This window comes from Rhyacophila brunnea, unplaced genomic scaffold (genome assembly GCF_057557595.1).
Source record: "Rhyacophila brunnea isolate RB1 unplaced genomic scaffold, BYU_Rbru_1.0 scaffold_16, whole genome shotgun sequence".
Taxonomy (NCBI): Eukaryota; Metazoa; Arthropoda; class Insecta; order Trichoptera; family Rhyacophilidae; genus Rhyacophila; species Rhyacophila brunnea.
Window position 1 is genome coordinate 27,707,571 of NW_028232816.1, and position 60,948 is coordinate 27,768,518.

Below are 60,948 nucleotides of genomic sequence, written 5' to 3' on the forward strand. Positions count from 1 at the left end.
GGAATCTGAAGATCTATCTATATAATGATGAAAATATCGGGATGAGATAATGTAAAAGATATTGTAATAATGTCGAGTTCTCGAGAATTCTCCAGAAAATAAAATATTCTTGATTTCGAGAATTCTTGAATCTCGAGAAATGATAAATGTCATGAAATCGCAAGCTCTAGTCCTGATTATTTCACAACATGTATGTTAGAAGAAAGCACCTAGATAACATTGTAAAGAAAATCGAAAAAAGTAAAAAATATTCTTTGTTTTGGGAAGAAAAAATAATGGTATAGATTAGTATAGAATATATATTTTTAAGAAGGAGAGCTAAAAAAGCACTCGATGAAGAAAATCGTGAGATAAGAAAAAAATAATGAGAAAGTTAAACAAAAAGCACTCGACCTACCAAATATACGAGGGTTGTCCAAAAATTAAAGACCTTTATTCGTTTTTGGCGACGCGGATGTTATTTCTCAAAAGATGGCAGCACTGGCGTGTAGCGTAGACTTTCCTCTCCAGAACAAGTGGTAAGCCGGCTCGGTAGCTGCATCAGTATGACATTTGGGTCTATTTGAAATGGACGCTCCGCTGTCAAATCCCGCCGCCTGCGAGGTGCGTTCAATCATTTGGTTTATCAACCAGGAGGGAGATCCACCCTGTTGAAATCCATCGTCGTCTCACATCCAATTATGATAATGTGATGAACCAGCGGAATGTCAGGAAGTGGTGTACTAAGTTTTCGAGTGGTAAAACGAGTGTCTATGATGAGGAGGGGAGAGGAAGGAGGTCCTCAATTGGTGACGTTTTGTTGAAGAAAATCAATAATAAAGTTCGTGAAGATCACCGTCTGACAGTCCGTGAGCTCGCAATTTTGATCCCAGACGTCAGTAAGTCTACGATTTTGAGGGGAAACTCAGGGTATGCAAAGATGTGCTCGGTGGGTGCCCAAAATGCTAATGGAAGCTCAAAAACAAAATCGTGTGAAAAGCGCTTAGGTATTTTTGAAGCTTTTGGACTTATTCAAATGGAATGTCATCCGTCATCCTGGCCACGACTTGGCGCCGAGTTATATCCTTATTTTTCTTCATCCGAAGAAACGTTTGGCCGGAAAACGACTGACGAATACGTGGAGGAAGAGATGAGAACATTTTTGAGGTCGGCGATGCTGGAGTTCTACTAGAGAATCGAGAACCTAGTGCCACGGCTCACCAAGTGCATCGATCGTAACAGGGACTACATCGAAAAATAGTGGGATATACCAAAAATTTCGTATACTTTTTTAGTAAAAATAAAATTTTCCTGATTTTTTAAATAATAAAGGTCTTCAATTTTTGGAAAACCCTCGTATTATATTTTCCTATTACAGAAATATCTCAGAAAAAGCTAACAACCCTCATTGGCCGAAAATGTCACAATATTACTGAATCAATAAATGAACAATTTCAATTTTATAATAATTAATATAATGACTCTCCATCAAGAATTAAAGGGTTGTAATTATGTAAGTCTGGCTTGAAAGTTCAGTGTTGTGCGTAAGATTTCCAACTACCACAGTAAAAGTGCTAATTATTTATAAGTATATTATTTATAATTTTCCATCGAGCTTTTAACTTTGAATTCCGAATAGATTTGTACAAATCTCCACTGATACTCATCACAGGTTTTAGTTATAATTTTGGTATTAAAATACTTTATTTGAGTGTCACTTAGTGTCTACGTTTTGTGATGCACATTAGGTACTTTATATACGCAAAATTTGAATTTTCGTGGAGTGATATTTTCTCGCATTTATCCTAAAATTATAAAATCCTGTTTTTTATATTTGACCACGTTGGACATTACGGTTGTGTATTTCGATCGTCAAATAACTTAAAAACACAAACAATAACATTACTTTGTATTCTTTGAATATCAAACAAATTTGCATTTTTATAGTTCATGTCCTGAGTTTTCAGATTCCAAAACATTTACAAACAAATACGCCAGAGGGTGATTTGTAACCCCCTATCTGTATACGCCACTTGCAGGCTTCGCTTAATGATTATTGTGTATCTACCAATTAATTATTTACCGGATTAATTGGCAGCATATTATTTGGAATAATTGTCAAGTACCTAATACTTCCTATTCATTGTCTGCCCATTTTATATCGTGACGAGAACGCAGATCGTCACTAATTGATACAAAAATATTTACTGCAAGTCAATTAAGAAAACGTTAATTATTATATTAGTATGGTGACTGAAATTAAGTTGGAGGGTGGTGGCGCTAAATCAGAAAGGTTGACAAAAACAATAAAAAGTGACGAAGGTGCAAATGTTCTTCTCTGCAAAAACTTGACTTCTTTAGCAATATTTGGTATTTGGCCGTTTCAATCCGAGAAATTTTTGCAAAACAAATCGCTCAGGCAAATACATTACGTGTTGGGATTGGTGGTTTACTTTTCGTTTTTTATGTTCCTCATCACTCAATATATTGAACTTGGGTACGTGTGGGGCAATCTGGAAGACGTTGCCACAAATATGTCAGTCACTTGCATGTATACGTTGGGGATAATGAAAATTTACGCGTTTTTTGGCCACCGCAAAAAAATAAAGTCACTGCTTTCAGGAATATCTCGCATAGAAATGAACATACTAACATTTCAAAGCGAAGACATTAAACAGAGTTTATTTTCCTACGTAGCCAGAGCGAGAAGGGTCACGTATTTTTTCTGGACCATGACTGGGTGCACAGTCATAGCGTTCTTCATAGTTCCACTGGTAGAATACAAATATTCGTCGACGTATCACAGAGTCTTTAAAAACGGTACAGAATACTGGTCCTACAAACGTCCCATGATATTCAGCTCTTGGTTTCCTTTCGACAAATATGCAGATGGTAATTTTTTGGTCGCTTACGTATATCAGATGCTCATGGGAACAATTGGGACTGCTTACCAAGCGATTTGGGACACATTTATCGTTGCAATGATGATTCATTCAATTGGACAACTGCAAATTCTTCAAAAGACCATGCAGGACATGACAAGCGATGATTGCTCACGGATACCGACATTGTCAAATGGAGATAAATTAAGATCCTGGCACACGAAAGGCTATGTAGGTACTAATAAACTTCAGTCAGATCTAGCTGAAGATCGTAAAGCTGCCAATAAACTCCGATATAATCGGCTTGTGCACTGTGTCAACCACCATCGTTACATATTAAGGTTTATATTTTAATTCATGTTTAATAGCACATAGGAATATTCGAATGATATCATTGGTGTCATAACACCCCGGAGCGGATCCTTGCTTTATCTAAGAACTTCATCTATCTTCCCTAACCCTAGGGGTCTAGAACAATTTGGCGCCGTCGACTGGGCACGGCCGAGTGAGAACCGCTAACTGGCCGCCGGGAAAACTGGCCGCCACATATATAAGAGGTATACGCATGACGAATAGACGTATGGTTTGGAGTATCGTACCGCCCCCAAATTAAAATAGAATTTATTCTCACCGTATAAGCATAAGCTGTATCCAAAATTTCAAGTCAGGTATACAGGGAAGTCGGCGAAAATTCAGCTTAAAACGATGAATAAAATAAAATTAAAATAAAAACCTGACAGAAAAATGTTTTCCTCAATCGAGTATTTTTTGATATGTTTGAATTATTGATTAATTTGACATAATTGGGTACTAAATATCTATTGAGTTTTATTTAATTTAAAACAATGTCTTTCCAACATAAATTCATAGTTAAAAGGGTTAACAATATTTAAAAATTGAAAATTTCGGTAATATTATAAAATTATATCTGGTTACCTACCTACCTTATACATAGCTAAAATTCATTAAAGTACCTACTTTACATATTAATTAACCAAGCCACTGCAGCATTAAAGGTGCAATATACTTATGATTTGTAATTTTATAATATTATATTAAAAATATGTTTTTATTTATTTTAATACACACGTTTTAATTGTATTGTATTAAATCGAGAAAACGCTGAATATTTGTTTAAAATATAAATCCACGCAAATAATCATGGATTTGTAAAATATATTCAATTCTAAAGGAGGAAAGTTCCTTTATTTTAATAAACATCGTAAGGCATAATATTTCTCAATCCATAATAAAAATGTATCAAACGCAATATATATTACAACTACTAAGTAGATAGAAGCAAATTAAAATATTTTGTCTACTTTCTCTACCAAATCGAAACGAATGTCTATTCCTTTATTGCGTATTTCACTCATCAATTTGGCGCCAATTTGTACCAGCGCCCAGTTATCACAGCGCCCGGTTTTACCGGCGCCTACTTGTCCCGGCGCCCAATTGTCCCATGACCCATTTGTCTCGGCGACCAGTACTCGGGCCCACTCGGCCGTACCCACTACAACACTATTTAATTTAATTCATTATTTTATTACCGCCATCATATGTTATTACATAATTTACTACAATTGCTTTGTTTTATTATAAAAATGCATCAGTAGCCTGATGCTGAGTACATCCACCACACAGAAGTACATTGGAACATATATATGTCTGAGAGCGATTGTTTCTTCTAAACTCGGGTGGCTCTCGAAAAAATTCGAACGTTCGCAGTTAATATTTATACCGTAAAATTGTGGCTATTGCCGCGGTAACTGTCGGTGCAAAAGCAGGGCGTTCTGCTGCTAACCGAAAGGTCGGTGGTTCGAACCCACCCAAGTGCGTTATTTTTTCATGGTAAAAAAAATATATAAAATTATCCCATAAATAAATCATAGACAATTTTAGATATTTTATAGATAGAAGAATATTTTTTATCGTCAATTTATTGTTAAGTCTAAGCAGGTTGTGATGAATTATATCATTAACATATTAATAATAAAATCTCAAACGTTTTCTTGCATATAACAAAACCGGTCACCCATCCAAGTACTATCCGCGTGCAACGTTGCTTAACTTCGGTGATCGGACGAGAACCTTCAGCCGCTCGGTTAATAACATTCTGCGTTACATTTGAATTTTGTGCACAGAATTTTATTTTAATGCCAATATGACGGCGAGCGGTAAAACATATACATGTTAATAATATTTAGATCGATTTTCCCGATTTTGATTCCAGTTATACTAAAGATGTGAATACCATAATCAGTCCTGTAATGATGTTCTACTTCTTGGTGTGTTCATTAATGCTGTGTGCTATCGGATTCCAGGCCTCACTGGTACCTACATTTGTGTGCTATTTATAAAAAAATATATTGAGTTACGTAGTAGTTTACAATATCAATATTATTCATGTTAATAGCAACTATTTTAGCAACTAACATTTTTGTTTCTTATTTTAGTATGGATTCAGCCTAAGACTGTTTTTTCTAATTGACTATATGATGGCTATATTAATACAATTGCTGTTATTTTATTGGCACGGGAACGAAGTCATCTATGAAGTATGTTGAACATTTATGTAACTAAGACAACGAAATGTCAAAGCCCCAATTTATTATACTAGGTATACGCAGAAGTAAAAAATATGGTAAAATAAATTTTAAACTGCATCTTGTGACTTCTCGTCTGTTTTTCATTTCTCAAAAATATTTTTTTCTCTCGAGAATTAGAGATTTATTGATTTCACGAGAAATGTCTTGATTTCTTATTTTACTCAACCGGTTTTTTCTTGTTTGAGATTAAAGAATTTCATTCCGGTTTATTGTATTTTGTTTTTCTTGTACAAACAGATGATATCCCCAATAACATTTTACCAACGAATAAGAAATTTTGTTTCGGCTCAAGTCAAATAGTTTTTTCTCTAAATTCTCGAGATTTTAGATTCACCTTTATAAGGCGAGATTTCGCTATCAAATCTTTATATCCGTGTTTGGCTGAAATTTATCTGGATAAAGCATACAAGTTGCAGGACTCCGCAACGTGTTCCGTGGTCTGAATTTCACAGCACTCGCACATTATGGACTCTTTAAAGTCCGACATACACATCATATAAGCACACCTAGAATGTTTATATCAGATTTAGTTCAGTTGAGACATAGGTACGTTATATTTGCGCGAAACTCGTCCAACGAACCCTCGACTAAGAAGAAGTTTCTCAGACACAATGCTTGTTGGTCAAGATGTCACATACCCTCCTTTTTGACCTCAGTCTGAAACAGCTCCACTCCTGCAATCCAAAAAGGACAATCCCCGAAAGACCTTTCGAGCTCCAAATTTGGGAGTATCTGAGGTGAAAGCTTTCTGTGCTTCTGAGTTAATCCACCACCAATGGTGATAAAGATCGTAATCGTCTTCTAGATCTTGGAAACCAATGATTTTAAACAAATATTAATGCAATGTAATTGATTACAGAGTGACAAACTTCTCCTGGCAACGTACAGTTGTGATTGGTACAACGAAAACCGTCGTTTCAAGAAAAGCCTTTGGATAATGCGCGTAGGTGTAAGATTGCCAGTCAAGTATACAGTGGGTCAATTCTACTCGATGTCCCTTCCTACTTTCTTGGCTGTAAAGTATTTCTGAATATTATTTTTATTTATACACAAAAGCAAGGAATAAAAAAATTATCAGCTTGCTACGAAGAAGTTCTGCGTGAAAAAATGCATTGTGTCGTCACACGAATTTCTTAGATTTTATGAAGCCATCGACATCGAAATAACTTTTTCACGTAATTTATTATTTTTTTTAATATTCTGTATAAGTATATTAATAACATGTACAAGGAAACGAAATTTTATTAAATATTAAATTATATTTTTAACACTATAACAGACCGTGGAGTCCAATGATAATAGTGTAGTGAATTAGTAGGCATGAAACAATAACATAAACACGTAGGCTTGGAGAAAATCACATACTTAAATGTATTCTGATCTCACCCTGATTTTATCTCTGCTTGTAACAATTTGTGGATCTCTCAAGATATGGGAATTCTCGAAATTTCGGAAAATCATTTTCTCGAGGTTCGAGATTGGCCTTTTTTGATTATTTTTCGATACGAGATTTCTTGATCACAATTTCTAGTCAATGGATCAGCCGCATTATGTATGGGTTAGAGACGTCAAAATAACTGACAATCGAACATATTTATTTTTCAGATACTTCGTGCTTCATACAGTTATTTTGCATTATTGCGGCAAGTTCAAGAAGATCAGACCTGAGTCGGATTTTATATTGATTTATTATGTTAATACACAAATATGTCGTAGGTAATTATAAGAAGCATAAAAAATATTATTATTTTTATAAGTGTAATTAATTTTTTATGATTTATTCAAATTATTAAAAATATATTCATTGTAAACTTACTTAATAAATTGTAGATCACAATAAAAGTACGAAAATTATTACTGAGAGTATTAATTAACTAATCCTGGCATAGTAATATTATTATTTTCATGATCTAGTTGCCTTTTTATACAGTATCGTCAAAGCAGATTGACAGAAAAGAAAATATGTAATTCAATTAAAATAACAAACATTGATCGTTTTATCAGTGTATTAATATGGTGACCGGAGTTAAGTTGGAAAATTGTGATGCTAAAGGAAAAAGGTTGACAAAAACATTAATTAGTGACAAAGATGAAAACGTTCTACTCTGATTAAAACTATCTAATAAAACTGTAGGATAAAACTGTCGAATAGAACCGTCAGAAAAGACCGTTCGATAAAACTGTAGTATAAAACAGTCGGATAAAACTGTCAGATAAAACTGCCATACAAAACTGTTGGATGAAAAGACTTACAAAACTGTCGGATAAAACTGATGGATAAAACAGTCAGATAAGTCTTTCGGATAAAACTGGAGGTTAAAACAGTCAGATAAAACTGTTTGATAAAACTGCTACACGAAACTGTTGGGTAAAACTGACTAACAAAATTGTCGGATAAAATGGATCAAACTGTAGCGTTAAATTGTAGGATAAAACTGTTAGATAAACTGTCGGATTAAATTTTTGCACAAAGCTTTCTGTTGAAACTGCTGGTTAAACCCTTCAGACAAGACGTCAGATAAAACTGCCATACAAGACTACCACACAGTCTGACAGACAAAACTGACCGATAAGTCATTTGTGTAAAACTGACATACAAAACTGTTAGATAAAACTGCCATAAAAGACTGCCATACAAGCCTGCCGTACAAAACAGTCCGATAAACTGAGACAATACTGTAGGATAAAACTGCCATACAAAACTGTCAGATGATTTTTTTTGACCGCAAGAAATTTGTCAGAATCTGAAGATCTATCTATATAATGAAAAATTATCGGCATGAGGTAATTTTGTAATAGATTTCTCGAGAATTCTCCAAAAAAATAAAATATTCTTGATTTCGAAAATTCTCGAATCTCGAGAAATGATAATTGTCGTGAAATTACAAGCTCTAGTTCTGATTATTTTAGAACAAGTATGTTGGAACAAGGCATATTACCTGGTAAAATTGAAATAAGTACAATATATTCTTCCGAAAGGAAAACCGCACAGACGGAATAAGGGGAAACCGTGCCAACATGGGTAATAGATCGAGGTTTTTTTTTGGTAGGAAGATGTAAAAAATGTCTCGATTTGGATTCTGGATAGAAATTTTGTTTTGGGAAGAAAATATGGTGGCACAGATTTTCAGAAATCAAACAAACTTATTATACCCGTGGACCCCATCTCAAAGAAAAAACCTGACCACGAATCTCCAAGTGAAATAACTCTACTATGATAGAAAAGTTATAAATTTTATTTTGATGTCTTGTAAAACAGTCAATCTAAGATAATCAAGAGAAGAATGTCTTCAAAGCTTCGGCTGAGGTCAGAATGAAGGGCCGTTGAGCGTTGACAATAAGTTAGTAAATCATCGTCTCGTTTTTACAATTTTGAAAGATTTGGAAACTGAGAGCATTATCCTCTGCTTGTTGAGAGTTTTGTTTGTATAGATTTTTTTGCAACATAGGTACCTACACAGGTTTCAACTTTCGCAACTTTCAGTTTTGATTAAATTTAATTGATCACCTTGTAGCTTCAAGTTGATTTCGTTTAAATAACTCAGTATAAGCTCGGTATGTAATTTTTTGAATTAAGTAATTAAATTGAGCTGCATATCATAGTATTTACTTTCCAGGAATTCCAACACTGAGTCAAAGAGTGCATAAAATTGATCCAAACATGCAATTTTAGACGACCAACGAACAGTTATTTTTTTTAACTTTCATAATAATGAAATTATGTCAAAAATATTTTTTTTATTTTAAACCTTTCGTGGACCTCCGACGTTGTCCATGTACCCCCAGATTATTTTTTATTTCCCCACGGTCACAAGGACCCCTGGGGGTCTGTAGGAACCACTTTGGCAAAAATAAATTTTCTATACTATAGAAGATATGTTTTTAGGAAGAAGAGCTAAAAAAAGCACTCGACGAAGAAAATCGTTAGATAAGAAAAAAAAGAATAGGAAAGTTAAATAAAAAATCACTAGATATATTATAATATATTATAAATTATACCTATCAGAACTATATCAGAAAAAGTTGACAACCCTTATTGGCCGAAAATGCCACAATATTAGTAAATCGATAAATAAATTTAAATGTTATCATAATTAAAATAATGACTCAAGTCTCAAATCAAGAATTAAAGGGTATGGGGGTGTAGTTTTGTAGGTCTTTTTTATAAAGGGGTGTAGTTTTGTAGGTCTGCCTGGCAGTGTCGTGCGCAGGATTTCCATCACAGTAAATGCACCAAACACGAAATATATATTATTTTCCATCAAGTTTTTAACATTGAATTCTCCAACGAGCAGTGGTTGGTTTCAGTTTTAATTTTGGTAATAAAATACTTTCTTTAAGTGTCAGTCAATGTCTACGTTTCGTGATGCACATAACTTTTTTATACGTACAATTTTTTGCATTTATCCTAAAATTATAAAATCCTGTTTATTTATGTCTGACCACGTTGGACAATACGATTGTGAGTTTCTATCACCAAAAAATAACTAAAAACAAAAACAATAACATTTCTTTGTATTTTAAGAATATCAAACAAATTACATTTTTATATTTCATGTCCTCAATTTTGTGATTCCAAAATATTTACAAACAATCAGGTGGTGATTTGTAACCCCCGATCTGTATACGCCACTTGCAGGCTTTGTTTAATGATTATTGTGTTTATACGAATTAATTATTTACCGGGTTAATAGGTAGCACATTATCTGAAATTATTGTCAAATAATATTTCCTATTCATCGTCTGCCCGATAGGTATCGTAACGAGAGAGTAGATCGTCAGTAATTGATACAAAAATATTTACTGCAAGTAAATTAAGAAAACGTTAATTATTTTAATAATTAATATATTAATTACAATGGTGACTGAAATTAAGTTGGAGGGTGGTGGCGCTAAATCAGAAAGGTTGACAAAAACAATAATTATTAGTGACGAAGGTGCAAACGTTCTTCTCTCCAAAAACTTAACTTCTTTGGCAATATTTGGTATTTGGCCGTTTCAATCCAGGAATTTTTTGCAGAACAAATCACTCAGGCAAATACATTACGTGCTGGGATTAGTGGTTTACTTTATGTTTTTTATATTCCTCATCACTGAATATATTGAACTTGGGTACGTGTGGGGCAATCTGGAAGATGTGGCCACAAATATGTCAGTCACTTGCTTGTACACGCTGGGCATCATGAAAATTTACGCGTTTTTTGGCCACCGCGAAAAAATAAAGTCACTGCTTTCAGGAATATCTCGCATAGAAATGAACATACTAACATTTCAAAGCGAAGACATTAAAGAGATCTTATTTTCCTACGTAGCCAGAGCGAAAAGTGTCTCATATTTTTTCTGGACCTTGACTGGGTGCACAGCCATAGTGTTCTTCATAGTTCCACTGATAGAATACAGATATTCGTCGACGTATCACAGAGTCTTTCAAAATGGTACAGAATACTGGTCCTACAAACGTCCCATGATATTCAGCTCTTGGTTTCCTTTCGACAAATATGCACATGGTAATTATTTGGTTGCTTACGTATATCAGATGGTCATGGGAACAATTGCGTCTGCTTACCAAGCGATTTGGGATACGTTTATTGTTGCAATGATGATTCATTCGATTGGACAACTGCAAATTCTTCAAAAGACCATGCAGGACATGACAAACGATGATTGCTCATGGATACCGACATTGTCAAATGGAGATAAATTAAGATCCTGGTACACGAAAGGCCATGTAGGTACTAATAAACTTCAGTCAGATCTAGCTGAAGATCGTAAAGCTGCCAATGAACTCCGATATAATCGGCTTGTGCACTGTGTCAACCACCATCGTTACATATTAAGGTTTATATTTTAATTCATGTTTAATATCACCTAAGAATATACAAATGATCAGCATTATTGTCATAACAGCCCGGGGCATCCTAGCTTTCTCTAAGAAATTCATCTATTTTCCTCAATCCTAGGGGTCTAGGATGATTTGACGCCGCCGTCTGGGCACGGCCGAGTGGGCCCAGCTAACTGGCCGACGGGATAACTCGGCGCTGCGACAACTGGGTGCCACATGTATGAGCGGAATGCGCGTAACGAATAGACATACGTTATGATTTGATTAGTGATTTTAATATATGTTAAGTTTGACATATTTTTTATTATGGATCGAGAATTATTATACATGACGGTGTTTGTAAAAATAAAGGAATTCTTTTCTCGTTGGACATTAAAGCTATGCACAATTATTAAATTATCATTTACATTAGATATTAATTTATATCAATTTATTTACAACAAATATTAAAATATTTTGAATGAAAATAATATTCGTTTGGCGTATTTTCGGTTTAATACAAAACTAATTTATAGTAAACTCTGTAATCAAATATATAATAAAAGGCTAACCGGACAAAACAGAACATGAAAAAACAGAATAGCCATGGGAAAAATAAGACATTCATTTTTGTCGTATCTATTTATTAATTAAATACTTCTTAAGTTTGTAAACGAAATGTATAAAACTATTTAATAATATACATTATAATCACTGCATGTTTGCCATTCGGCGTAAGAACTTTAATTTATCTGTTGATTTTGATAATCATGCACAACTCGACAGTATTATTAAACTCGTTCTTTTGTTGTACCTAGTCAAGGGGGGACATGCTCGGCGTAGGTCAAAATGGAGCTTTTATTACATTTTCAAACCATGATCCTGGACATTCCTTAAATGTTGTAGATAATCTATTTATACAATTTTGAAGCCTTATTATCCTTTATATTTATTTTAAACATTTGATGACTGCATAAAGTATTTTTATTACATAAAATAGTATTCTTTTAAACCTCTCGCTCTAATGTTTTAGAATATAGTCATATTTCGGTACGTGAATGTGCAGTGGTGTTAAGATTTTTTACATTTATTATTTTTTGAATCCATTTATAAAACTATTAGTATAATTTATGACGAGATAATTTTAGTAAAATAGTCACGATAAAAATTATATTGATAATCTCTGTGATCCCAAATTTGACAAGAATTAGGCATTTTATTATTCAAAAAATCGGCAAGATTAACGCATTTGAAGATAATTCTAAAGATATTAATTATAAGCTATTTTTTGACCCTACTTTAATTTTAGTTTGTCAATTTATGGCTACGGCCATATGTTGTAGCTTAACCACTGGGGAATGACAAAAGAAATGGCGTTTTTCAAAAAAACACTACCTTATTCTTAGGTCAATAATTATTATAAAGCAATCAATATTCATAGGATGTTTATCAAACTTGAATGGTCATAGACATAACTTATAAGTAATATCTTTAGAATTATCTTCAAATGTGTTAATCTAGCAGATTTTTTGAATAATAAAATGCCTAATTCTTGTCAAATTTGGGATCAGAGAAATTATCAATATAATATTTTATCGTGAATATTTTACTAAAATTATCTCGTCATAAATTATACTAATGGTTTTATAAATGCGTTTAAAAATTAATAAATGTAAAAAATTTTAACACCACTTCACATTTATGTACTGAAATATGACTATATTCTAAAACATTAGAGCGAGAGGTTTAAAAGAATACTATTTTATGTAATAAAAATACTTTATGCAGTCATCAAATGTTTAAAATAAATATAAAGGATAATAAGGCTTCAAAATTGTATAAATAGATTATCTACAATGTTTAAGGAATGTCCAGGATCATGGTTTGAAAATGCAATAAAAACTCAATTTTGACCTACGCTGAGCATGTGGGCCGTTAATTTGAACATATTGACGAGATATAGTTGCCGGCAACACCGAGCTGGGTCCCGTTTATTTGAGGCTTTCCAGCGATTAGGAATGCAGAAATTATATACTTAAGTGATTTTTTACGGCGTATTTAAAACCTGTGCTATACAACATATATAGATACGACAATTTAAATATTAAATATTATATTTTTTCTAATAATAATGTCGTTACAGTTATCGCTGTTCTGTTTTATCATTGTTCTGTTTTTTATGTTCTGTCTTCTCACTGTTCTGTTTCTTCACGTTCTGTTTATTAATAGAACCAAACAAAGTATCTTTGATATAATATTATTAAATAACGAATAAATATATTGTAATTTTAATGTTTCGGTAATTTAATGATTTTTTTTACAAATCAAACATATTAGAAATACGTAAACAAACATAGCGGATGAAAATTTTAACAATTAATTTGGTAATAAACATTATTGAATAAACCATAAAATACATTTGGAATGAAAACTAAATAGATAGGTACATATAGTTTTTTCTTAGGCCAATAAACCAAAATGATTCGATATTTATAAAATTACACTTATTTTAATTGGAAATATAGCAAGTGAGCAAATGAAACTACATGAATAGGAACATAATACTTTTTTATTTAGAGTATTTTAAAATATCGTCTTCCTTTCTTCATATATATATGCGAAAACCAAATAAATAAATAAACTTATCACTTATTTCCACTATATTGTAATAGTACCTATAATGTATATTCAGTGTAAAATTGCACGTCATTATTTTTTATATAAGGTACATGAATGAAACAATAATGTCTCTTTAATACTTTGTAATTAACTCTGCCGAATGCTTATAGCTTCAACCGGGAAATGCCGTTGTCCTAAGTGTCCGTTTGTGTCATCCGCGCTGAACAAAACGCGCCAAACATTGGATATCCCAGATAGTTACAGCGCTTTATGAGTGCCACGGGCCTTAGGTCTTGCATGTCATAGAATGCCGAATGGAGTGAGGTCAAAGAGGTCGACAGCCAAATCATCCGCGTCCCGAACCTCAGTCATAAGGTCCTGACGAAGAATAAGAAAAAAAATCTATTTACCTAAATATTTTGTTAGCCCCCCCCCCTGTGTGTTGGTAAACACATTCTGTGCACAAAAAAACTGCTTTATATTTTAATAATTACAATATGATGGGCAAGATTTATGAGTATAACCAGCGCTATCTTTAGATAAATAAAGCCTGAGCATATCTTTTTGCACAAGCAACGAGTAGTCCACTGTTCAGCTGTCAAAATCAGATCCCAGATTGCTTGACAAAATATTGATACGCCCTTTCTCGTTTCAAATTTAATTATAAACAATTCTCAAATCAAATATATTAACTATCAGTCTTATTTATAAATAATATACATTCCTGTTATTCATCAGCTGTCAAAGTCAGACTAGTCGTTCACACAAAAACCGGTGGTAATATCGATTTCCAAAAAATATGTAGCCATTGATCTATGCATTACATTTAAAGAAGGTGTGTTAATGCTAGTGTTTTATTTTTCATGTAACTCATTTATCCAAATGGTATAACTCATTTTTTGATAATTTTACGATAAGTAAGAAAAAACACTTCAAATATAAGAACGCATCGGTGGCAACAACAATATAAGTCGCAGGTAGTCTACAAAAAAATAAAATAATTTATACTAATTCTATTATACTAACTAATAACTGAAACGAATGTCACGTGTCCATAAGTATAAGTGTGCACTTATACTCTTAAACCACAACAAAATATAATGATTTGCATCAACCCGGTCGGTCTTATCTGTAGAACTTGTACTAATACTAATGTATGAATACAAGCATTATTGGTACAAAAATTAACTTTATAACTTTGTTTTGGACTCCTCCATATCTCCTGGAAAATCGTCTTTTTGGACTTATACTCATATGTCCGCCCATCATAGTTATAATAAATGAGTATTACATTAAGAAAAAAAGTGGAACATGACAATGTCTAGATCGATTTTGATTCCAGCTACACTAAAGATGTGAATACCATAATCAGTCCTGTAATGATGCTCTACTTCATGGTGTGTTCATTGATGCTGTGTGCTATCGGATTCCAGGCCTCACTGGTACCTACGTTTGTGTGTTATTTATAATAAAAATATATTGAGATAAGTAGTAGTTTATAATATCAATATTATTCTTGTTAATAGCAACTAATTTTTGTTTCTTATTTTAGTACGGATTCAGCATAAGACTGTGTTTCATGATTGACTATATGATGGCTATGTTAATACAATTGCTGTTATTTTATTGGCACGGGAACGAAGTCATCTATGAAGTTAGTTGATCATTTATGTAACTAAGACAACAAAATGTCAAAGCCCCAAATGTATTCGCAGAAGTAAAAAATATTGTAAAATAAATTTAAAACTTGTGACTTCTCGCCTTTTTTCTTTCTCGAGATTCGAGAATTCTCGAATTCAAAAATATTTTTTTTTTCTCGAGAATTTGAAATTTATTGATTTCACGAGAAATGTCCTAATTTCTTATTTTTACTCAACCGGTTTTTTCTGCCGATCAAATACGTTTGAGATTCAAGAATTTCATTCCGGTTTAAAGTCTAGAGCTTTTTTTTATATTTCTAGTAAGTACAAACATAGATGATATCCCCAATAAAATTTTACCAATTAGTAAGAAATTTTCTAGTACCTTGTTTTTTCTCCAAAGGAATTTCGGATCAAGGTCGGGAGGTTTCTTTTCTTTTTCTAACAATTTCTAAAATTCTCAAGATTCCGATTGATAATTTCTCGAGATTTAAGATTCACCTTTATAAGGCGAGATTCCGCTATCAAATCTTCATATCTGTGTATGGCTGAAATTCCTCCGGGTTAAGCATACAAGTTGTAGGACTCCGCAACGTGTTCCGTGGTTTTTTTTCTTTTTTTTTATTTCACCGCACTCGTACATTATGGACGCTTTCAAGTCCAACATATACATCATATAAGCACGGATTTAGTTCAAACATACGTTATATTTACGTGTAAACCTAAATCCAGGAAGCTCTTCCAACGAATCCTTTCGAGCTCCAAATTTCGGAGTCTCTGAGGTGAACGCTTTCTGTGCTTTTGTGATAATCCGCCAACAATTGTGACAAAGATTGTAATCGTCTTATTGGTTTGATTACAGAGTGAAAAACTTCTCATGGCAACGTACAGTTGTGATTGGTACATGGAAAACCGTCGTTTCAAGAAAAGCCTTTGGATAATGCGCGCAGGTGTAAGATTGCCAGTCAAGTATACAGTGGGCCAATTCTACTCGATGTCCCTTCCTACATTCTTGGCTGTAAAGTTTTTTTCTGAATACTATTTTTATTTATACTTACACAAAGGAAAGGGGGGAAAATTATCAGCTTGCTATGAAGAAATTCTGCGTGAAAAAAAGGTTGCATTGTGTCGTCACACGAATTTGTTAGATTTTATAAAGACATCGAAATATTTTTTTACGTACTTAACTAATTAAAAAAAAAAATTATATATATTAATATGTACAAAAAACTGCAATTTTATTATATATTCTATTTAACACTACAACAAACCGTCGGGTCCAATGATAATAGTGTAGTAAATTAGTAGGCGTGAAACAATAACATAAACACGCAGGCTTAGAGAAAAGCACATACATGTATTGTTGAGGTTAGGTATGAGGTTGGACGGTTTTATATATACGACCATATATTTCCGATACAACATAACACGGTGAAGTGTGATACGGCGAACTGCATACGTACAAATTTCCGGACACGAAATGTATTGTAATCTCATTGGTATTGAACTAGGCTCGTAACAATTTCTCGATCTCACGAGATATGAGAATTCTCAAGATTTCGGAAAATCTATTTCTGATTATTTCTCGAGACGAGTCAATGGATCAGCCGCATTATGTGTGCTTAGGGGCGTCAAAAAACTTAAAACTGAATATATTTATTTTTCAGATACTTCGTGCTTCATACAGTTATTTTGCAGTATTGCGGCAAGTTCAAGTAGATCAGACCTGAGTCGGATTTTATGTTATTACACAAATATATGTCGTAGGTAATTAAAAGAGACATAACAATGTATTATTATTAGTGTGAATGATTTATAAAGATTAATAACATTGTGTTCATTGTAAACTTACATGATAAATTGTAGATAACAATAAAAGAAAGAAAATTATTATTATTATATAATGTATTAATAGTAATTAACTAATCATGGCCCGGTGATATTAGATTATTTTCAAGACCTAGTTGCCTATTTTATACAGTACCTATCGTGAAAGCAGGTTGACAGGAACCAAAATATTTATTTCAATTAAAATAACAAACGTTGATCTTTATAATTAGTAGATACATTAATATGATGACTGGAGTTAAGTTGGAAGATTGTGACACGACAGGAAAAAGGTCGCCAAAAACATCAACGGCCCACGTGCGCCACGTAGGTCAAAATGGAGCTTTTATGGTATTTTCAGAGCATAAGCCTGGACATTCCTTATACGTTGTAGATAATCTATTAATATAATTTTGAAACCTTATTATCCTTTATATTTATTTTAAACATTTGATGACTGCATACAGTATTTTCATTACATAAACTAGTATTCTTTTAAACCTCTCGATCTAATGTTTTAGAATATAGTCATATTTCAGTAAATGCATGTGCAGTGGTATTAAGATTTTTTAGATTTATTAATTTTTAAACGCATTTATATAACCACTAGTAAAATTGTTTACTATTTTTTTTCGACCATGTCCGATCCTAATAGGATCATATGGGCCCCCATAGAGTAGAGGTATGTATTAACAGATTTTGTTTTATACGAGAAATGGATGTCAGCCACTTGCTCAACCTATTAGGTCCATACCCTGACTCCAACACAAATTGAAAAACAATATGTGTACTTGCCAGACCCAGGATTCGAATCTGAGACCCACGGCGTGATAGTCCAACGCTTAAGCCGCGCGACCACCGTGGGTGTACTATTTATTTACTTAATAGAAATATTTACGATAAAAAATTATATTTATAATCTCTGTGATCCCAAATTTCACAAGAATTAGGCATTTTATTATTAAAAAAAAGGGCACGATTACCACACTTCAAGATAATTCTTAAAATACCGATTATAAGCTATGTTTTTGACCATTCAAATGTGATAAAACATCCTACGAATAATGATTAATTATTGACCTAAGAATAAGGTAGTATTTTTTGAAATTGCCATTTCTATCGACATTTCCCAGTGGTTAAGCTACGGCATACGGCCGTAGCCATAAATTGACAAACGATAACTGAAGTAGGGAGTAAGATCATGTAAATGCGCGTGTTTGAACATGTACCGAACCGAAAAAAAAGTTTTCCGTTTTTCGAAGTTAAACAAAAAAGGACTCGACTATCTATTATTAATTATCTAATTATCTCAGAAAAGGTTGACAACTCTCATTGGCCGAAATTGCCACAAAATTACTGAATCAATAAATAAATTTAAATTTTATCATGATTAATAACATAAGACTATCCATCAAGAATTAAAGAGTTTTAGTTTTGTAGGTCTGGCTTAGCAGTTCAGTGTCGTGCGTAAAATTTCCAACCACGACAGTAAAATTACCAAAGAGGAAATATATATTATTTTCCATCGAGCTTTTAACTTTGAATTCTGAATAGATTTGTTTGAATCTCCACAGAGCAGTGGTTGGTTTTAGTTTTAATTTTTGAAATAAAATACTTTATTCGAGTGTCACTCAATGTCCACATTTCGTGATGCACATTACTTTATATACATACATTCAATTCAATTTTCGTGGAGTGATATTTTCTCGCATTTACCCTAAAATTATAAATTCCTGTTTTTTATATCCGACCACGTCGGACAATATACGGTCATGTATTTTATCGGCAAATAGCTCAACAACAAAAACGATAACAGTACTTTTTATTCTATATTATATTATCATATTATCAAACAAATTTGCATTTTTATATTTTATGCCCTCAATTTTCTTGATTCCAAAACATTTACAAACAAATACGTCAGAGGGTGATTTGTAGCCCCCGTTCTGTATACGCCACTTGCAGGCTTTGCTCAATGATTATTGTGTATCTACCAATTAATTATTTACCGGGTTAATTGGAAGCATATTTGAAAATATTGTCAAATAATATTTCCTATTCATCGTTTGCCTGCTTCAAAAATCTTAGTTTTACATAATGTACTTTATAAAACATTTTCATCATCACCTTCACCCGAATCAGTTGTTGATAACATAAAAAATATATAATAATATAAGTTTACGAAATCGTTTACTACAACTAAACGACCAACTATCCAACTGAATTTTTAAACTCATTGGATCTGCCTGACTTGCCACCGCACAATTTACAAGTGAAGGTTGACTTGGTAGTCATGATGCTTCGAAATCTGAACCAACCAAAACTATGTAACGGAACGCGTTTGGTGGTGATAAAACTCATGGGCAATGTGATTCACGCGACGATAATCAAAGGAATGTTCAAAGATGAGAAAGTTCTCATTCCGAGAATTAAGATGATCCCAATCGATATGCCATTCGAGTTTAAACGAATTCAATTTCCGATTCGTCTTTCATTCGCCATGACGATCATCAAATCACAAGGCCAATCCTTGAGTGTTTGTGGCCTGAATCTAGAAAATGAATGTTTCTCTCACGGTCAATTGTACGTAGCATGTTCACGTGTCGGCAAACCATCCCCTTTGCTCGTTCTCGCACCTGACAACAAAACGAAAAATGTCGTATATCACAAGGTGCTTCAATGAAGGGAATCGACTCGAGTGCAATCTACCCATCTAGCAAATAGTTTAACAGAAAGTAGTGCAACAATGCTAAGCGAATTATTTCGATTCGCTTCAATAAAGCAAATGCCTTGCTGCCACGTGAATTACATTCATTTCAATGTAATTAAAATACTTTTCATTTTGATTTGATTTTTGCACGTTTATTGAACTTAATTCATTTTGAGTCTTCATTTTAACTTAATAAAAAACTGAATTTAATTCAGCTAATAAGTTAACACAAGATTTATTGATTCTGAGGCGGTACGAAGTTCGCCGGGTCAGCTAGTTAGAATAATAAAACACGGGAGAATAAAAGATGTCACCTAATGACGTGTTCACCAGTGGCTTCCTCAGATTTTCTCCAATTGAGTTTTTTATGTGTATTAAACAAAAGTGTAAACACTGTAAAGTTTACAGCGCAAACTAGAGGTGAGAAAACTGGACGATTCTGAAGACTAAGTATAAGTACTTACTACCAGTATCAGAAAATACTTAGTATCGAAACTTGTTCCAAAATACATACTAGTATTTGGGATATTATATAGAGCGTTTGGCGGGTATAATTTGTATCTTGTTCTTTAAAATGATTCCACACGAAACTTGACATTTTAGAAGCCATTTTTACACAAATTGTTTATATAATTATTATCCATTTACACAAACACGCACAAAATTTGAATTCAGTTTATAAGTTCCAATTATTATAACACTACAAAATCGAGAAACTCGACGTGACGAAACCAGATAAACACGTAAATACTACCATTTCCACCACCCATCATTATTTCTGTCCTTCATTATACCAACTTTACAACTGGTGAGAAAGAGAGAGCAATGACGCCAATGACGGTTGAGTGTATCACGGCTCGACATACGTGTATTATGCTATCTCGCTCGCGCGTATTTAATGTCAATAGTATAGAAAGTCTACCAACTAGACTAACTAGAGAGTCGCGATGATCTCATCTCATGTGTCCGAACAAGTTTATTGGGCTACACGTACTGAGTATGGGTAGTTGTATGGCGAGACTTGAGTACACTAACTGGTGACAGTATTTCCAACTCACCTCTAGTGTAAACCATGGTTTTACAAAGTGGTCAGTCTACCACTCCGTGTGTACCTTGGAGGGGATCAGGTGAGGTGTTGAAGAGGTAACGAGAAATACATTATCAAGTGTTAAGGAATCATAAACGCAATTACAGGCAGATTTAATAATTAAAATTGAAATTCAATGACGGGTAGGTACCGTAAGATCTGGTCCCAAAGGATTATGGGCTCTGATAAGATTGTTTTTGATGGCATTTCCATCATTTCTATTTAATACGAAGTGATGATGATGATTTTTACATATAGTGCACTTTACAAATTATAAATTGAAGACATTAGAGATACAAGATAGAAGTAACAATAGTGACCGTATTTTGATATAACAAAACAGGGTAGGTAATTACAAAAGTAACAATAATTATAAAAATACATGAAAGTAGAATGGTGTCAAATTCTTGTGGCAGTGCAGGCGACTCATTTATGTGATGGTATCGTTACTTTCAAATAACACTAGGTAACACCGTTCCTACGTGATTTATTCGTGGTCGTAATGCCAGAAGAATCTGTCTTTCCACTACCTAACACAATTGAAGGAGTTAAGTAGACCCTTTTAACAACTTATAAAAACAACGTGAACATAAACTCTTCCTCACGCAAGTGGAATATATCAATATACGAAGCGAATTGGTTGAACACATTTATTGGTCTCCCAATTGGCATTACTTAGTTCTGCACAAAGAAATGATGCTCCCGATTTTTAAGATAGTTATGCATAAGACACTCACGGGTGAACACCACTAATAATTATTGCAACGTTCTCATTTCTACATGATGATGAATTCATACAAATTTAAATTCCTACACCCTAGAAAAAAAGTCTTTCACTGTCTGGGTGAGTGGTCTTATCCATTAAACTATTGATATATTTGACGTTTTTACGGTTTATTATCAATATCTACGAAAGATGGGGTTGATTTTAAGACCTTGGGAATTTAATACTAGAGTAAAGTTGTTTTAGACAGATATGGATGGATGCGGATAATGGAAGATGCTAAGATCTACAAATACTCAGTTAAGTTGATAGTATCATGTTCTTATTAATACCATGCAACTACAGGTTGTGATCGTGAAATCTCGAATCTCGAGGAAATAATTTTTCGAAATTTATCGAATTCTCATTTCTCGAGAAAACGTTAATGTGATTCTCGAGGAAATGGAGAAATTGTCATAAGGCTGAGCTGCCCACGAAAATTTGATGTCTCGGTTATATTGGCCGAAATGGGTATTAAAAGCTCTCGACTTTGATTGTGGACTGCATTTGATAAATTTCTCAAGAAATAAAAAAAAAACAATCTTGAAATCTCTAGAAAACAAACATTTTTGATTTCGAGAATTCTCGAAAAAAAAATATTTATATGTTAATAATATGAAGACCCCATTTTAAACTTCTCTGATAAACCTGTTATCTATAAGTAATCTATATAATATAATACTCTATAATCTACATATTAAATGAAAGTATGTATGTATGTAAATAATTATTGCATTATTTGGAGGTATCTTGTATTTTTACTTCTATTTACACCCCATTTGGGCGTTAATTTAATTGGGTTTTGATTTTTTAAATATTCAACTACTCAACAAAATGAATTGAACCATAACAAAGTTATCTTACTTGTAGTAGAAATAATTATTAAGCATGGCTTTTTAACGACATTAATTTGTCAGATTAATAGTAACTTACCTGTATATTACTAGGACCTATCTTTATAAATTAATATAATAACTGTAAACTAGTGTGTATCTGTTTACAAAGACATACGGTATAATTATGATTGATTTCTTAAATCAGGGTAAAAAATTGCCCTATTCTTCATGGTAATAATGTGTGAATATTTTAATTTATATCTTTGCCATTACGAAAATTTACACAAAAAACGTTAATCTTTTTAAATTTCGTAAATATTGTACACACCCACGGTGGCCGCGCGGCTTAAGCGTTGGACTATCACGTCGTGGGTCCCAGGTTCGAATCCTGGCTCTGGCAAGTACACATATTGTTTTTCAATTTGTGTGTGAGTCAGGGTATGGACCTAATAGGTTGAACAAGTGGCTGACATCCATTTCACGTAAAAACAAAAATCTGTTAATCAAATTCAAATTTATTTATTTTACATATTATAATGAACATAACAAATTATAAATTCAAAGCGTTCATGACTCGACATAAAATAAGTGTTAATAATTAAAAAAAATAAAAATACAGAGAATAAGTAATAAAATAATAAATAAAATAAGAAAATAAATAAAATAAGTAACAAAATAAAAGTAGATGGAAGCACACAGAGTGAACTTTGATAGACCCTATCTTAAAAACTTATAAAACAACGTCCACCTAAATTCACCCTCACGTAAGTGGAATATATCAATATCCGAAGCGATCTCATTAAACATGGTTACTGCTCTCCCAATTGGCATTACTAATGGCAGGTTAGTTCTGCACCGTGGGAGAACAAACAACGGATGCCCTCGATTCCTAAGGTGATTATCAGAGACACACAAGCCAACATCACCAAGAATGGCAGAGTTCACATTTACGCCGTTATAAGTCTGAAAAAATATGTAGTTAAATAAAGATCCCTTCTAAATTTTAAGCTACAGTATGTAAGCATCCCTAAGAGAAAATCAGTCGGATAGAGCCACGGATAATATCCACACAGCCGAAAGTAAAGGAGTCTTAAAAATTTCTTTTGGACTCTCTCCACCAATCTCTACTCTGTGGAGGCCCATATGATCCTATTAGGATCAGACATTGTTTAAAAATATATTAAAAAATATATTTATAAAAATAAAACATACAGATTCCCGAAGGATATATGCGGAACTAATATTCGTCACGAAATATCAAGGATAATAAGGCGGCATGATACACTATGATATTTTCAATTGTGAAGTAAACAGACCTGAAAAAATAAAGATATATTTAAAATATAGAACATTCTAAATTGCTTAACACTTACTCGCTTTTATTACGTAAAATGTATCAGATGAACTCTAGTTTTTTTTTTTTATTATTATTAATAAGTGTCTAAGGGCCAAAATACACTGCGTGGCGCAAGAGGCGTAAAATTCACGTGCCGCTTAGGCTCCCTGAACCGTGCGCGCATCGCACAGTTTCTTACAGTGTGCTCCGCCACTAAGAATTAACAAGTTTAATCGGAGCTTAAAATGGAGCTGGAACCGAACCCTCGAACGCTAAGAACCTATTTATTATTCTCCAACCGGATCCGTTGTCTCATAATATATATATGTACCTAATTTTGTAATATTTTTACCCTATTGTTTTTAATCATTGTTATACATTCCAGCGTTATGATTCACAAAAGTTTTTTTTTCTAATGTGTTTGAATACCTACCTATAAATTGTGGTGTACATATCCTTTGCATGGAAAGAATATCTTGAAAAATATATAAACACATCATTTTTAAATTTGATATAAAAATCCATAATAGACATACCTATAGCTAATTAGGAAGATAATTATAAGAAGGCTTCCTCGGTTCCGATTTTTAATTTGATATAACCGTATCCGATTAAAATATTCCACTGAAATGTAGAATTGAGCCTGTCAAATGGTTCATTTACATTTTAATGGCCATCGTTAATTTTTACCTCTGCCACTCATGGAAGCCTGATACATTTTTCTAAATAAATTATTTCAAAATATGTCAAAATTTCATTACCACGTTATTTGTGCGCTGCTTAATCAAAGATAAGGAAGTAAATCAAAATGATCAGTAATAAAAATTATTGAAAATATCTGTAAAATAGTAAAATACAAAATTTAAATTGATTTTATTTATCCCACTGTTAATCTAAGTCTAGCTTGGCAACACTCAAATGTGTATTAAATATGTATAACATGATTGGTACTACATTGGAAAATATGGACAATCATTTTCTATTCGTTTATTGCCAGTGCATTTAATGAGAAGTATCTTAGGTATCTCGAACAACAGTTCTGTTGACGTAAAAGTCTAATAGATTAGAGCCAACCAAAATAAAAAAGAAAGCTTGCACAAGAAATAATTATAATATTAATTGTAATATTATGAAGATTGAAATTAAGTTGGAGGATGTCGAAGCGAAAGGAAAGAGGTTGACAAATACGATAATTAATGGCGAAGATTCAAATGTTCTTCTCTGTAAAAACTTTACAACTTTGGCAATTTTCGGTCTTTGGCCATTTCAATCAAATATGTTTTTGGAAAATAAACTACTTAGGCAAATCCATTACGCGTTCGGATTAGCGGTTTACTTTTTGTTCTTTGTATTCCTCGTCACTGAATACATCGAACTTGGGTACGTGTGGGGCGATCTGGAAGACATGACAACAAACATGTCTGTCTCATGCTTATACACACTAGGCATCGTGAAAATTTACGCGTTTTTTGGCCACCGCGAAAAAATAAAGTCACTGCTTTCAGGAATATCTCGCATAGAAATGAACATACTAACATTTCAAAGCGAAGACGTTAAAGAGATCTTATTTTCCTACGTGGCCAGAGCGAGAAGGATCTCATATTTTTTCTGGACCTTGACTGCGTGCACAGCCATAGTGTTCTTCATAGTTCCACTGATAGAATACAGATATTCGTCGACGTATCACAGAGTCTTTGAAAATGGTACAGAATACTGGTCCTACAAACGTCCCATGATATTCAGCTCTTGGTTTCCTTTCGACAAGTATGCACATGGTAATTATTTGGTTGCTTACGTATATCAGATGGTCATGGGAACAATTGCGTCTGCTTACCAAGCGATTTGGGATACATTTATTGTTGCAATGATGATTCATTCTATTGGACAACTGAAAATTCTTCAAAAGACCATGCAGGACATGACAAGCGATGATTGCTCATGGAAACCGACAATGTCAAATGGAGATAAATTAAGATCCTGGCATCTGAAAGGCTATGTAGGTACTAATAAACTTCAGTCAGATCTAGCTGAAGATCGTAAAGCTGCCAATGAACTCCGATATAATCGGCTGGTGCACTGTGTCAACCACCATCGTTACATATTAAGGTTTATATTTTAATTCATGTTTAATAGCACCTAAGAATATACAAATGATCAGCATTGGTGTCATAACAACCCGGGGCATCCTAGCTTTCTCTAAGAAATTCATCTATTTTCCCTAATCCTAGGGGTCTAGAACGATTTGATGCCACTGTCTGGGCACGGCCGAGTGGGCCCAGCTAACTGGCCGCCGGGACAACTCGGCGCTGCGACAACTGGGCGCCACATATATGAGCGGAATGCGCGTAACGAATAAACATACGTTATGATTTGATTAGTGATTTTAATATATTTTACGTTTGACATATTTTTATTAGGGATCGAGAATTATTATACCTGACGGTGTTTGTAAAAATATAGGAACTCTTTTCTCGTTGGACATTAAAGCTATGCACAATTATATTAGCATTTACATTAGATATTAATTTATATTAATTTACAACAAATATTAAAATATTTTGAATGAAAATAATATTCGTTTGGCATATTTTCGGTTTAATACAAAACTTATTTATTGTAAACTGTGTAATCAAGTATATAAAAAAAGACTAACCGGACAAAACAGAACAGCCATGGGAAAAATAAAACATTCATTTTTGTCGTATCTATTTATTAATTTAATACTTCTTAAGTTTGTAAACGAAATATATAAAACTATTTAATAATATACATTATAATCACTGCATGTTTGCCATTCGGCGTAAGAACCTCAATTTATCTGTTGATTTTGATAATCATGCAAAACTCGACAGTATTATTAAACTCGTTCTTTTGATGTACCTAGTCATTTAAGCATTTTTAACATATTGACGAGATATAGTTGCCGGCAACACCGAGCTGGGTCCCGTTTAATTGAGGCTTTCCAGCGATTAGGAATGCTGAAATTATATACTTAATTGATTTTTTACGGCGTATTGAAAACCTGTGCTATATAATATATAGAGATACGACAATTTAAATATTAAATGTTATATTTTTTCTAATATGTCGTTAAATTTATCGCTGTTCTGTTTTATCACCGTTCTGTTTCTTCGTGCTCTATTTATTCATGGAACGAAAAAAAGTATCTTTGATATAATATTATTAAATACCGAATAATTATATTATAATTTTAGTGTTTCGGTCATTTTTTACAAATCAAATATATTAGAAATACGCAAAAAACATGGCGGATGAAAATTTTAACAATTAATTTGGTAATTAACATTATCGAATAAACCATAAAATACATTTGGAATGAAAACTAAATAGATAGGTACATATAGTTTTTTTTAAAACCAAAATGATTCGATATTTATAAAATTACACTTATTTTAATTGGTGAATTTCAAGTGAGCAAATGAAACTACATGAATAGGAACATAATACTTTTTTATTTAGAGTATTTTAAAATATCCTCTTCCTTTCTTCATATATATATGCGAAAACCAAATAAATAAATAAACTTATCACTTCTTTCCACTATATTGTAATAGTATAATGTATATTCAGTGTAAAATTGGACGTTATTATTTTTTTTAAAAAAGGTACATGAATGAAACAATACTGTCTCTTTAACACTTTATAATTAACTCCGGCTAATACTTATAGCTTCACCCGCAAATGCCGCAATTTTACAGATACATTCCACATACCCAGACACTCCGCACGTTGAGTTTAGCGATCAACACATTACCTTCAAGTATAACTAACGATACCTATAAATTCACTTACGAGTTATTAAGAACTATCGCATTCACAATTATTATTGTCATAATTATTAGGATCAAAACGCGTCAAACACTGGATATCCCAGATAGTTGCAGCAATTTATGAGTGCCATGGGCCATAGGTCTTGCATGTCATAGAATGCCGAATGGAGTGAGGTCAAAGAGGTCGACAGCCAAATCATCCGCGTCCCGATCCTCAGTCATAAGGTCCTGACGAAGAATAAGAAAAAAAAAATCTATTTACCTAAATATTTTGTTAGCCCCCCTGTGTGCGGGTAAACACATTCTGTGCACAAAAAAACTGCTTTATATTTTAATAATTACAATATGATGGGCAAGATTTATGAGTATAACCAGCGCCATCTTTAGATTAATAAAGCCTGAGCATATCTTTTTGCACAAGCAACGAGTGGTCCACTGTTCAGCTGTCAAAATCAGATCCCAGATTGCTTGAAATAATATTGATTCGCCCTTTCTCGTTTCAAATTGAATTATAAACAATTCTCAAATCAAATATACAAAAATATAAAATAATTTATACTTATTCTATTAGACTAACTAATAACTGAAAAGAATGTCACGTGTCCATAAGTATAAGTGTGCACTTGTACTCTTAAATCACAACAAAATATAATGATTTGCAACAACCCGGTCGGTTTTATCTGTAGAACTTGTACTAATATTTATAATAAATGAGTATTACATTAAGAAAAAAAGTGGAACATAACAATATCTAGATCGATTTTTCCCGATTTTGATTTCAGCTACACTAAAGATGTGAATACCATAATCAGTCCTGTAATGATGCTCTACTTCATGGTGTGTTCATTGATGCTGTGTGCTATCGGATTCCAGGCCTCACTGGTACCTACGTTTGTGTGTTATTTATAATAAAAAATATATTGAGATAAGTAGTAAGTAGTATAATATCAATATTATTCTTGTTAATAGCAACTAATTTTTGTTTCTTATTTTAGTATGGATTCAGCATAAGACTGTGTTTCATGATTGACTATATGATGGCTATGTTAATACAATTGCTGTTATTTTATTGGCACGGGAACGAAGTCATCTATGAAGTATGTTGAACATTTATGTAACTAAGACAACAAAATGTCAAAGCCCCAATTTATTATACTAGGTATACGCAGAAGTAAAAAATATGGTAAAATTAATTTTAAAATGCATCTTGTGACTTCTCGTCTTTTTTTTCATTTCTCAAAAATATTTTTTTCTCTCGAGAATTTGAGATTTATTAATTTCACGAGAAATGTCTTGATTTATTATTTTTACTCAACCGGATTTTTTTCTGACGACCAAATACGTTTGAGAAAAAATTCCGTTCCGGTTCAAAGTCGAGAGTTATTTTTTGTTTTTCTTGTACAAACATAAACGATATGCCCAATACCAATATTACAAACGAGTAAGACGTTTGTGTCGGCTCAAATTCTAGTGGTTTTTCCTCGAATGGAATTTCGAATCATGGTCGGCAGGTTTCTTTTTCCTAGTAACAATTTCTAAAATTCTCAATATCCTCATTGATAATTTCTCGAAATTTTATAAAATTTATTTCTCGATATTTGAGATTCACCCTTTATAAAAGGGGGGACATGCTCGTCGAAGGTCAAAATTGAGTTTTTATTGTATTTTCAAACCATGATCCTGAACACTCCTTAAACTTTGTAGATAATCTATTTATATAATTTTGAAGCCTTATTATCCTTTATAGTTATTTTAAACATTTGATGACTGCATAAAGTATTTTTTTACATAAAATAGTATTCTTTTAAACCTCTCGCTCTAATGTTTTAGAATATAGTCATATTTCGGTACATAACTGTGCAGTGGTGTTAAGATTTTTTACGTTTATTAATTTTTAAACGCATTTATGAAACCATTAGTATAATTTATTACGAGATAATTTTTGTAAAATATTCACGATAAAAAATTATATTGATAATCTCTGTGATCCCAAATTTGACAAGAATTAGGCATTTTATTATTCAAAAAATCGGCAAGATTAACACATTTGAAGATGATTCTAAAGATACTTATTATAAGCTATGTCTTTGTCCATTCAAGTGTGATAAACATTTTATGGATAATGATTTCTTTATAATAATTATTGACCTAAGAATAAGGTAGTGTTTTTTTGAAATACGCCATTTCTTTTGTCATTCCCCAGTAGTTAAGCTGCAACATACGGCCGTAGCCATAAATTGACAAACTATAATTAAAGTAGGGAGTAAAATGATATTAACGCGCGTGTTTGAACATGTACCGTTTTAAAAAAAATAAAAATAAAATCGGTTAGGTACATGTTCAAACACGCGCGTTAACATAATTTTACTCCCTACTTTAATTATAGTTTGTCAATTTATGGCTACGGCCGTATGTTGTAGCGTAACCACTAGGGAATGACAAAAGAAATGGCGTATTTCAAAAAAACACTACCCTATTCTTAGGTCGATAATTATTATAAAGCAATCATTATTCATAAGATGTTTATCACACTTGAATGGTCAAAAACATAGCTTATAATAAGTATCTATAGAATCATCTTCAAATGTGTGAATCTTGCCGATTTTTTGAATAATAAAATGCCTAATTCTTGTCAAATTTGGGATCACAGAGATTATCAATATAATTTTTTATCGTGAATATTTTACAAAAATTATCTCGTAATAAATTATACTAATGGTTTTATAAATGCGATTAAAAATTAATAAACGTAAAAAATCTTAACACCACTGCACAGTTATGTACCGAAATATGACTATATTCTAAAACATTAGAGCGAGAGGTTTAAAAGAATACTATTTTATGTAACAAAAATACTTTATGCAGTCATCAAATGTTTAAAATAACTATAAAAGATAATAAGGCTTCAAAATTATATAAATAGATTATCTACAACGTTTAAGGAGTGTTCAGGATCATGGTTTGAAAATACAATAAAAACTCAATTTTCACCTACGACGAGCACGTGGGCCGTTAAGACTAGATTTCTCTATCAAATCTTGATATCCGTGTTTGGCTGAAATTCCTCCGGGTAAAACATACAAGTTGCCGGACTCCGCAACGTGTTCGTGGTCTGAATTTCACCGCACTCGCAAAGCGAGTTTCAAGTCCGACATATACATCATAAAAGCACACCTAGAATGCCTACATCGGATTCAGTTCAGTTCAAACATCTGTTATATTTACGTGTAAGCCAATCCAGGAAACTCGTCCAACGAATCCTCGATTAGGAGATAGTTTGTCAGACACAATGCTTGTCGTTCACAATGGTAGGTACCCTCCTCTTCAACCTCTGTCTGAAACAGCTTCACTCCTGTCCCGCAAGACCTTTCGAACTCCAATTTTCGGAGTCTCTGAGGCGAACGCTTTCTGTGCTTTTGATATAATCTACCACCAATGGTGACAAAGATTGTAATCGTTTTCTGGATCTCGGAAGCCAATGATTTTAAACAAGGAAATATGTAACTATTAATTAATGCAATTTAATTGATTACAGAGTGACAAACTTCTCCTCGCAACGTACAGTTGTGATTGGTACATGGAAAACCGTCGTTTCAAGAAAAGCCTTTGGATAATGCGCGCAGGTGTAATATTGCCAGTCAAGTATACAGTGGGCCAATTCTACTCGATGTCCCTTCCTACATTCTTGGCTGTAAAGTTTTTTCTGAATATTATTTTTATTTATACACAAAGGAAAGAGGGAAAAGTTATCAGCTTGCTATGAAGAAATTCTGCGTGAAAAAAAGGTTGCATTGTGTCGTCACACGAATTTGTTAGATTTTATAAAGACATCGAAATATTTTTTACGTAGGTACTTAACTAATTAAAAAAAAAGTATACATATTAATATGTACAAAAAACTGCAATTTTATTATATATTCTTTTTAACACTACAACAAACCGTCGGGTCCAATGATAATAGTGTAGTAAATTAGTAGGCGTGAAACAATAACATAAACACGCAGGCTTAGAGAAAAACACATAAATGTAATGGTTACAATATTATGTAAATTGTACCTAAAAATTTTCACCGTAGCACAGTTCGCTGTGAGCTTTCTATCGGAAAGAGATGACTCGGCTCGCAATGGACAGGAACGCACCGGAGCGCCGTTCCGGTTCATAACATTCCCAAAATTATCGCTCCGTCTCGTGGAAATATTAATTTGAGCGAGATATGACATATAATATAAAAAATCTAACACACTTATTTTTTTTTAAATACTTAGGTATACAATTAGATAACAATGATAATATTTTCGTGAAGTTATCGAGCGCTCCGGTTCGTAAAGAAATCCATTTCGAGCGCTGGAGATGACCTTATACTATACGGCCTCCAATTTTACTAGATTCAATATGAACATTAATTCAATTTTCATGGCCGATTTTGGCAAAATTAATGAATTCAAGAATAAAAACCTAACATAACCTAACAAATAATCCAGTATATCGGCTATTTTCAAAATTTATTTTCCTCTGGCTTCCTGTAAACCGACAAGAACCGTGTTTTATTTAGACATCAATTTTATGTCAGTAGGTACGAGTACTATACGACCCAAAGAGTCGGTGAAGTGTGATACGGCGAACTGCATAGGTAAAAATTTACGGACACGAAATGTATTGTGATCTCACCGGGTATTGAACTCGGCTAGTAACAATTTCTCGGTCTCACGAGATATGAGAATTCTCGAAATTTCGGAAAATCTATTTCTGATTATTTCTCGAGACGATATTTCTCGATCACGACTTTTAGTCAATGGATCAGCCGCATTATGTGTGCTTAGAGGCGTCAAAAAACTTAATACTGAATATATTTATTTTTCAGATACTTCGTGCGTCATACAGTTATTTTGCACTATTGCGGCAAGTTCAAGAAGATCAGACCTGAGTCTGATTTTATGTTAATACCCAAATATGTCGTAGGTAATTAAAAAAAACATAACAATGTACCTATTATTATTATTATTATTATAAGTGTGAATGATTTATAAAGATTAATATCATTGTGTTCATTGTGAACTTACATAATAAATTGTAGATAACAATAAAAGAAAGAAAATTATTAGAATATTAATAGTAATTAACTAATCCTGGCCCGCTGATATTAGATTATTTTCATGATCTAGTTGCCTATTTTATTTTCAATTTCAATTTATTTATTTATTTCACATATTGTGGACATTACAAATTATAAGTTTTAGACGTTCACAACATAACATGAAACAATATTATAAAGAAGAAAGAAAAAGAAAAGTAATAAAATGGATAAAAATGAAAATATAAAAAGATAACATAATATAAACATACAAACGCAGTGAAAATACAATTATACATCTATACTAGTTCCAAGAAGTATACCGAGTTTGTTAGGGAGACCCTATTTAAAGAATTTATAAAATAGCGTCTTCCCAAACACACCCTCACGCAAGTGGAATATATCAACACAGGAAGCAATTGGATTGAACATAGTTATCGCCTTCCCAATTGGCATTACCAGTGGCAGGTTGGTTCTGCACCTTGGAAGAATAAATAACTGATGCTCCCTATTTCTAAGATAGTTATCAGGGACACACAGGTTAACACTGCCCAGAACGGCAGTCTCATTTATACCTCGTATAAAAATCGAAAAAAATACGTAGCTAAACAAAAATCACTTCTAAATTGCAGACTGCAGTCTGTAAGCATACCTAAGAGAAAGTCAGTTGAAACGTGAAAGCAGGTTGACAGAAACCAAAATATTTATTTCAATTGAGATAACAAACGTTGATCTTTTTAATTAGTATATACATTAATATGATGACAGGAGTTAAGTTGGATGTTGTGACACGAAAGGAAAAAGGTCGAGAATAACATCAATGCCACACCTGCGCCACGTAGGTCTAAATGGAGATTTTATGGTATTTTCAGACCATAAGACTGGACATTCCGTAAGCGTTGTAGATAATCTATTTGTACCTTATTATCCTTTATATTTATTTTAAACATTTTGATGACTGCATAAAGTATTTTTATAACATAAACTAGTATTCTTTTAAACCTCTCGATCTAATGTTTTAGAATATAGTCATATTTCAGTACATGCATGTGCAGTGGTGTTAAGATTTTTTAGATTTATTAATTTTTAAACGTATTTATAAAACCACTAGTAAATTGTTTACTATTTTTTTTTCGACCATGTCCGATCCTAATAGGATCTTCTGGGCCCCCATAGAGTAGAGGTTTGTATTAACAGATTTTGTTTTTTACGATAAATGGATGTCAGCCACTTGCTCAAGTCCATACGCTGACTCACACACAAATTGAAAAACAATATGTGTACTTGCTAGACCCAGGATTCGAATCTGAGACCCACGGCGTGATAGTCCAACGCTTAAGCCGCGCGACCACCGTGGGTGTACTATTTACATACTTAATAGAAATATTTACGATAAAAAATTATATTTATAATCTCTGTGATCCCAAATTTCACAAGAATTAGGCATTTTTTTTATTATTCAAAAAATGGGCACGATTACCACACTTCAAGATAATTCTAAAAATACCGATTATGAGCTATGTCTTTGACTATTCAAATGTGATTGATAAAACATCTTAAGAATAATGATTGTTTTATAATAATTATTGACCTAAGAATAAGGTAGTATTTTTTTGAAATCGCCATTTCTATTGGCATTTCCCATTGGTTAAGCTACAACATACGGCCGTAGCCATAAATTGATAAACTATAACCGAAGTAGGGTGTAAGTTCATGTTAATGCGCGTGTTTGAACATGCACCGAACCGAAAAAAAACGTTTTTCGTCTTTTGAAGTTAATAAAAAATAATTACAAGATAAAAAGAACTTTTTATACACAACGTTTTTAAATTTTTTGTTGAATCATATAAACTTGACTTGACTAGCTTAAACGATCAAAAAAATTTGTACTTGACAGAAATAATACTGAAATGTCACTTTGACATGTCATATTGATTTCCATGGTAACGCACGTATATATTAATAATTTAGTTGCTAGAACACCACACCCCTAGCAACCAATAATGGTGTCGAAATAACTTTTCATACAAAACAGAATTAAGTGAAAATGAATTCAATTCTACTCAAAGATGGCTAAAAGATAAAAAATGCATTGGCATCGTGTTCTGATTATATTCTAGAAGTTTTAAATGTCTAGCTAGCCGGGAAGTTAGTTAAAAATTGATTGCAAGATTTTTACCGGACAAATAAGAATATGAGCTAAGAAAAACGTTGTAAAAATAATATTAAAGTTAAACAAAAAAGACTCGACTTCCAAATATATTATATTATACGTATCACAGAATTATCTCAGAAAAGGTTGATAACTTTCATTGGCCGAAATTGCCACAATATTACTGAATCAATAAATAAATTAAAATTTTATCATGATTAATAATAAATTATAATGACTCTCCATCAAAGTTTTGTAGGCCTGGCTTAGCAGTTCAGTGTCGTGCATAGAATTTCCAACCACCACAGTAAAAGTACCAAAGAGGAAATATATATTATTTACCATAGATTTGTTTAAATCTCCACAGATCAGTGGTTGGTTTTAGTTTTAATTTTTGTAATAAAATACTTTATACGAGTGTCACTCAATGTCTACGTTTCGTGATGCACATTACTTTATATACGTACCTATAATCGAATTTTCGTGGAGTGATATTTTCTCGCATTCATCCTAAAATTATAAAATCCTGTTTTTTTACACCGGACCACGTTTGACAATACGGTTGTGCATGCGCCCCCCCCCCAAGGGGGGGGGGGGGGGGCTGACATGGCTCTAGCCTGGGGGCCCGGCTTCAGGAAGGGCCCGGTGTGGCGAGTCGACCCGATAAATGAGATTAATACAAATCACAAATTTGCTCTAATAATAAATTTTGGAAAATGCTACTGCAGCGCGTCACACTGCCTTTACCATTAGCCGGGGGCCCGCTTCAGGATGTAGGGGCCATGCGGTTGTTTATTCTATCGGCAAATAGCTCAACAACAAAAACGATTACATTACTTTGTATTATATATTATATTATAATATTATCAAACAAATTTGCATTTTTATATTTTATGTCCTCAATTTTCTTAATTCCAAAACATTTACATACAAATACGTCAGAGGGTGATTTGTAGCCCCCGTTCTGTATACGCCACTTGCAGGCTTTGCTCAATGATTATTGTGTATCTACCAATTAATTATTTACCGGGTTAATTGGAAGCATATTTGAAATTATTGTCAAATAATATTTCCTATTCATCGTCTGCCCATTTTATATCGTAACGAGAAGGCAGTGTGGTTAATACAAAAATATTAACTGTGATAAAAATTAGAAAACGTTAATTATTTTAATAATTATATTACTATGGTGACTAAAATTAATTTGGAGGATGGTGACGCTAAAGCAGAAAGGTTGACAAAAACAATAATTAGTGACGAAGGTGCAAACGTTCTTCTCTGCAAAAACTTGACTTCTTTGGCAATATTCGGTCTTTGGCCGTTCCAATCCAGGAGTTTTTTGCACAACAGAACGCTCAGAAAAACACATTACGTGTTAGGATTAGTGGTCTACTTTTTGTTCTGTATGTTTGTTGTTACCGAATATATTGAACTTGGGTACGTGTGGGGCGATCTGGAAGACATGACCACAAACATGTCGGTCTCTTGCGTGTACACGCTTGGTATCATGAAAATCTATGCGTTTTTCGGTTACCGCAAAGAATTGCGGTCTCTTCTGTCCGGAATATCTCGTATTGAAATTAACATATTAACATCCCAAAATGAAGAAATCAAACAGATCTTATTTTCCTACGTAACCAGAGCGAGAAGGGTTACGTATTTCTTCTGGACCTTGACTGTGTGCACAATGATGGTTTTCTTTACAATACCTCTGATAGAATACAGATTCTCGTTGACGTATCACAGAGTCTTTGGAAACGGTACAGAATTTTGGTCCTACAAACGTCCCATGATATTCAGCTCTTGGTTTCCTTTCGACAAGTTTGCTTACAGTAATTACGTAGTTGCTTATGTATATCAGGTGTTCATAGGAACTGTCGGAGCTTCTTACCAAGCGATTTGGGATACATTTATTGTTGCAATGATGATACATTCGATTGGACAACTACAGATTCTTCAAAAAACCATGCAGGACATGACAAGCGATGATTCCTCAATAAAACTAACATTTTCAACGAAGGACAAATTAAAATCTCTTCATACGAATGGTTACGTGGACACTGATAACATGGTCGCTGAACATTTCATGCATCACAAATCTGTCAATGAAATTCGATACAATCGGCTTGTCCACTGTGTCAACCATCATCGTTACATAATAAGGTTTATATTTTATTTTATTTAATTTCAATTTCCATAATATTGTAGGCCAAAATATAGAAAACTATTATCTAATACTATTATGTATTATCCTAAGAAATTTTAGAAAACGCACTAATTTCTCATTTAAACGACACTTTATTGGTATTTTAACATCTTCACTTCGATCTGTGCGCCACCGAAGTGTCTACATATTGAATTGAACACATTTGAAAAATATCCGATGATTTTACAGAAACGTGACGTTTAAAATTCACATTTTCTTACATACCGTATACGATTCGCCATCTTACTATTCACGTCCAACATAGATAAATAGATATTATTTCAAATTTGATTTTGTTAAATACTTCTTTATGGCGATTCACACACAATTTTTTTTTGAATAATTACCTAAAGATATTTGATGCTACCATTTTCCATAGATTACAATAGTACTAATTATTTATGCTTAATTTGAATTTACTGAAGACAACATTGCAAAAACTGAAACAAATTTATCGTAATTTTAAACAATTTGACATTAGTGAAAGACATCATAATATTATAACAACGGGTCGTATTATAATATTGTAAATCTACATATTATCAATCCACGAAGGGATGAAGGGCTCCGCAATCTGATTCTGCTACTATCGGTTATACGAAATTGTGATATTATACCTATTTTGTATTGTCCTTATCATCATATGTCTCCCTAACCTAATTCTACTCCTTTCTGTCATATGAATTGCTATAATTATCAAAATCGGTGATATTATATATCTATCGTTATATAATTCCATTGTCATAATGAGTCTGAATCAATCCACTGCTGGATGAAGGGCTCTCTAAGTTGTTTGTATTTCTGTCGGTCATATGAATTGTTATATTTATCAAAATTGCTGATATTATATTCACCCATTCATGTCGTCATTATCATCATCAACCAGGAACAATCCACTACTGGATGAAGGTTATCCTAACCGAATTCTACTGTTCTTGTTCATATAAATTGCTATGTTTTTCAACATTTGTGATCTTATATACCTACCCATTTATATCGTCATTATCGTCATCAACCTGTATCAATCCACTGCTGGATGAAGGCCTCTTTAAGCTGATTCCACTCCTTTGGATCTTATAAATTACTATTCTTATAATAATTGGTCTATTCCTCTCAGATATAATATGTATTGCTTCCAACATTTGTTTCGATATGAATGTCCCGCACCGGGAAACTATATTGTTTAAGGTTAAATTTTAATTCAAAATTTGATTTTTTAAATATTATTCTACGCCTGCAAGCATTTTTTTATAGACAATGAAACAAAATAATGTTTAAAATATTTTTTTACACAGCCAACCTTCTTTTATTATCTAAATGGGACCCGTAGGAAAATAATATTCACTTTATATTGGATCGCTATTTATGATAATCACATATACAGCTTTATACGAATACGGATAATTGAAATGTATAATTATTTATCATATTTAAATGCACATGATTTAACGAAACATTTATATACCTACACATATATTGTATTAAAATGTCAGTGGTAGCAATCGGCGATCGCCAGCTGTTCTGCTAGGCCTAACAGTCTGAGGTGGTGTCCAGACGATATTCTGAAGGCCAGACTCCAGAATAGACTACACATATGACCAAAATTTATATTGGAAGTTACGTCTAGCAAATCGTAAAACTGGCAAATCATCGAAATGTCAAACTGTCTGAGGTAAATGAAAATCCACCCCGAAGGGATAACTATGGCGCCGTCTATGTATATTTCACAATTAACACCATATCATTAGGACGCCAAGCTGCCTGCAATACCTAGTAAAACAGACTGGCGACCGCCAGCTGACTCTGCCAGTAATGATAAATTCTAAATCATCATCACTTCATACATCAGCCATCACTAGTATCTTCCAGCTGTCTCTACCAAGCACTCTAGCATGTGTGTGGGTCAGGGTATGGACCTAATAGGTTGAGCAAGTGGCTGACATCCATTTCTCGTAAAAACAAAATCTGTTAATACAAACCTCTACTCTGTGGAGGCCCATATGATCCCATTAGAATCGGACATGGTCGAAGAAGAAGTATTTCGTTGATAATATAAGATTAACCAAACTAGATTAGACCAAAATCCATTCCGCGATTGATGCATTGGACATACCTGCTGTATACGATTGAATAATTATCAATCCTTGAGAGAGTTGTTTGATTTTATGACACATTCAAGAAATTTTTACTTGTTTTTTTCTGAATTCGATTTACAATACCTGTTATTCAAAACCTTTTGAGTAATTTCCGTGCATGTTGTTACTAGGGTATCAATATTACCGAATGAATTCAATTAAGGATACAAGTGTATGAAGGAGTTATGTTATAAATTTGAAAAACATTTTTTTTGCGTGGATGAAGGTGTCATGTACCCATCTTCCATTTATTGACGTATCAGACATCCTTAAATTTTAATGGTCTGTTATTGCGGCAATAGATGAAGGGGCTAAGTTATTTTATTTTCTTTATTTGAAAAGGGATGAAGTGACACTCGCTATTAAGGTTATTGAAGTTTTTAACAAATCAACCCTTAGTTAGTAAAATTGTGTGATCCTTAATTTCCATTAAAGCACAATATCAGTAGTTAAATAATTATTGTCCCCAACTAAATGAAAAATCGGTGCGTGTACTTATGTAGGCGTTACAAAACAAAAATAATAAAATTAACTGAAACAGGCACGTTAATTATTTGACCGTAAATACCATATTGACCATTCCCATGTCTCAGTCTTCTGATCTGCATGAAAGGAATACGTGGTGATATAAGTCTTTCCGAAATTAAAGTCAACGTTGGGAGATCATAAGGTATTTCTGGAAAGCATTGTCGTTGCATAGTTTAATATTTGCTTTAGATATATTAGGTATAATCTTTTGTTTAAAATTTCTTCATGTCCAGAAAATGGAAGTTTTAAATTGTCTTTGAACCGCAACCTATCACATACCTACGGAACACGCATGTCCAAATGAATTATTAGAATTTTTTTTAAATTCATCATTGCCCTTCTGAATCGATTATAACCGCTGTATGGCAAATATGAGTTTTGGTCCATAGCAACTTGAGCTGTCTTTTAGCTGCATTTTCGGATTTCTTTCGCTATCGATATTGCCGTCAGTTTTCCGCGTTAGTCTTCGGCATCGTAAAAACTAGAATAAAGTAGGGCCCGCTGGTTTACTTATTTACACTTTAACTTATATCACTAAATAAATTATATAATTATTTCTCGTTGTTTTTATTTTATTTTGGCCAACAATAATAAATTCGTTACCTAGACAACGGAACAATTCGACTATCAAACTTACGTTTGTATGCAGCTGACAGTTTGCATATGCGCGTTGGGTGTATGTGTGGTCGCCCTTTAATGTATAGGTGTGCGCGCAGCTCTCAATTTCACTCTCCACCAAACGTCCCAAACTTAAAAAATCCGTGCGTGTACATAAGTGCTTGCATTATAAGTTATACTTCTTTGGCATAAATTTTAATTTATATATTATGAAGGTTTTAATTATCTTGTTAAATCAAACACTCGAGATAACGGGCCACTTATTGGAGTGCCACTGGTTTAAAATTTTCTTGTTGCTTCATTCCGTATTTATTAATATTATTTACTATTAAGTCCTATTTTAATTAACGTGTTAAATTACACACTCAGAAAAAGGGCCGCTTATTGGAGCGCCGCTGGCTTAAAATTATTGTATTGCTTCATTCCATAATTATTAATATTATTGAATATTACTATTTTAATTATCTTATTAACTTACAGACTCAGAAAAGGGGCCGCTTATTGAAGCGCCGCTGGTTTAAAATTATTTTATTGCTTCATTCCGCAGTTATTAATATTATTTAATATTACCATTTTAATTATCTTGGTAAATTACACACTCAAGAAAAAGGGCCGCTTTTTGGAGCGCCACTGGTTTATTGCTATACACCTTAACTTATATTACTAAATTATAGAATTATTTTTCGTCGTTTTTATTTTTAAAGTAACAACTTTACTATCACTCTGACGTTTAGTCCTTTGTTGTGGTGTCGCACTTTCGTAACGGTGTTCCGTAACTCTCAATTTTACCCTCTACCAAACGCGCCAAAATAAGTATAACTTAAAAAACTTTCACCTTAATTTACACAAAACTTTAATTTTGTAACTTGTCTTTTCTTTGATTTTTTTCCAGCTACACTAAAGATTTGAATACCATAATCAGTCCAGTAATGATACTCTACTTCATGGTATGCTCACTGATGCTCTGTGTTGTCGGATTCCAGGCGTCTCTGGTACATACTTCTGTATTTAATTATAATTAATTAAGTTGGTTTTTAGTTTATAACATCAATATTGTTTTTGATAATACAAATTAATATTTTCTTTACATTTTTAGTATGGATTCAGCCTAAGACTATGTTTCATGATTGAATATATAATAGCAATAATGATTCAATTGCTTTTGTTTTATTGGCACGGGAACGAAGTAATCTATGAAGTATGTTTATCATTCATATTTTTAAGACTGACCATCAAATTGTGAAAATACCAACTTAGGTAATATTTAACAAATGGTATAAATTTATCAATATTGATTTACCTACGAAGAACTTTCAGATCTTCAAGTTTTATGGTAAGCGAAAACAATCTGTACAGTGTACACAATCAAATGGGATAATCCGCAACCAACAGTTTTGATATTTTATGGATCTTTATCATCAGATCTTGGAATACAATAATTAATTATTATGAACAGCAATCAGGATCGGCCTGTGACTATTTGACATCCCGGGAAAACGTACGTAATATGTCAACGTCCATTTTCAATGAGAGGTAAGGGGATGTTTCCAGGGTTCTAAATAGACTGCAATCCACCGGAGCGCCGTTCCGGTTCATGAAATCCCCAAAACTATCGCTCCGTCTCGTGGAAAAAATAATTTGACCATCTGAGCTAGCTAAGTCATACCTATAATAAAAAAATTAACACACTTGTTTTTATTAAATATAGATCAAATTAGATAGCTAATAACACAGTATTTAAAAATATGAATAAAATTATCTAGGTATCTACCCAGATACGTATAGGGCAGGGGTGGCGAACCTTTTTATGTACGCATGCCAAAATTTCCCAAATATTATTTTTCGACTTTGTGGGACGACTGTGGGAAAAAATGGAAAAAAATATTTTTAAGAATTCTGTTATGAAAGTTGGTAAATTACAATTGAGTTCTTAAGATTCTATCTTTCGCCGTGTTTCCAGCCTTTTTATATCTTTTATTCTTTGAATAATTTTTTCCATGTTCAAAGAGATCGTGGAAGCATTTTAACCACGCTTCCTTAATATATTATTCCATTTTTAGCGATAATGTTTGAGGCAAAATAGCAATCAGCTGTTTGTATTTGAATGAATGTCGATAAATTTCATCAGGTTTGTTGATTGAATATTTTCATTTTTAATTGCCTGATTGGTCTCAAGTATTGTTAATCGATCATAATCAGAGGTTCATGAGACGGTTTCTCCCGCCGCCTGATGAAGTCAGTGCGATAATATTATGTGTGACGCATAAAGCGTATGTATGTAATGCTACATTTGTATATTTTTTGTAATGAAAATATTTCTAATTGGAGAAACATCAAAGTTTTTAATGGGCGGCAAAAGTCTGGGAAAATTGTTTTTCAATGGTCTTATTAAAAATATATTTTATTCAGTTATATAAACTGAATCTTATGATGATTGATGGGATATATAAAGTACCTATTTACCTTGCTTATTGCCAAATGGTGGCACTTACCACCAACCGGCAAATCGAAGAGTTAAAGCGAAATATACAAACATGTCCTATATTCTTATTTAGGCACTTAAATCTCCGATATATAACTAATTAATAACAGTCGTATACTAAAATACCGAAAACATTGTCATAACAAAATAAATTAAACTTTTCTGCAAACATATAATGATTTATTCTTTTATTTTTCTATTCTTTATTATAATATATACTATATACGGGTTGGACCCACTCCTTTCGCCATTCTTAGACCCATGGCACTCATAAATTGGTGCAACTATCCGGGGCATCCATTTTTTGGTTTAATATTTCGATGAGGCATGTTTGAAAGACAAGACAGCGCGGATGACACAAACTAACACTAACGGTCCTAATAAATATTACAAACCACTGGTGGATGCAACAACTCGCAATAACTTATAAGTGAACGTTTAGCGCAATACTCAAAGGGTGGAGTGCCTGGGTAGGGGAATGTCCCTCTAAGAGTACGGTATTCCGTATTTGAAACTCTAAACCCTTAGAGATCAATAAAAAAACATTACGGATATTTTTCAAAATGGACCCCCCCCCACACCAATTTTCTGTGTGCGCGCCTGGATATATAATCAATACATTTTGGAACATGATAATATAGCGTTCCGGTTCGTGATATTTTCTATTTCGAGCACTGTTTAATAATAATTCAATTTTCACATCGGTTAAAATAAGCAAACTATCAGTTTAATAAGTAAATAAATATATTGCTAAATGTTTTTCATTACTGCACAGATCCGCTGATGTAGACAAGAACACGCGTACCAAACAGTATGTAGGTAGGTATATACTATATTAACTGCGATTTATTTGATTGGTAAATCATCTGAATTTTTAACAATACCTAATAGAAAACCTGTCTAGTTCCAGTTGAATTTATTTGTATCCCAAAAATTCCAAAAAATACTTACCTATGTATTAAAAAATTTAGCGCCCCCTAAATCTCGGCGCCATAGGAAGTTGCTTGGGTCACCCTACCCGCGGGCTGACTCTGGTTGTAATAAATAAGCAGCTGTCTATTAATACAACGCAATTTATTACAGAGCGACCAACTTCTACTAGCATCGTACAGTTGTGAATGGTACAATGAAAACAATCGTTTCAAGAAAAGTCTTTGGATATTGCGTGAAGGAGCGAAGTTGCCGGTCAAGTATACAGTGGGCCAATTCTATTCGATGTCACTCCCAACATTCATTGCTGTAAAACATTACTTAATAATAATATAATAATTTATTTATATACAACATCGAATTAGTACGTAGAGTCGTAGATTGACAATGTTACCAAAAAGTAAATTTAAATTAAGTTACAATTTTGTTGGCTGCTATTGCGGCTGATCTGCTGACAAATGAACCAGATGATTTAGAGATTTTTCGTTTGCCGGTGGATCACGTCAAGTTGGCCCGACGGCCAACGTTCATTGACAAGATACCCAACCCGCCTAATTTCATCCGTTAATTACTATAGTGAGCTAATATAATTAGGTTGCCATTCGACACGAATGTATTTCTAACAGTAGATACTATATTAATTTGTTGTTTTTTATTTTAATTTTAAATATTCATTTCAGGATTAATTCAAAAAATTCTCGATATAATGTTATATGAATGTTTATATTGTAACATCTGTTATTTGATTTAAATATTTCAGAATTATCAGGGGACATTTTACATAACGTTCAACTGTAAAAAAATAGAATTTACTCGTTTTTTTATTTTACTTGTTGGTTGATAGTCCGTTGTTGAGAAGAAGAACGTGGGTTAAACCGGCGACCTTTAATTCTCGGTGTTTTCAATGGATTAGCCGCATTGTGTGTTCCTAAAGTTCAAATTACACCGCCCGACTCTGAAGCCGATCGTTCGCCGCGATTGCCCTTCCGACTGTCTAGGATGATTAAAACCGATCGTGAAATATCATTCTGGAAGTCGTGGCTTAAGTGGAATAAATCATATTTTTAGCACATAACTCCATCGACGATCGTTATAGTTAGATAGACGATTACCGGAGAAGACACGATAATCGTCGACAAAATTTTCACGAATCTTGTTCATTGAATTGAGTTGTGAGCGAAAAATAGGAATTGAATACAACTCCAGTGAACGATCCAAAGTGACATTTCATGATCGGCGTGAGAATTTGCCAGTGTAATTTGACCTTTTGATTGGAGCTGTTGACGCCCTAGCAAGATTAGAATAGATTTTTAAAACTACAATTATTTTTCAGATACTTCGAGCATCATACAGCTATTTTGCATTATTGCGAAAAATACAAGAAGGTCAGGAATGAATCTGATTTTTTAGTTTAATGAATTTATTATGATAGTAAACAATGAATACCTACATATTCATAGTTAAAATAAATAATACAATTTATTATTATGATCCTTGTGATATTTAAAAAAAATGATATGTAGTATTATATTGTACATGAATAAAAGCTAGTAAACTACTATTGCTTACCGAGTATTATTTTATTATCCTGGTTTTGCAATTTTTAATTTATACTAAATTATCAACTACGACTATTACTACTACCAACGGACTGGTGCCATTTTACTTAAATATCCAACAGAGTCCGATAGTCCGATATGCATATAGGCAAGTATTTCTTTTTGTGCATTTTTATGAGTAATTTGTAACCATATCAAATTATAGTCAGCAACCTAATTATTATCGGAAACTCATATTTTCTTTATAATATGACTGTTTTTGACTGTGTGCAAAACCTTATCATCAATTTGTAATGATTTAAAATGTAAAGCTTCAAATACCTAATGAGACTTAATGAATTTAATTTCCACCAAAAATGAGTTCATTAAAAATGTATTAATTGCTTTTTAAATGACCTAGTGCATCTCAATTGGCGCCCATCAGGTAGGGCTCGTCAGGTTATAGTAAACCTCACCAAAGCTACACCTATAATTCACTCAAAACTCAAGGAAAATTGTAAGTACAAAGAAATTTAAGAAAAATCATTAAATTAAACTCACCAAGTGAGAAGAGGAGGCTTATTAATACTGTAATTAAAAATATAGATACTTGACAAATTTTCCTATTTACTTCTTCTAGAAAAAACTTTTTGTTATAAACTCAAAGACGTGCTGTCAGTTCTTAGCTGATACATGCAGGTATGTATGATATGTGAAGGCCTTGGTCGCGGTGGAGGAAACCATGGCCTAAATGGCCAACATCGGTGCCAGATATGCGAAGACGAACACAAGGACTGCCCTGATTGTTGTGGACCACGTGAAGAAGAACAGCGACGGTGAGCATTCCTGTGGCACCAGTGGCACATCAGTAATCCCACGACGGTTGCTGGCCCACCGCAAGGAAGTAAGCTGAAGTGAAACTTGATTATAAAGTCCTTTAACAAGGAAGTGGTATGTAGAGACATCCTTCTGGTACCTATATAAGGTAGATAGTGTAAATTTAATCGTAAATGTAATATACACTTTTCAAGTGAAACAAAAAGTTAATAATAAATGTATAATTGAAAACACTACACAAGTGAAATAAAATATAAATAATACTAATTTGGTCGAATCTGGCCGATAAAGTATTCACTATGTTAAATTTAAGTTGAATAATAAACGTGTAAGCTCACGTATTATATATAAAAATGTTCCTGGTATAAAGTGGGAAATTTTAAATTGGTCGACCCTAAAGATCACGTGGAAAAATTAAAGAGAAAAGTTTTAACCGAATACGTCATAATAAAAGAGGCAAATTCCAGCGCGCACAATCTGCGACCATGCTAAAGCCTTTTAATAAAGGCACGGTTCACAATGTTGAGAACCAAAGCTTGGAAATACCCAAATTAGATATAAGTAGAAATAAGGAATCTGGCGACGTAAATTAGTTTTAAAAAATAAAAATTGTAACGGATCGAGCCCGAAAGTCTGTCAGGGTGAGTATCGTAAGACAACTACCAGCCCTTATAATGATCGAAAGTGTGAAGCCGCCTATGTTGAGCTCCAAAATTCAAAAACCGTAAGTAACCATGGCCTCGCCATAGCTAGTGGAGGACATCAAGTAGACAATAACATTACTAAATTTAGCGCTCATGATAACAAACATACTAAACTAACGAAATTGGTAAAATGCATCAGTTGCCTGATGCTGAGTACCTCCGCTACACGGAAATACATTGGAATATGTCTGAGAGCGATTGAAGACACATATCTACATTCCAATGTACTTCCATGTAGCGGAGTACTCAACATCAGGCTACTGATTCAGGCGGGTATTTGGAGGTTGGTGGTGTTTCGTATGTTATGTTTGTAAACTAAAGAGATTGTGCACTGTAAGCTCTAAATGTTTTTTTGTTGACCCCCAGCAATAAGACTTAGCAAAATCTTGTCAAAAAGTTAATATAAATTAATAAATTAAGAAATACATAGATAATATTAATAATAAAATACAAAACGTTGCATCGGCCAGGAATCGAACCCGGGCCGCCCACGTGGCAGGCGAGCATTCTATCACTAACGACCGATGCATATCGGCGATTGTTATATTTTAGAAAATGTTATTTTGCGTAATACATTTTGTATTCACTTATTAACGTATATTAAATATTAATATTAAGGTTAAAAATATAAATTAATAATTTAAGAAATACATATTAATAAAATAAAATATAAATGTTCCCAACTGGTCACCCATCCAAGTACTATCCGCGCCCAATGTTGCTTAACTTCGGTGATCGGACGAGAACCTTAGACACCGCTGGGCTAGCGTGCTCGTCGCGATGATGTGAAAATTTTTGATAAATAGTAATGGTAACATTTTTGTGTTACACTTTAATTTGTGCACACAATTTTTATATCGCGGCAAGCGGCAAGCAAACATATTTAAAAAAATGCGCAAATTCTAGCATACTGTCTACTAATACTAGTTTCGACACTGACAAATTAGAAAAAAAACTGTTGGCATGAATAATATAACAATCAACGGTATCAATTATGTGAACGGCGCTCGTGACCGTGTCACAAATCTGCAGTGAGCTATTTTGGTAACACCTTCAAACGCAGGCGGTACGGGTAGGGTGAGATCCCATAGACTCCGATTTATATAAGCTGGCGTTCACATTATCGTTGACGATGGAGTTGGTGGGGGGTGACGTAATGCAGTATTAAGATGCTGAAGCGGGGGAATATAGGAATTTAGTTCTACTAGTTCATAAAAGAACCGTGATGACGTGTACGCCAGCTTATAGAAATCGGACTCTAGCTGCGCGGCGCGATTGGGGCCTGTGAGTCATATGGACTCGGTCATACGAAGCGCTTCAGGCGTTCAAACGCCCAGTACTTGCATTGCGAAAATTATAAAACATCGCGCAATGAAATTGAAATTTGAATTAGGAAAATTTAAGTGTTCCGAATGCGATGAAATTAATAAAGCGCATCTAATACACCCACGGTGGCCGCGCGGCATAAACGTTGGACTATCACGCTGTGGGTCTCAGGTTCGAATCCTGGGTCTGGCAAGTACACATATTGTTTTTCAGTTTGTGTGTGAGTCAGGGTATGGACCTAATAGGTTGAGCAAGTGGCTGACATCCATTTCTCGTAAAAAAAACAAAATCTGTTAATACAAACCTCTACTCTGTGGAGGCCCATATGATCCTATTAGGATCGGACATGGTCAAAAAAAAAAAAAAAATTAACCTAATAACCAACCTGTTAGACAAACCCAGCTAGACAAATAAGATCGACTTGATTGCAGGTCTTAATTTTTTTTTAAATATATAAATGTTAGTTATATGATGCCATTACTATGTTTCTCTCTTGCAGCACAGAGTGGGTGACCACGCCGGGAAATCAGATCTGCTTCTTTGTCCATGGACCGTGAAAGAGGCGAGAACATATAAAGTCCTCCCTCTTGAAACCGCTCATCGACAAGAAGGACTCTGATAAGACCATACAAGTCCTCACCGCTCTATTGAATAAAATACTTATCAAATCAATTACATTGTATAATATAACTTTGAAAACCCGACTCTGGGCAAATATTAATGAAAATATAAAATTTTAATGTGCGTATAGTGCGTACCATTACTTTTGCTGAATTTATTTAAATACACTGTTCTGTATAACTGTTGTGTACTCTTACTCTCGAAGGGGGGGGGGGGGGGGCATTTAACACAACCTCATAACGTTCACCCTCAGCCAACGTCCGAGATGTAGCATTTGGCGACGCAACCGTGCGATTTGACCTCATAGTCAGCCCTTCTACTGAACAGAGTATGTTGACCCCCTGACGAAACCCAAAATAAATATGAAAGTCCCATAGTTCGCACTGACAGATCTACCGGCCTCTCAGTGTGAACTACGGATGAAATAAACTAAAAAGGCCAAAAATAATTCAAGATTAGTAATAAGAATAATTGTTTATATAAGTACTTTTGTTATTATTATTATGTAAATGTATATTTGTATTTGTTTAGAACAGTAAGTTTGATGAGCCACATGTTAATAGTTTAATTAAAAATCATCGATAATAGGATTTTTCGAACATGCGAAGAAGACATGGATGACACACAATTTGGCTTCAGAAGTGGTTTAAGCACTCGCGAAGCACTTTTCAGCTTGAATGTTCTAGTGCAAAGATGCCTAGATATTAATGTTGATGTTTATGTGTTTCATCGATTACGAGAAAGCATTCGATACTGTTAGGCATCCTAAACTTCTCGAACTCTTACAGGAGAAAGGCATCGATGCAAGAGACATTCAACTGATAACTTACTTATATTGGAATCAAACAGCGAATATTAAGATTGAAAACGAAATCAGTGGAGAGGTAAAAATTCGTTACGGTGTAAGACAGGGGTGTATATTGTCACCTCTGCTATTTAAAATGTACTCGGAAGCTATTTTCAAGGAAGCCTTACAAGGTGAATCAGTGGGTATTATGGTTAATGGCAAACATATTAACAATATACGATATGCCGATGATACTGTGCTTTTTTTTTCCTAGATGCCTTTATGCATACCTCGCATTTACTATCGAGGTTTCTTAAGGACTTTGGCACGCAAACTACTCTACTTGATGCTAGTCAAATGAAAATTGTGCCGGCTGAGAGAATATGCCTTATTGAAAACTGTTCTTCTACCCGCATCGGGTATTGCTAATTTGAATTCGGCCAGGGCCTATGAAACCGCCTTGCAAAAACCCTGGAAAATTCTTAGTAGCGCAAGGCGGAGGTGATTCTGATGAATATTTTGTCGTATTCATTGGGAACTGAGGACTGCGATTTGTAGTCGAGTTTTTTCCCGTGGTGAAGGAAATGTTGCATATGACTGATATTCTGAGCATATACTTATCCTATCTTATATGATTGCAGTCACTGGATCTGAAAGGTATGAATCATCTTTACATGTCACCATTTATTATTTTTATTCTTTTTATTACATCAATACAGAAATTAAAAAGTGCATCTCTTCCGGCCTCGTTTGCCATCGTCCCCGGAAGGTCTCGAATGTCCGATTGCTGATAGTTTAAATAGTTTACATCAACTGGTGGCCCTGCGATAAAATATACCTTGGGCTTAGACAAATAAAAACACGGGAAAAAAATGATTTGCAATTCTCCAGCACCCTTTTTAGAAAAATTTCTTAGATTTTAATTTCTAACACAAAAAATTCGAAACACTAATAAATGTCTGGGTTTCTAAAAAAACCTAATCCCTAATGGAATTGTCAAAAGATTTTCGGTGTCCAACCGAATTCCGGAGTGGTGTAGGTCATGGCTGGGAAGGGCTAACAGGGCTCTAGCCTGGGGGCCCGGGCTGTGGGGGGCCCGGCGTGTCAGGTTGACCAGATAAGTGAGATAAACACACATCATAAATTAGCTTTAATAGTAAAAAAAGTCGCCTGCGGCGCTATTATACTTCATGGCCGTGAACATTTTCAATTATATAATTGTGCAATATATTTTTTTTGATTATTATGTGTCGATACTCGACAGCTCCATTATTAAAGTAAATGTATTAAAAATGGCGAATAATTCACTGTATGAGTACCTACCCTTAATTTGAACTAAAACACAATTTTAAAAACGTTAATGTAGTGTTTCACACTGTTTTTAATCTTAGCGGTAGGTAGGGGGGCTGCCAAATATCCTAGCCTGGGGGCCCGTTTCAGGATGTGGGGACTATGGTGTTGGTACACCGAGTGCAATAGAAAAAGGCCGATAAACGAGAAATTAGGCTGTGAAGAAGAAAAAGAGCATATGGGACTAATTTACATCCTCCTCCTTGGGCCCCCCAATATTAAATCCTGGGTGCGCCACTATACCCTAGTAACCAGTGATGTCCCTTGACAAAACGCTGCCCCTAGGCAGTATTAAAATGCTGCCACATTTTTATATACAGTACTTTTTATCATTCTTTCACGACTCCAATATCTAAGAAATGTGTTGTATGGATACATCAACAAGATATATACCACTAAATCTAATTCAAATGCCATCTATGCTTCAATCAATGAGTATTTAACATCATTGGCTTCAATAGACAATATTGCGAGTCTACGGTTTCAGATAGGTACATTAAAAAATATACCTGACAACTTCCAAAACTCGCGAGTGACTGGCAAACATATTTGGATAAATTTTTAATTAGGTAAGTATGTACCTACCTATAATTCAAATATAATTCTCAAATCTCCACGTGTCATTGCTGCTCACCAAGAATGTGACGTCCAAGAACAACGGAAGTAAACTAGACATTGCGAACCCGACAAAAAAATCTGTTAAAACTTTTATAGTAGGTATCTAATTAATACATCTTATTTCCAACCAGTGAGATAATTTTTTTAATATTTCCGTTATTTCTAAATTTAGGTAGCTATTTTTATATATTATACGAGTACCTAATGATTCTCCTCAATTTGCCGCTCTTTGGGTAACTGCCGCCCTCAAGCGACGCTCAATCTGCCTACCCCCACGGGACGTCACTGCTAGTGATAATATTTATTAAGTGTATAAAAACAAAAATATTTATAACCTCATAGAAAGAGATAATTTCTATAAACTTATTGAGCATAAATAGTGCAACAATTATAACTTTCCAAAGTAATTTCCAAGAAGCATAAATTATGCAACAATTGCCATGTCAAAATAATTTATATAAATAATTATTATGTCATAAATAAAACGAGGATTATAACTCTGAAATAATTCCGATAAATTAAATATTAAAGTGGTATACAAATTATCAAGTGTGATAATTTCTTCTAACTGGATACTGTTTTAAGCTAAGAGACATTACCGATTGTATTCGGTACCATTATGAGAAGATATACATCTTGGCTGCTACGATGTTTTTCAAAATCCGGGTGAGGATTGCTACCAATAATTGTCGATAAATTAAAGTATTGTATTATTTTTAGACACCTTACCACTCTAATTGATTCTGCGAAATCGGAATATTATGAAAAGACGTTTCGTAATTATTTTACCATTTTGAATAGATAATGAGGCAATGAGATATCCCACGCTGCATGCACTGTTCATCTTTTTCTCGCTCCATCATACAGGCGATCGCGACAGCGAGCGAAATGCACGATCCGCGCACAGAGTTTTGATTTTTACCAGTTATTGGAAACAATCGGTTATCCCACACGAGGGATAATACAAAGTAGTGAAATTAGGAAACTAAACGGCTGAAAAGAAAAATTTTGCATGGTGGCCTCGTTAAAAGATCGTGTACAATATGCGTGGTTTGTGAAAAAGGTCTTCATGGTGTTTGTTTATTGGAACATTTAAAATATGTATTGCAAATGATTTTATTGCATTATTTTTTTTATAAATGAAACTGTTTTTAGTTTTAAACACTGAGTTGAGTAAAAGACTTTCCCATTGTTTCAAATCCATAAAATAAAATAAAACATTGTCCTTCCACCAAGAATTCGACTGTAAACAAATTTTTATATTGAATACAGAAATTTGTATTTGGAATTATTTTTATTGTAAAAAGGGTGATGCCATGAAAAAAATATACAATAGTTATAAGTTCTAAACCTACCCTGTCACAAAACATATATGAATCGGGTTATATTACACAACAATAAAACTAAATAGATAAAACAATGTTTCGTACCACTGGTGCAGTAGTATGTTCCCAAATTAACTTAATTAACTTAACTTTCTGGCCATTATCAAAAACAACGATATATCGTTGCGTAGCATTCTAAGGGTAAATCAATAATAAATTATTACAATAAATTATCAGTTCGGTGTTTCATTTAATGAATTAATAAAAGTGTTCACCTGCGTCATTACCGCACACCCATCTCTCACGATATATTGACCACCAGCTCAAGGTTCGAGCTATCCATTGACCTGGTGCTTCTCAGTATGTTAGAACAAAGCGTATTACCTGGTAAAATTGTAAAGAAAATCGAAATAAGTAAAAAATATTCTTCCGAAATGAAAAACGCACAGACAGAATAAGGGTAAACCGTGCCAACGTGGGTAATAGATAGAGGGTTTTTGGTACGAAGAGCTTAAAAAAACTCTCGATTTGGATTCTGGACAGAAATTTTGTTATGGGAAGAAAATATTATGAATAGAAGATATTTTTTTAGCAAGAAGAGCAAAAAAGCACTTGACGAAGAAAATCGTAAGATAAGAAAAAAAAATAGGAAAGTTAAACAAAAAAGAACTCGACTTACCAAATATATTATATTATACCTATCACAGAATTATCTCAGAAAAAGTTGACAACTCTCATTGGCCGAAATTGCCACAATATTACTGAATCAATAAATAAATTTAAATTGTATCATAATTAATATAATGACTCTCCGTCAAAAATTAAAGAGTTCAAGTTTTGTAGGTCTGGCTTACCAGTTCAGTGTCGTGCGTAGAATTTCCAACCACCACAGTAAAAGCACCTAAAGGTGCTCGTAAACGAGCCACTTTTTACGGCAATTGTGTCGCCGTTAATAGTTCCCCAAAACACGACAATAGTAGTCTACGTTGCCGAAACTTTACATCTATTGCCCATTCTCTCTGGCAACATGGTTGGTCGATATATTATGTAATATCGAACGCAATCGAAAATACGGCAATAATTATTGCTAGATAAATCTATTTCATTCTCGCTCTACTCCATGTATGCGTCTTTGTTTGACCTCACCACTAGCAACAATAAAAACATTATAGTGACAGCCGATTTGACAACACATTATTATAATTTTTCGCTGTCATTATTAATATTATTATGGTATTATTACTAATTGTCAATTCACACTACGTACAATGAATAAATGAACAAACCACTTGAACTATGGAACGTGGAATCCAAACAATGATCAAAATATGAAAAGGCCGATTATTAACAAATGTTTGGATCTGGAACAATGTGAGCAATTGAAGAGTTGAACACCCTGAATACAAATACACTTAACTCCTGTATGAATCTCCAGTTGGCAAAAATCGAAGAGTGACTAGCAGTATTATAATAGTAATCAGTGTTGCTTTCTTCATAACTGTATCTACTTTCTTTTTCTTCGCACTAATTGTATTTAACAATTAATACCTTCTAAAAGTCAACTTTTGCCATTCTTGTAAAGTTTTTAAATAAATAAGTATCAATAACTAATTTCTGTTTTATATTACTTATTGTTTTCCGTTTGTTTAAGTAGGACCCGATCCAAATCCTTATTTTATTTTAGATTTGTTTATGTGATTATTTAGGACGAGATATGGTGCAGAAACATCATTTACTGTCGTTGTTTTCACGTGTACGCACAAAATACATCAGCCTCACTTGCCCGACACTGATGATGGGTCATACATTGCCCAGCAACTGGGCAATAGTTGCATCATTTTTTGACAATTGTATCGCCATATGCAATTTTTGATGCTCGTTTACGGATCCTAAAGAGGAAACATATATTATTTTCCATCGAGCTTTTAACTTTGAATTCCGAATTTGTTTAAATTTCCACAGATCAGTGGTTGGTGTTAGTTTTAATTTTTGTAATAAAATACTGTATTCGAGTGTCACTATTTCGTGATGCACATTACTTTATATACGTACCTACAATTATTGAATTTTCGTGCAGTAATATTTTCTCGCATTTATCCTAAAATTAGAAAATCCTGTTTTTTATATACGACCACGTTGGACAATACGGTTGTGTATTCCATCGGCAAATAGCTCAACAACAAAAACCATAACATTACTTTGTATTCTATATTATATTATCAAAGAAATTTGCATTTTTACCACGTTTTATAGCTCGTATTCTTGTTTGTCCGGTGGTTGTTTATCCAGTACAAATCTTGCAATCGATTTTTAACTAACTTCCGACTAGTTAGACATTTGAAACCTTTAGAATATATCAGAACACGATGCCAATGCATTCTTTTAATACTTTTAGCCATCTATAGGTAGAATTGAATTCATTTTCAGTTAATTCTGTTTTATGTGAAAAGTTATTTTGGAAGAAATCCGTAATCCAATCCACTATTATTGGTTGCTAAGGGGGTTGTCCTAGCAATTAAATTATTAATATATACGTGCGTTACTATGGAAATCAAAATGACATCTCAGTATTTTATATTTGTCTGTTTGTTGCAAAATAGCAAAAAAATGATTTGTTGACAATTGCCTTATTTATCCTAAATTATTAATTCATAGAATTGTCAAGTTTATATGATTCAACAGAAAATTTAAAAACGTGGTAAATAAATAGTTCTTTTTATCTTGTAATTATTATATTTTATATCCTCAATTTTCTTGATTCTAAAACATTAACAAACAAATACATCAGAGGGTGATTTGTAGCCCCCGTTCTGTATACGCCACTTGCAGGCTTTGCTCAATGATTATTGTGTATCTACCAATCAATTATTTACCGGATTAATTGGTAGCATATTATTTGAAATTATTGTCAAATAATATTTCCTATTCATGCCATCGTCTGCCCATTTTATATCGTAACGAGAAGGCGGTGTGATTAATACAAAAATATTTACTGTGATAAAAATTAGAAAACGTTAATTATTTTAATAATTATATTACAATGGTGACTAAAATTAATTTGGAGGATGGTGGCACTAAAGCAGAAAAGTTGACAAAAACAATAATTAGTGACGAAGGTGTAAACGTTCTTCTCTGCAAAAACTTGACTTCTTTGGCAATATTCGGTCTTTGGCCGTTCCAATCCAGGAGTTTCTTGCACAACAGAACGCTCAGAAAAACACATTACGTGTTAGGATTAGTGGTCTACTTTTTGTTCTGTATGTTTGTCGTTACCGAATATATTGAGCTTGGGTACGTGTGGGGCGATCTGGAAGACATGACCACAAACATGTCGGTTTCTTGCTTGTACACGCTGGGCATCATGAAAATCTATGCGTTTTTCGGTCGCCGCGAACAATTACGGTCACTTCTGTCCGGAATATCTCGTATTGAAATTAACATATTAACATCCCAAAATGAAGAAATCAAACAGATCTTATTTTCCTACGTAACCAGAGCGAGAAGGGTTACGTATTTCTTCTGGACCTTGACTTTGTGCACAATCATGGTTTTCTTTATAATACCTCCGCTAGAATACAGATTCTCGTCGACGTATCACAGAGTTTTTGAAAACGGTACAGAATTTTGGTCCTACAAACGTCCCATGATATTCAGCTCTTGGTTTCCTTTCGACAAGTATGCTTATAGTAATTACGTGGTTGCTTATGTATATCAGGTGTTCATGGGAACTGTCGGGGCTTCTTACCAAGCGATTTGGGATACATTTATCGTTGCAATGATGATACATTCGATTGGACAACTACAGATTCTTCAAAAGACCATGCAGGACATGACAAGCGATGATTCCTCAATGAAACCAACATTGTCAACTAGGAACAAATTAAAATCTCTTCATACGAATGGTTACGTGGATACTAATAACATGGTCACTGAACATCTCATACATCAGAAATCTTACAATGAAATCCGATACAATCGGCTTGTCCACTGTGTCAACCATCATCGTTACATATTAAGGTTTATAATTTAATTAATTTCAAATGCCATATTATAGGCCAAAATATAGAAAACTATTACAATGATCAATTCCAAATCATCATCACTTCATTCATCATCCATCACTAGTATCTACCAGTTGTATCACCAGCCGCTCTAGCGTACGTGTTGACACCGTCTTTCGCGTTGTTATCCAAGAAGTTTTACAGTATTTAGTTGATAAGAGTAGATTAACCAAACTAGATTAGACCAAAATCTATCCCCCGATCGTTGTATTGGACATACCTGCTGTATACGAATTAATAATTATTAATCCATGAAAGAGTTGATTTTATGACACATTCAAGAAATTTTGTACTTGTTTTTTTCTGAATTCGATTACTATATCAGTTATTCAAAACCTTTCGAGTAATTTCCGTACATATAGAACTAGTTACTAGGGTAGGTATCGATACTACCGTATAACCGTGATAATCCACCCTTCTTAATAATGAATTCAATTGAGGACACGCCTGTATGAAGGAGCAATGTAAAATTTTCTTTGCGTGGATGAATGTGTCATGTACCCATCTTCCATTTATTGACGTATCACACACCCTAAAATTTTAATGTTCTGTCATTGCGGCAATAGAGAAAGGGGCTACGTTACTTTTTTTCATTTATTTAAAAAAACTTTGAACTTAATTTACCCAAAACTTTCATTTTGTAACTTTATTTATATTCCTCGATATTTTTTCCAGCTACACTAAAGATTTGAATACCATAATCAGCCCAGTAATGATGCTCTACTTCATGGTATGCTCACTGATGCTCTGTGCTATCGGATTCCAGGCGTCTCTGGTACATACTTCTGTATTTAATTATGTTAAAAATTAATGAAGTTTGTAGTTTATAATATCATTATCAATATTATTTTTGATAATACAAATTAATATTTTCTTTTCTTTTTAGTATGGATTCAGCCTAAGACTATGTTTCATGATTGAATATCTAATAGCAATCATGATTCAGTTGCTTTTGTTTTATTGGCACGGGAACGAAGTAATCTATGAAGTATGTTTATCATTCATATTTTTAAGACTGACCATCAAATTTTGAAAATACCTAAGTAATATTTAGGAAATGTCCTAAATTTATCGATATTTATTTACATACGAAGAACTTTCAAATCTTTAAGTTTTATAGTAAGCGAAAGCATTCTGTACATTGTACACAATCAAATGGGATAATCCGCAACCAACTGTTTCAATAATTTATATATTTTTATCATCAGATTTTGGAAGTCAATAATATTATTATAAACAGCAATCAGGACCAACCCGTAACTCTTTGATATCCCGAAATGAAAACGCACGTAATTTAACAACCTACGTCTGTTTTTAATGAGAGGTAAGGGGATTTTCTGAGAATCCACAGTCCATGCAGATCTAGGTTTAAAAACCCTGATTTCTGGATTACAATATTGATACAGTTGGATAATTTTGTATTTTAATAAAGCACCTCAAGTTTAGTGTGCGCGTCATTTAAGCATGTAATATTATGATGGTTTACTTCCATATTTAGTTTTCTTACCTGTGATAGATACTAACTTATCTTCAATATATAATAATATACCTAACTCAATCAATCAATAGTGTTGTGCATATGTTGTAATTAGGATAATTATGGTTCAGACAACTAAATTATCTACCTACCATTTTTATTAATAATTAAATTTTCACATCGGTCAAAATAAGTAAACTAACAGTTTAATAAGTAAATTAAATATATTGCCAATTTTTTTTCATTACCTACTGCACAGATCCGCTGAACACAAGTAACAAACAGTATTATATTATATTATTAACTGCGATTTATTTGATTGGTAAATCATCTAAAATTTTAACAATACCTACCTAATAGAAGACCTGTCTAAATCCAGTTGAATCTAGGTATTTGTAACTCAAAAATTCTAAAAGTACTTACATAGGTAAGTAGCTATTCATTAACCCTTTTACTCCTATTCGGCCGATATTTCGGCCCACCATACCTATGCGAAAACTCCATCTGGGCCGATCCATCGGCTGAAAGTTTGAAACCAAATTTACGATGTATTCCAATTTTTCCCCGTCATATTTCGCCTGGTGTAGATAAAGCACTATATTCGCTCTGTATTAGGTGTGACTAATATTTATTTTAGTGTCGCACTTGTTTATAATTGTGTCATACCCTAATAACTCATAAGTCATAATTGCTTTTGCTTTCGAACTTGATGCCAAAGAGGGTCATATAAAATATTAATACAATGCAATTTATTACAGAGTGAACAACTTCTACTAGCATCGTACAGTTGTGAATGGTACAATGAAAACAATCGTTTCAAGAAAAGTCTTTGGATATTGCGTGAAGGAGCGAAGTTGCCGGTCAAGTATACAGTGGGCCAATTCTATTCGATGTCACTCCCAACTTTCATTGCTGTAAAACATTACTGTCTTAATAATAATATAATAATTTATTTATATACAACATCGAATTAGTACGTAGAGTCTTAGATTGACAATGTTACCAAAAAGTAAATTTAAATTAACAATTTTGTTGGCTGTTATGCGGCTGATCTGCTGACAAATGAACCAGATGATTTAAAGATCTTTCGTTTGCCGGTGGATCACGTCAAGTTGGCCCGACGGACAACGTTCATTGACAAGATACCTAACCCACCTAATTTTGTCCGTTAAGGGTGATGCTGCTACCTTCCAGAGGCACCCAGTGGAATTTTTGGAAGTTCAATTCAGAATCAATTCAAAAAATTCGAAATACATAATATTACATATTGTGTGTTGTCTTAACCTAGTTTATGTTATTTGATATAAATATTTCAGAGTTATCAGGCGACATTAAACTTTGCATGTCTTTCATAACTGTACAAATTTCAAATAATTTACTCGTTGGTTATATTATATAGTATAATAATATATTATAGTTCAGTTTAGTTATAGTCTAGTTGGGTTGTCGTGCGAAGACGATTGTGGGCTAATCCTTTGAATTTCGGTATTTTTATTATTGTCAATGGATCATCCGCATTGCGTGTGCTTAAGCTGTTAACACCGTCAGACTCTCAAGCCGATCGTTCGACCGGTCGCCCTTCGATCGTCTGCGCCGATTATCACTGATTGTGAAATATCATTTTGGAAGTCGTGGCTACAATAGAAAAAATCATATTTTTCGCACATAACTCCATGACGATTGGTGACAGTTAGGTATACGATGGCAATTGTCGACAAAATTATCACGAATCTCTGATTGAGTTGTGAGGGAAAAACATGACTACCAGTGAACGATCCAAAGTGACATTATTTCATGATAGCGTGCGAATTTGCCAGTTAAATTTGACCTTTTGATTTGAGGTGTTGAACGCCCTAGCAAGATTAGATTTTTAAAACTACAATATTTCATTTCAGATACTTCGAGCATCATACAGCTATTTTGCATTATTGCGACAAGTACAAGAAGGCCAGGAATGAATATGATTTTTGGTTCAATGAATTTAATATGATAGGTGGTAAACAATCAATACATGTCATATTCATGGTTCCAATAAAATACTTATCCTTGTGATATATTTTTTTTAAATTGATACCTAGTACTTATTATAAATTATTATACATGAATAAAAGCTAGTAAACTACTGTTACAATATCGAATATTATGTTATTATCCTGGTAAGTATAGCAATTTTTAATTTACACCAAATTACCAACTACGACTATTATTATTACCTACCAACCGACTGGTGCTATGTAGGCAAGTAGGTATTTCTTTTTGAGCATTTTTTTGATTAATTTGTA

At 33.4% G+C, this 60,948-nt stretch overlaps 4 protein-coding genes across 4 annotated transcripts; all 4 read left to right on the forward strand.

The window, feature by feature from the left end:
- The first annotated feature begins 5,110 nt into the window (after positions 1-5,110).
- Positions 5,111-7,138, forward strand: LOC147074576 (odorant receptor 10-like). Its single transcript, XM_085943905.1, has 4 exons — positions 5,111-5,194; positions 5,318-5,419; positions 6,330-6,485; positions 7,076-7,138. The coding sequence occupies exons 1-4, from the start codon at positions 5,132-5,134 to the stop codon at positions 7,136-7,138; spliced, it is 384 nt and encodes a 127-aa protein (XP_085800031.1). The 5' UTR covers positions 5,111-5,131.
- An 8,121-nt stretch (positions 7,139-15,259) lies between these two features.
- On the forward strand, positions 15,260-17,280 carry LOC147074577 (odorant receptor 10-like). The gene is made up of 4 exons (XM_085943906.1): positions 15,260-15,352; positions 15,463-15,564; positions 16,413-16,568; positions 17,218-17,280. Exons 1-4 carry the CDS (start codon positions 15,290-15,292, stop codon positions 17,278-17,280), a joined length of 384 nt encoding a protein of 127 aa, XP_085800032.1. The 5' UTR covers positions 15,260-15,289.
- Positions 17,281-28,689: 11,409 nt separating this feature from the next.
- LOC147074578 (odorant receptor 10-like) lies at positions 28,690-45,418 on the forward strand. Its single transcript, XM_085943907.1, has 6 exons — positions 28,690-28,782; positions 28,896-28,997; positions 31,436-31,591; positions 32,762-32,821; positions 44,176-44,331; positions 45,356-45,418. Exons 1-6 carry the CDS (start codon positions 28,720-28,722, stop codon positions 45,416-45,418), a joined length of 600 nt encoding a protein of 199 aa, XP_085800033.1. The 5' UTR covers positions 28,690-28,719.
- A 12,453-nt stretch (positions 45,419-57,871) lies between these two features.
- LOC147074579 (odorant receptor 10-like) lies at positions 57,872-60,624 on the forward strand. The gene is made up of 4 exons (XM_085943591.1): positions 57,872-57,964; positions 58,076-58,177; positions 59,425-59,580; positions 60,562-60,624. Exons 1-4 carry the CDS (start codon positions 57,902-57,904, stop codon positions 60,622-60,624), a joined length of 384 nt encoding a protein of 127 aa, XP_085799717.1. The 5' UTR covers positions 57,872-57,901.
- The last annotated feature ends 324 nt before the right edge of the window (positions 60,625-60,948 follow it).

Excerpts from the sequence above, each read along its gene's own strand:
- LOC147074576 (XM_085943905.1), top strand. The coding sequence starts at position 5,132 with ATGATGTTCTACTTCTTGGTGTGTTCATTAATGCTGTGTGCTATCGGA. Across the intron at positions 5,420-6,329 it reads GGAACGAAGTCATCTATGAA|AGTGACAAACTTCTCCTGGC; the intron begins GTATGTTGAACA and ends AATTGATTACAG. Across the intron at positions 6,486-7,075 it reads CCCTTCCTACTTTCTTGGCT|ATACTTCGTGCTTCATACAG; the intron begins GTAAAGTATTTC and ends TTTATTTTTCAG.
- LOC147074578 (XM_085943907.1), top strand. The coding sequence starts at position 28,720 with ATGATGCTCTACTTCATGGTGTGTTCATTGATGCTGTGTGCTATCGGA. Across the intron at positions 28,998-31,435 it reads GGAACGAAGTCATCTATGAA|AGTGACAAACTTCTCCTCGC; the intron begins GTATGTTGAACA and ends AATTGATTACAG. Across the intron at positions 31,592-32,761 it reads CCCTTCCTACATTCTTGGCT|ATACTTCGTGCGTCATACAG; the intron begins GTAAAGTTTTTT and ends TTTATTTTTCAG.
- LOC147074579 (XM_085943591.1), top strand. The coding sequence starts at position 57,902 with ATGATGCTCTACTTCATGGTATGCTCACTGATGCTCTGTGCTATCGGA. Across the intron at positions 57,965-58,075 it reads TCGGATTCCAGGCGTCTCTG|TATGGATTCAGCCTAAGACT; the intron begins GTACATACTTCT and ends TTTTCTTTTTAG. Across the intron at positions 58,178-59,424 it reads GGAACGAAGTAATCTATGAA|AGTGAACAACTTCTACTAGC; the intron begins GTATGTTTATCA and ends AATTTATTACAG.
- LOC147074577 (XM_085943906.1), top strand. The coding sequence starts at position 15,290 with ATGATGCTCTACTTCATGGTGTGTTCATTGATGCTGTGTGCTATCGGA. Across the intron at positions 15,353-15,462 it reads TCGGATTCCAGGCCTCACTG|TACGGATTCAGCATAAGACT; the intron begins GTACCTACGTTT and ends TTCTTATTTTAG. Across the intron at positions 16,569-17,217 it reads CCCTTCCTACATTCTTGGCT|ATACTTCGTGCTTCATACAG; the intron begins GTAAAGTTTTTT and ends TTTATTTTTCAG.